The 72,089-nt window shown below is 38.9% G+C and overlaps 2 protein-coding genes and 1 pseudogene across 3 annotated transcripts; 2 read left to right on the top strand and 1 right to left on the bottom strand.

Moving 5' to 3' along the window:
• Nucleotides 1–19,811: 19,811 nt before the first annotated feature.
• LOC144709773 (uncharacterized) lies at nt 19,812–37,140 on the top strand. The gene is made up of 27 exons (XM_078583417.1): nt 19,812–20,113; nt 20,228–20,414; nt 20,501–20,628; nt 21,135–21,251; nt 21,392–21,538; nt 21,659–22,347; nt 22,999–23,120; nt 23,199–23,290; nt 23,391–23,610; nt 23,722–23,785; nt 28,870–29,018; nt 29,112–29,179; nt 29,251–29,424; nt 29,506–29,577; nt 33,539–33,640; nt 33,706–33,795; nt 34,415–34,490; nt 34,578–34,677; nt 34,759–34,828; nt 34,900–35,079; nt 35,220–35,342; nt 35,417–35,500; nt 35,572–35,756; nt 36,123–36,261; nt 36,350–36,409; nt 36,485–36,589; nt 36,661–37,140. Exons 1-27 carry the CDS (start codon nt 20,021–20,023, stop codon nt 36,772–36,774), a joined length of 3,750 nt encoding a protein of 1,249 aa, XP_078439543.1. The 5' UTR covers nt 19,812–20,020; the 3' UTR covers nt 36,775–37,140.
• A 10,173-nt stretch (nt 37,141–47,313) lies between these two features.
• On the bottom strand, nt 47,314–50,432 carry LOC144706019 (NADH-ubiquinone oxidoreductase chain 6 pseudogene; annotated as a pseudogene).
• A 12,645-nt stretch (nt 50,433–63,077) lies between these two features.
• On the top strand, nt 63,078–66,488 carry TPK1 (thiamine pyrophosphokinase1). Of its 2 annotated transcripts, none has more exons than XM_078583397.1 (6): nt 63,078–63,354; nt 63,422–63,518; nt 64,126–64,198; nt 65,062–65,163; nt 65,703–65,952; nt 66,149–66,488. In XM_078583397.1, exons 1-6 carry the CDS (start codon nt 63,237–63,239, stop codon nt 66,271–66,273), a joined length of 765 nt encoding a protein of 254 aa, XP_078439523.1. In that variant the 5' UTR covers nt 63,078–63,236; the 3' UTR covers nt 66,274–66,488. The 2 variants fall into 2 exon arrangements, with proteins under 2 accessions (XP_078439523.1, XP_078439531.1); XM_078583405.1 differs by having other exon boundaries at nt 63,086–63,354; nt 63,417–63,518.
• Nucleotides 66,489–72,089: the final 5,601 nt, after the last annotated feature.

Here is a 72,089-nt window from a genome sequence, read left to right as displayed (position 1 = left end):
AGATATTACTATCCAATGGTGATATCTTGAGTAAACTTTTAGTAGACATACCTGAAACTTTGAAATTATTTAAATCTTAAATCATTGGCATTACACTAAACACTCAATTGGTATTTTCAATTTATGGAAAAATAATAAATATAAAAAATTCTAAATTAAAAGGATTATTTTGTAATATTGTCTACCCATAATAAATACATATGACTGTTGGAAATTTTATAAATTACCATTATGCCCTTTTACATGTCTAAGCTATGTATACAGTTTTAAGCCCTGAATTTAAACTCCCCCTCTCCTTGCCCTTTGAAAATTGTAGTCCAAAATCTAAAGGGATATTTCAATGCTTCAAGCAATTTTCAAACAGTTTTTTTAGCATTCCTTCAAGAGGATATATATTTCTAACATCAATCCAAGTTCATAGAACTTGGATTCGTGGTTTTGGTTCAGGGTGATTAGAGATTCACAAGAAAGAAGGCTGGCCTCTGAATTTCACATGTCGTCAACCTTGTGATAAGTTTTCCATCTTTAACAATTTTTACATTGGTTTTGATCATTTTCTCAGCTTATGAATAGTTTCTTACATCCATACAAATTCATAGAACTTTGAATTGCATTTTCTAGTTACAAGGCTTTGAACTTGGACATTAAGGAATTAGACTGTCAACTAAGAACATGGAAAGATGAATTTCTGGAGAATTATTTGATTCCAGTTTGAATTAAGATAAAAGTTGTTTCTAACTGTGTTATGAAACCATTCCCGGTGGAATCGTCTAATGAAGAAGATATTTTATTTTTAAGCACCAAAGGTCAAACACGAATCAAGGAGTTTCATGCAACGGGAAACATGGAGGAGAAGAGCACTTGAGGAAAGAACGACAACAAATAGGGAGTTATTGCTGCAGGGAAGTCATAATTACATTTGCAAATTTTTTGTCTCTGAAATACCAAATTTCTGATCTAAAAATATTCCTCCTAAAGTACATGAAATTAGTCCTTGTCTAGAACACTACTTATGGAGTGGTTATACTAAGTGTTTTGAGGAGAAGATATTTTTCAGAAATATAATGTTCTTTCTAGATCTTTGTGTTCAGTCATGTAAGGCTTTGGGCCCATAACAAGAAGGCTTTGGGGCCATGTTGACATTGGTCAAGCGATGTTGAGGATGACAGAGCTTCATTGACTTTCTTTTTGGTATCCTTGTTCAGCCCTATTTCCAAGTGATTTGGTTGGGGGGTTTTCACACAAATACAGTTAGGATACATCATCACCTTGGGACAGATACCCCAAACAGCATCATGAACTATCCTAAGTTGTCTTAAAAATTAGTTGTGTCTTCCATTTCCTCTACCTCATTTCCTAGGTAGAAAAATCCTAGTTTAATTAACTAAATAAAAATAATATAGTTAGAGAAATGTAATTCACCCCCCCTCTCTTAGTTTATTCTTTAGCCACTTAAGCTAAATTTATATGAACACAATCCACTTACATATGGTTCAAACAATGCAACTCACACCTATATTGGATTACTACCTTCATTTATGTAAATTCATGTGATGTTTTACCACCCAGTCAATGGGGCCAATTATCACGTTTGGATTTACATTTTTATGACATGTTTATAAACAGGTTCTATGTAGTTGTGATTATTTTTATGTTGATCAAAACCCATTTGAAATATGAAAATATGGGCTTATCTAAATATCATACAGATTCATATCAATGGATTATTTTGATAGAGCTTTATAAAATGAATGTTCTTAAATAATAATATAATATTTTTAATACTACAATTTCAGCTATATCAAATAATTTTTAAATAATTTTCAATTTTTAATTAATAGGAAATCCAAGTATTAGTTTTAGATTTTATGGCTTCTAAAGTGAATGCACAGTGAAAGCTATGACAATTCAAAATTTGAAGCAGTTATTTTATCCTATTTTTTTATCTGTCATATTAAGGTATATGAAGGTTCAGTTTGTGAAAATTAGACTTTACCCTTTCACTTTTGAAGCCCATATACGCACATTAAGCAAAAAAATTCAAATCACCTATTTTCACTCTCTTGGTAAAAAAGTGCACTACAGAGAGAAAGCATAAGATCTGGACTTCTATAAAAATTTAATTGTTTTTTGAGAAAAGTTTTAACTCCTTTATTTGTCTAATACCATCTCAGATATATAGGATTTTTAACTGTATTTTAAATAAGCTAGGAACAAAAGTATTTTTCCCAATAATTGGGATATTGAATAACTATGGAATGAAGATCATCTTTTGGAAAATTTTGTGAATTTTTTAAAGTTATTTTGAAATTAAGATATATTTTTAATATCCCACAGAACCCACAGAACCAAGAATCATACAGTTTGTTGCAGGAGTAAATAGTTTCTAAGCAGGACCATAATGTCACTGAACATTCACATCATCAAAATCCTTGTCCTAGAGATCATCATTCAAAATGTTAAACAAATTAATTTTTATTTTTTATAACATTCTTAAAATTTATTTCATCTAGAATCATGTCATTTTGTTTGTATTTGAAGAAGTTACAAGAGAACAAATGAGAGCATTGCAAAAACATATAAAAAACAAAACTGAAGACTTAATGTATGAGAGATTTGTTCAGAGAATCATCATGAATCAAGTTATGATTATTAATTAATTTCTCTTGATGCCTTAGATTTTTTATTCAATTTTTTTAAAAAATTATTTCAAAGCTACAAGCAAGGAAAAGTGACTCGGCGACATTTCTAATGAGTATTACATGGTCGTCAAGTTAATCACACTTCCATATCATATTTAATTTCATTAAAATAAATCCTTATTCATTATTATTATTGTGTGATGTTAATAATGAAGTCCCTAAATACATCCGATGACATAATGTATCGTGATGATACATAATACAATGATCACTATTATCTAAACATGTTCTAGATACTCTTCTTCATTGATATGCAGTATGGAGGTTGAACTATCTAGAAAGGATATTATGATATGATTCTAATTATACAAAAATTATGGCTAATCTTGGGGTCATTATTTTAGAGACTAAGGACAGATGTTGTGTGGTCTTCGAGAAAAAAATACTAGATTGATATGTATGAATTCATGAATGCTGTCATACCTAAACGTTGATCAGATCAATTCATATCACAAACATACAAGTGATTCTCAGGCATTTTATGGATGCACAACTATATTTTGACTAGGACTTCCAAGTTGAAAATCATAGGATTAAATATCTTTGCAAGGATAAAGCAATACAAATACGAAGGTTACTAACTGGTCAAGATGGGATGATCATGTTGGGTTTGGGTGCTTTCATTGAAGGCTACAAAACTCTTTTCTATCCAACGGAAGCAGAAATCAATTCCAAATTGATCTCTAAAATACATGAGACATTGTGTACCTTGTCGGGAACTTGTTCCGCTCTTGATTTGCTCCCTTGGAGATTTTATGAAGCCATTCATTTGTCCATACCAAGCCTATATAAAGTTTGGATTTGTTCCTTTCCATATGTCATACAATGCGGAAGCCACTAACTTGATATGTAACATGTTCAATCTATGCACCACTATTTCAAGCCCATATTCATAGTGGAACAATGGTAATTTTGAGAATCCCATCAATGATCTCACCGCATCTAATAAGATTAATTTTTTCCTCTATGATACCCCATTCATTTGTGTATGAGGAGTTAGATAATGAATGATAACATTATCCTTCATATACTCACATAGCTCTGTTATCAAGTATTGTCCTCCGCGATCTGATCGAAGAGTTTTTATACCCTTTCCAAATTATTTTCTACTTCATTATTAAACTCCTTGACTTTCTCAAATTCATTGGACTTATACTTCATCACGTATACCCCTATGTACCTTGAGAAATCATTAGTATGGGTAATGAATTAAGCAAAATTTTTCTCTTGCTTGGACATGCATAGGACCAAATACATCAGAATGTATGCATTCCAAATGCCCTTGGCTCCTTCCCCATTCCCTAAGAAGGGTGTTTTGGATGGCTTACCCATAATCCGATACTCACAAGTTGTGTATGATTGAAAATGAAATGAACCTAAGTATGCATATTTTAGGAATTAAGTAATCTGCCATTTCCAACATGTCCAAGCTGGTAGCTCCATAAGTAGTTCATGTTCACACATTGTTTACTCTTATAAAGAGAAAAAGTTTCATGAATATTGTCACAAGGAACATCCATTATAGACAAAACATTGACCAACGGTGCTTACTAATTCTTAAAAAAATCAAAAAACACTTTTTCATGAGGGTCACGGTGTACCCGAGCCTATGCAAACAAGAAACATACATGATGCTCTTTATTACCCTAGGAACATAGTAGCAATATTACAAAGATAAAAAATCTCCAAAAGAAAGCTTGAGGTTTACTATCCCCACAGTGATGGCGGCAATTATTGTGTACCCTCAACTCCATCTCTCCTTTGTGTAGCTTTATTCTACTTATACGCACTTGAAGCATCTACATGCTTCTTCTGAGCTATGTCATTGAGGTACTTGCAGTTCCTCTTCTAGTGACCCCTAGGGAAAGCATGTGCCATTCTCACCATTGAAATTCTTTGATGGAGTTGCTTTCAATGGTTTATTCATCTTGACCCCCTTTGAAGCAGACATTACCTTTCTTTTCTTGTTGGTCCTACCAATGAAGGGTACTCAGATTTTGTCCATCTAAGGGTTCCCCGCGGCGGTGGTAAGCATGTTCAGCATCTTCGATAGAGTGGTCTGAAGTTTGTTCATGTTAAGGTTAATAATGAAACAACAGAATGAGTCGAGGGTTGGAGGATGATGTACATGCTCATCTCAGTGGGAAGTTCAACTCCCAATGATGGCAACCTTTCTATCCACTCAATCATGTTCAGTAAATAACATTATCCTGAAGATGACTCAGCCATGTGAGCCCTGAATAAAATTTTCAATGACACACATCTTTTAGTCTTCTGTTCACCAAATAAAGCCATCAAATGAAGTAGTACAGGCCTCAGATCCATGACTTCATGTTGCATCTTCAACTCATTTTACATTGAAGGTAGCATGTAGTACTAGAACATACTGGATTCATCTTGAGTTTTTTCATATTTGAATATCTCCCTTTTAGCTTCACTGAATGCAAGCTCAGCCAGGCCATCTCTCTCAAGAGCATAGGCTTTGTGCTTATACTTAAGAATAAACTTTAGGTTTTTGAGCCAGTGTGTAAAGTTCAGGCCAGTCAAATCGTTGACATCCATTATGCTATGTATTGAATTACTTGAAAACATCTTTGAATGCATGAGATATTTTTCTAATGATTTACTAATTTAAGCAGATCCTAATTTCATCAACATACTTAGCTCCCACTAAATTTTATCATTCCATACAACACACACATGTATGGAAGTAGAGAAACCGACTGTCTCCTAATGGGCATCATCTTCTCAACATAGGTATCATGACTTATGCTCCACTAATCATGATGAATATAATTAAGCAATCATGTCATGGAACTTCAACTATTTGTAGTATCTGATCATGACTTATGGTCCCCAGTACTCATGCAGCATGGTTTATACCCCCCCCCCCCCAACAACTGAGTTTGGTATGACCACTAACGTTGTTCATTAATGGAAATAGATTCATTTATAACCCTTAAGTATAACCCCACAAAACTACATGGTGCCTCTATGATGGCCTTCTTTCCTAAACTAGTTTTTAGTTCCTCCTTCCAAATAAATGAGCCTAGAGTGGGACTCCACCAACCGAGCTCAGAAGGTAATCATCTCCAAAGACTATAATGATGGAGAACCACGCTTGAGTTTGGCATTTTCAAGTTACGACTCAGATTTCAATTAAAGGGATTTTACATGGTTTCTTCGATCAGGTACATGCTGTCTAATATCCTATAATGACGCATTCCTAAACCTTTGTGTGGTATATGAATATCTATGTGTGAGTTGATTATCTTACATAGTCCACCGCATCTTTTAATCACATTGGCTCACTATTTTACTAGAACCCATGTGAAGTCCATCTAAGTTTCATTTTACTGTGTGTTCATCACACCACATAGTTATATCACCACTAGAGTCAAATAATGAATGTAATATAAAACATTAATTCAAAAAACGAATTCATGCTTATACATTCTACTAGACAAGAATTCATGCTTATACGTTATACTAAACACGAATTCATGCTTTAAATTTCAAAGCATAATTATTATTATTAATAATAAATAATTTATGAAACTTTTTTGAAACCCAAAATAACTTAACTTTTAAATTATTCCTTTAAATAACTCTTATCAAATTATATTATATAAATTAATGAACCACAAATTATTTTATTTTGACTTCTTTGAGTCAGTTAATTATATATTTTCCCAAAATTTTCAGAGATTTCCACAATTTCTTTCTCCCTTTTATAATTTAATTCTAAATTATTTCATTTAATAAACTCATATGAAGTATTTAAATATAGTACATCTATATATACTAATAAGAACATCAGGTGGACAAGAACATATACTAACAGAAAAATCAATAAAAATCCCTATCTGTTTTGTGTTCAGAATGGCTACAAAATATCTTTGTCTAAATTATAGATCATCTCCATATGCCAAAAAAAAAGAGTCACGCGTAGTGGGATATCATCTTATTAGAAATCCTTATAAAGTCTTTGAAATTAGAAATGTGTCTTCTAAGTCAATCCATAAACTTTTTAATAGGATAAGGATTAGTATGTCATTTGTTAAATGAAAAAGGACCATATGCCATTTTGGTATTTTTGAGTGTAGAGAATCATTTAAATAAATTTAAATACATTTGGCTATTGTTAATAATGTGAAATTTGTGGCCGGATGAACTAGCTGGCTCATAATGTATAGGTAGTGGTTGTTGGGTTCCAGTGCCTTAGTTAAATGATAGAAACCTGTTTTCTATGCAACAGAAGCATTGTTTATTTAAAAATGATCTCATAACCTAATACATCATATGACCTTGTAGTGCACTTGTTGCACCCTTGACTTGCTCACTATGAGATTTTTCTAAAGATGTTCACATGTCTGGCCTCTAGAAGTATCCACGTGATCAAGTTTCTCTTGGATATATATTTCTTCTTCTACAACTCTTCTTGAAAATCTTGTAGATCTTCTCACCACAAATATTACCATCTTGGATGAGTGGAGAAAAGCTAAGAATAAAAGGGGGGGCACCCACCTCTGTTTGGCAAGGGTGCCTAAAACAGTTGGCCATTTCCCTTTTATATTTTACTTAAGATTTTTCTCAAAAACCCATCGAGTAAAATATATTCATCAATGCCCCTATGATATTATGTGTGTGAACCTCTAGGCCCGTACAACATTATAGTTAAGAACTTTAGTGGCCCAATATCAACTATTAGCCAACCTTATTAATTAACTATATCTGCAAATAGATTAATTAACAAAGGATTGATACTAAGTGATAAGTTAAGTTTCCAGCCTATGGGATGCCAATCTACACCTCATGCTCTAGAAGATATTTAGTGTGAACTCTCTCATGGAACCTTTACTGACATCAGTTACTGTATATGTATAATCCTTCATTTGGGCAAGACTCCCAAATGACTTAGGGTGTGGTTGATTGTCAAACCCCAGTCTGTCATACATAGTACCGATGCATAAAGGGGATCATGATGGAACAGCTTATCTAATATCCTCACTATCATGGCCAAGGATATAACTACATTGTTTTCCTTGATTCAATCTTCTCTTATATCCAGGTCGGATGATCCCGTCTTGGCCACTAAATAATCCATGTGGGTTTCTTCCTGCATCTGATCTATGACTTGTTTGAATCCCATGGTTAGGAACTTGTAAGTTGTAGTCAAAATATAGTCATCCATCCACGAGATGTCATTGGCGCGTCAGGTCAATGGACTACTTATACAACCATGACATGAATCAACCTAATTGACATTTAGGTATAATTCCATTCTGGGATTCTTTGGATCAAATAAATGAACTCTTTCTCCAAAGAGCACCCACTATATGTCCTTAGTGTCACCACACTAATAACCATAGGATCAACCATACTTATTGTATAAGTAGGATCATATAGTGTTACTCTATCCGGATAAATCGATGTCCATTCCGAATATTCATTGAATAGGACTATTCAGAATACATGTTTAAAGATTAGTGATCATTATATTATGATCTCAACATAATTCACTTTGTCATTACATGTGTTCATGGACTTCACTATAAACATTACACAAGAATAATAACGAACTAATATTTTAATCCATGAACTTAAATAAAAATAGTGTGGTGTGATTTGGTTTGACAGACACATAAAATCTAATAGTGGCACGTCATTAGGTGATAGAATGGGACAGTGATGGGTAGTGGACCAAAATGGTGTGTATTTTGCAATAGGAGGGTTTTTTGAGTGGTTTGATGCGTTCAAAACCTTGTAAATTTGGCTATCAATCATAATTTTTACCTAGAGAAAAAGGTGAGAAGAATTAAATTAAACATACCATAGATCACACAAACATCATTGTCACTTCCTACGGACCGAGTGGAGATTTTTCTCCAAAAATATTGATCAAACTTGAAATCTCTCTCTCACTCTCATTGAAAATGAATGGATCAAAGAAATAAGATTCACTAGGTTGCCAACAACAAATTAGGAGATATGATATAAAATAAGGGGAGAAGATCTTAAATAGGAGTGCCCTAACTTGCCAAGGGTTTGAGAGTCAAGATTACTTAATTTCAAGTCTTCCACTACATGTCTCCTTTCCATATTTGAAAATGGACACTCCAAATTTGAATTATTGGTTATATACACTATTTTAGCACTTATTTCATTCAGTTCATAAAAAGGGGTTTAGGAGGCTTAAAGAATGAACTTATGGTATTTGAAGCCTTTTTTATACCAACCCTTTGAGTTAGATATTTTTACTCAATCTTTTAAACCAATCACATTATCTGTTTTTGTTTGATCAATAAAAAAATAAAAAACTCCACACAAAACACCTGGTATGGAGCCTTCATCGATTGCTAGTCACACCTTTTGCACAACCAAAGGAGGTTCTCCAGCACGTGTCATCCTGTGATCACAATCCCGGAGAGAGGATTCACATATCCCTTATCCTCTATTTTGCTTTCAGCCTAGAATTTCCCATCTGTTTGTTACTTGACACAAGTGAATTTTGGCAATCATCGAGTTATTGGTTGGGCAGTTCCTTCTGTATCCCCAACAAGAAAACACTTGCATTCATAGCCTCCTTGATTTGTGATATGGAATGGATTTCTTGGTCTGCTCAAGTGGATTTCTTTGAGTTTTATTTGGGCTTCTCTTTTACTCTAATCTTCATCCACAATTTATTATTTTATTCACCAATTCATGTATTTAAAATAAAACTCAAGTATGACAAAATCCACTTGACTCTAAGGGGTCAAGTAGGCTTTGTCATAGAAATCAATAAAATGCATAAAAATAAATTTTCAAAAGATAAATGAGAAGCTTATCATTTTATTCATAAATGGTAAATAAATAAAGTTCAAACCTAAAAATAAGTGGTAAAAATTCAAGTAAAAAAAATTATTGGCCTAATTTTACGTTAACACTTGAATTTCCATTTAATATGAATATTTGTATGATTTCATCATAATGCAGAAAGTGACATCAGGTATTCCTTGACTTTGTAATTAGAATCACATATGTATTATAAATAATAAATTGTATAAATTTTTGGTTGGCTTGACCCCCACATATATTTTTATAAACAGGTTTCCTGATATTGTTTACTTAATCATGTGAATCTTCTGGGAATGAGTTATAGCTTAGGATCCCATCGGAGAAACTTAACCGATTGGTTTCAACTAACCATTATTAATTTATCTATGTTGATATCATTAATTAATAAGGTTGGCCAATAAAAGGTTATTTGGTCCTTAAAGCGATGAACTACATTGAAACATGGGCCAAGAGGGTCAATGGATACGATTTTGGAAATTACTCTTTATACTCTAATATTGGATATTTTATGAAATATTCTCAAGGAAAAGAACTTTTATGACAATTTCCCAAGGACTTCGGTGAAAACTTCTTGAAGAGTATGCATAGAGGGGATAACCTTCTTTTGATAAACATGTGAGCCATTTTACTATCCTCCCTCTTTCTTATCTTGCTCTTCCAAGAAGTTGGCTTTTGAGAGACTAGGAGTACAAATCAGATTTTTAGTAGCATGATTTAAGGAAAGAAGATCTAGTCCTCCGAAGATTTCACGAAAAAACATCTATAGTTAGGACATCTAAATGGGGTAAAGACATAAATTAACAAAGCGAAGAAATCACAATTTGATACATGAAAAGGTAATGTATCTCTATCTTTTTTTCATATATGTATTCAGTTACATATTCTGTTGTGCAATTGAGTTTGGATTGAGTTGATCCAAGCCTTGATTCCCAATACTATCTTGGGCTGAGAAACCTGGTTGAATTATACGGCTTAGACTGGTTGAGTTACTGACATGTTAAGTCATTCATGCAATCTGTTTGACCAGTCAATATTGGCCAATTTTTAGCTCACACTAGCTTGCAAAGCCCATGCTTCAGCCCTTTAGACATATCTAATATAACCACAAATCTTGAAGAAATTACTTAAAATATAATGATATAAATAAGTCAATTATTTGTCAAAATAAATTCAAAAAGTATTATATTTTATAAAATGATTTGGGTTTGATTTCATTTAAATTTTCATAAAATTATATTAAAAGGAGATAAAATGAAAATTTGCTATCTTTGAGATTGGATAATTACAGGATGCAAAAAATGAACGATAACATGTAAAATTTCACCAGTTCAAATGCATAGATGATAATAATAACACGTAAATACATGATTGATTTGTATGTTATTAAGAGCCAACCTAACTCTTTAGATATTGGACTCTTCAAATTTGAAATTTCCAAAATTTTAATCTTCAAATTTCTCTCTGAAGTCTTTTAGTTAGGTGGGATGCAAGAGGAAATTTAGTTTCCATATTGGAAAAGATTTCATAATTTAAAAACATATAAAGAGATCCAATATTTCTAAATAACAATTCTATGAAAAATAATGCCATAATTAAGGTCACAATATAAAGAAACAGTGACATTTATTGCATTTGGCTCTAGAGGCATAATTGATATGAGTCATAACTCCGTGTTATTCATGTGTGGATCAGCTGCTATCAAGAATGACGGCTATATACTACTTATGAAAATTCATTAATGCTAACTACATCCATTTGTTCCTTTAATTGGTTGAATTACTTGTAACAAACTCGCAGATAGTAAGGTGTTTAAATGAGTGACCAATAGAATCTTGTGGATCTTGGTTCAAATAAATAAAATCAGGATGACATTATACCTCTCTTACCAATTTTCAAATAGTTACCATATTACCACAATGCTACTATCTATAACAAAAGTTAGGATTATATCTACCCACATTGATCTATCTAAATTGGCCATGAAAACTTAGAACTATATATTATCAATAGTAGTTAACTACTATGTTTCTGGACAACTTAGAGACTATTTTTGTCAATTATTACCTGTTTGAATTGGCCTATCATTATAATTTATACTATATCATTCCTTTGTATTGAAAAAAGCATAATGCAGGGTATGACCTACCCTTGAGTCATGCTTGTCGACCAAACTAGTTGTGCCTTAACGGCGACCAAGGGGGTTTTATATATGTTAAGGTTGACAGTTTAATAGAGTTTTTAGGCAAATAATGAGTTTAAGCATCCCAATTTATACAGGTATGCCACTCATCCATGTCCATGATAAAAAGAGAAGGCATATAGCCGTCATTCTTAGCAGGTTACAAAGTAAGCCAATGCCAAAAATAGATTTGCATCCCCACGAGTTGGTGTGTGTAGGAGAGGAGGCGATGCCATTTCCTTCATCAAATGTCATCGTAGGTGCTCACTGAACATCATTCGTTTTGGTTATTTTTTGAAAGAAAATACTTGCACATTGTTATCATTGATTGGAATTGAAGGTGCCTTAACTAAGAGACAAATGATAAGATAATAGATTATTCATCTCCCTTATTTATCTATAAATGGATTATTTATCACATTATATTTTCAGTAGATAGTTCCTATTAGTGGAAATATATGTGACCGACAAGCCAATCACACATTCCACATCTCTTTCCATGTTCATTAATACAACATATTCATTATGGTGCACGTGTGATACTTATAATGAAGTTCATGAATACATGATCGGACTTAGTGAATTATGATGAGATCATAATACGAAGATCACTAGTCTTTAAGCATGTGTTCTAAACATTCCTATTCGAAGGATACGCAAGAAGGGCATCGAAGTATCCAGATAGAATTGCACTATCTAGCCTCACTCATATGATGAGTATGGCCGGTCCTGTAGCCATTAGTGTGAAGACACTAAGGATAGATAGTGGGTGATCTTTAGTGGAAAGAGTTCACTGAATTGATCCGTACAAATCCCTGAATGGTATTATACCAAACTGTCAATGAGGTCGATTCACGTCACGATTGTGTAAGTGGTCCTTAAACCTGAGACACCAAAGACGTCTTGTGGACAAATAGTTGTATTTTGACTATGGCCAACGAGTCTCTAATCATGGGATTCTAAACGGTGTTAGTTCGAGTGCATCAAGAAGTTCAGGAAGATGATTGAGTGGTCAAGATGGGATCACCCATCCGTGATATAAGAGGTGACAACTCAAGGAAGACGATGAGATGAAGTCCTTGGCCAAGGCAGTGAAATATTAGAGAAGTGTTCTACAATAATTTTCTAGTGCATCAGTACTAACGCAGATGATCGATTAGGGTTTGAGAGCTGACTAAACCCTAAGTTGTATAAGGAGCGTCAAGTGGATGAGGGATTATACGTACACGGTAATCGATGACGAACAAGTTCCATGAAGTGAGAGGATACACATTCCTTTGTATCTTCTAGAACACAATGTGTAGCTTGGCAACCCATGTGTTAGAGTTTTGACCTATCGATTTGGTTAATCGATATTAATTAATCTGTATGATGATATAGTTAATTAATTTGGAAGGCCATTTAAGGTTATTGGGCCGCTGGAGTCGTTAACTAGACTGAGACATGGGCCTAGAGGGTCACACGCAAATGGTCTTTTGGACGTCGGAAGATATACTTAAAGTTTTGGGATTTTTTATGAAAAATACCCACTAAGTATAAATAGGAGAAGTGATGTTGGATGTCGTCGGGGATGTCATCCGGTCGACACCGAATATGATGGTTCAGTGCCGATAAGGGATAAAGTATCGGATTACGGCAGTGTCGTCGTCCGACGGATACCCTAATGGGTATGTAACTACGGAGTGATGAATGCCCTACGTATCGTACGTGCAGGCTCCGACTCGAGGGAGGCGCCGAGCTCCAAGCTTCGATGGGAGTCGCCAAGTGAGGGCGACGGTGGCCTCTTGAACCTCATTGGAGTGACGAGGATGTCTACCACCGAACGGAATCAATCTGTAGGGCTCGCACGCAACGGACGTACTCGTTCATACCGGTAAGACACTCACATACGTAGCTTCTCTCGTTTAGCCTCTCTCACCTACCTAGCCCGAGCGCGGTGGAGTCAGGACGAAAATCTACTACAAGAAGTAATTAAATGAGCAACGGGAGAGGATGATGTACCTCGTCGATAGTGGCTTGTAGTGTAGGATCTCGTCTTCGTCGGTGGCGAGTGGGGCGGAGACCCCGGAGTAGACACGGCGGCTCGACGTGCAGCGGATGATGCCGGAGCTTCGTAAAGGTCAACAAAAGACTTGTGGGGATGTCCTGCGCTCCGGGCGACGACCTCCTCGTGGCGTTGAGGAAAGGCGCCCCGGAGCGTCGTTCGTCGAAACGTCACGGGTTGGCGACGATCGGTGGGGCGCAGGGCATGGTGGAGGAGTCTAGTGACGGCGCCCAATGAGGTGGCAGCTCGGGGCAACGGCATGCCCGGTGGCAGCGTCCCATGTCGCCGGTTGTAGCCGCCCTAACAGATGCGACTACTCTGGTGGCTGCGGCGGGGCCCGGCGCCGACAGTCGGCTGGGGCGGCTACGGCTGCTCTGGCGGTTGGGGTCGATCCGGCTGGCGGCGGCGCCGAAGTTGCGGCGGCGCATGCTGCTGGGGCGGCACCCGCCTCTGGTAGCGGCGCCCGCGGCTTGTGGCGATGCCTGCGGCTGGGGGGCGGCGCCCACATCTGGGGGGGGGCGGCGCTCGCTGGTTGTGTGGCGCTTGCAATCGGGGCGAAAGCGCTGGGGGACCGCGCTAGGCGGCGCCCGCTAGTTGCGTGGCGCCCTCCGGGGTGGTGGCGCCCGCCGTTGTGGGGCGGCGCTCGCGGCTGAGGGGCGGTGCCCAAGGCTGGGGGTCGACGCCCACGGCTGGGGGGCGGCACCCTTTGGGGTGGCATGCCCGCGGCTGGCAGGGGCTGCCTCTGGGGGCGTGGGTGCTGCCTCTAGCGGCGTGGGCACTGCCTCTGGCGGCACCCGCGGGTCCTGGGCAGCCAAGCGGCGGCGCGGTGGCGGCATGCCTGCGGTGGCGGCCACCTAGGACTCCGAACGGAGCCCTAGAACGGGCGCACGGCCGGGATGGAACGGGCGTGAACCCGGCCCCTTCTGTTCCGTCCATTCTCTCTCCTCTCTTTCCTTCTTTTTTCTCCCTTTTTTCTCCCTTTTTTTGTATTTTTCTAAACGTGAGACCAAAGATAGACTAAAAATCACACATTCTCTTCCTTGGTCTAGTATTTAGGGCGCCCCCCTCTTCCTTTATATAGGGGAGAGGTTTGGGCCCCCTAAATGGATCAAAAGAAAGGCGAGACGAGTCCATTGGGGGGCCCTCATATAATGGGGCCCCCATTACACATAGGAGGGGAAAAATAAAATAAAAAGAAAGGAAGGGGAAGGGGACGGTCCCTTCCCTTGACGATGAAAACGCGGATACGGTTCGCACTGTAGTGCGACGAAAACAAGACGATGAACACGAACAAAACACAAAACATGACAAGAGACGATGAAAATAAAAAATGATAATCGGGCATTTCTTTCACCCGGTCTTCGATGACGGTGGCGGGTAGCGTGAACGACATCGTTGACGATCCATGATGGCGTGCGCCATGAATAAGGACCTGAACGAAATTCACTCAGGCCAGAATTGTTGAGGGGCCTTCCCCTTCTTCTCCCCTCTCCCAACACCCCTCTCCATGCCCGATGCGATCAGAACGGCGCAACGACGACGATGGAGGTAGAATGGAGTTTGTCAACGAGAAGGAGGAGATTCGACGCATTGAGGATTGCGTGGATAAGTCTACAGGCTGCACGCTTGAGCAGCTTGACTCGTCTCATTCCGAGATCCAAGAAATCACGGATGCGATCCATGTAAAGGTGTTCCGTTCACTTTTTTATCGATGTCGTTCGATTCCGTTCAAGTCTTCCACTGCAAAATGTTTTGATTTAATCATCCATGTCAAGGCTTCTAGAACCCAACACCTATTACATAAATTAAGTTTACCATATGATATAGGATGATATTCAACTTTTCCTAAAAGATGAGTAAGATCAAATTTACTCATTTATGCGACATTATTATATTACATAGTAAAATTAATGTTAAATTTGGATGATGAAATTTTACTATACTGAAATAAAGTTTTACTCAATATATTTGTTATATATGCACATATGTTTTTGAGTTCATACTTCTCCTATAAAAACTCAATATTAATACATGAGAGAATAATTCTAACATTCAACATGTTTCCTTTGTATTTCATGCTACTACATGTAAAAATAGCTATTAGAGGGAAATTAAATCTAACACTGTAATGACAATTTATCTCAAATTGGTGTCTCAATAATTTTTATTTAGAATAAAAACAAAATCAGAATTTCTGAAGGTCTGATCTTCTGCCTTTGTGCAGAACATAAAATGGGAAGATTAATAAAAGTGATAGACAATGCATGAAATTGTAGAAATTATATTACTTTATGATCTCTGTTCAAGATTCCTTTTGGTTCACTTTATTCTAAAAAGCCTAACTGCATGTTATGATTTGCTCTAAAAATCTTATATCACATGCCAGGATACCATGGTAAAAAAATGACCTCACCGATGATTGTGTCTCTAATTTGTAATTCCATTTTTATGAACACACATCAATGAATATAGATGCTGAATGAAAATTCTGGAGGAATCCAAGCCAAAAGTCCATGGAATCCACATGAAAAAGACAAAAATAAATTTTATCTTGACAACCCACCTTGAGGCAATACATTTATTATAAGAAACATAGTCATATGAACATGAAATATACATATAGATTGGTTATGATAAAAATGAAATGAACTTGTTCACTTTTTGTTTCATGAATGACATATTAGTTCCAATCCTGCGAAAGATTAATGGATTGAGTTAGACGAAAAATTATCAATTTCAAATAATTTTAGGGTTTCTTATTAGATGGTTTCCCACTTAACGACAAAGGGTAGGATCAATAATTTTTGGCATGTGGATACAATCAATAATTTAATCAGAAAGAGATCATGAAGCCATTCTGAACTCAACAGAGATGAGGATTTTTGAAATACTCGTTCTATATTATGTTGTTATATAGGAACATGATATTTATAACATATTTTTTATGCATGCAAAATGGCTTAATAGAATACTACCATAGCAAGAATTATCATCCACGAATTTATATCTTTGATATGTTGTCTGCATTTTTATTTATTGTGAATAAGTTGCATAGTTTAAGATACTGAACGATTCAATGATGAAAAAGGCTGTGACGCATATCCTAAAAGAGGGAAGAGAGACTGATGAATGGTCTTTTGGGATAAATGGACTTCACTTATCCTAAAATTTACATTGATTGTTTTACATCTCAGAAAATACTATATGTTCCTTCAAAAATTTGAAGCCTATAATATTTGAAAATAATAACTTTTTTCCATGCGGGATTGAAGTAATTGTCTAGCTATATGTGTATTCAAATGATTCATGATAAATCAAAGTGAACATGCTTAAGAATATGTCAGTTATAGATGATAAATAATATGTTAGGTTAGAGGTGGGTAAATAATGGGAAGCCTTAAGTTAGTTATAGATGATAGATGGAGTGCACTATGGCAGTTCCATCAATAAATGACAAGTAGCAATTCAGGTATCCTAGTACACAATGCCACGGAAACCCAATATTATGCAAAGTATAAATGCAAAGAAGCATAAAACAGAAGGTAAAAACTGAGGTTATTACATAGGGATAAAACTTTGAAGATAACGATGCATTTTCTCTGGAGGCTCCCTCTGAAAGTTACGAAATTCAGCAAACTCTCAATGATATAAAGTGTAACTTTCATAGGGAGACTATGTTTATTTCCCTTCATTTACCCTCAAGAGTTGAATTCATCAGTATATTTCATGAAAGTTGGTGAGGAGCATTTTCTGGGATTTTTATTTTGAAGCCTTGAGAAAATTAACCCTGTAAATAGTTTATCATATTTCAGTGGCCCCCCAAAACTGAACCGGCACGAGATTAACATGCCACTTGGGGGAGGGCTAAAAGCAAATAAGCCTTATCTCTATCTCTGGCCTACATCCCAACTTCGGCAAAAATATTTAATATGGATACCGACAGAAAGCTCAAATTTGCAATTTTTAGTACAAAGCTCGGTTAATATTACGGACTCCCACGTGTGTTAAGCACGTGCAGCGGCTGCGGTCGTCTACAAGCTGAGCCGTTGGATACAAATACAACGGCGAAATCGGACGGCAGACGTCATTTTTTTCTTATAAGAGGCGCCTTATTAAAATTACATAAATAACATTCGCTTAATTAATAATTTGACCTTCCGAGGGCAACGTGAAGCGACGGGTGTGGCGGTCTGGAGCGGCTACCCAACCCCTGTTCCTCTTCGACCTGGACTACGAGCGAAGGCACGGACGGATGACGGACGGAACGAGACGGAAAGCTAACTGAACAAAATAGAGCGGCTGTAAAATCTAGAGTAAATCACCGGGCCGCCCGCACCACTACATTAGGAGGATGACAAAACAGATGATGTTCATATGCTGGAAGCAACCTAAGATGATTGGGGCGGATGACGGAACGGATACGGAGAAGATGACAGAATGGATAACGGAACGGATGACAGACCGGATGACGGACCGGACGACAGTACAAATGATGCTCATATGCTGGGCGCAACTATAGTGCAGGGACGTGGACGGGACGGATTTTCATCGCAGGACGAAAAAATTGTCCACTTCGAGAGCTTGGACGAAAATCGGGACGGAAATTCATCCTGAGACCTCCGGACAGGACGCTTTTTGTCCACTGGAACGAAAAAATCATCCCGTTCGGAGGTCTCGGACAAAAAAACCGTCCCGTCCGCGTCCCTGCACTGATTTTCTTATTTTACTTTTTCTCCTTCTTTACTTTTTCCTACTATTTTCCTTCTTCCTCTTTACACTGATTTTCTTATTTCCGGTTATGTTCCTTTACCTTCTGCATTTTCATATTCCTTTCTTATTCTTTAATTCTTCTTTTTTTGTTCAATTATTCTTCCTTCAATCTTCTTTTCTTTTTCTCTTTTTATTCTATTATTCTTTTCTTTTTTCAAGATGGGATTCATAAGTGACTTTGCAACAAATTTTATTTGACTTTTTGTTCATACCATTTCAAGATGTCCATACCATTTTTTATATTGACTTTTTGTTCTTTGACTTTGACTAGTCAACATGGCTGGACCGGGATCCGACGAGACCGGACTGATCTGGACCGATCCTTAGGTAAGGTTTAGGTACTTGCTAAAAGCCTGGACCAGACCGGGACCGTCAAACCCTAATTGCAATATGGGTGGTGATACCTCAGACAAGACATCCCACCATCTCTTCAGATGGCATTGAATGGCAGATGGCAACGAATGGATGAGAAAATCTCTTACATGTTTCTTTACGAATTTTAGAACTTCTAGCATTTTCTGTTCTCACCGTCACACGAAATGTGGATGATGGGATGGTTTCGACTTCTACCATCCCGTCCCATCACAGACAATCGTACAATTTACATACACATCTTTAGTGCACTGATGCGGATGGTAGAAGTCATCCAGTCTGGGAGTTGGGATGAATGAGGGGATGTAGAATCATCCGCCGGTCTTGGGAAGGGATGATTTCTTCATCTAAGAATGGTTTTTGCGTCCAATGGGAGTCAAGTTGAGAGTTCCAGTTGGGCGACACACGTGATTTGCCAAGTGTCAAATTCTGAATGGCCTAATGCTAGCCTACAGTCAGCGTACGCGCTGCTTTGACCCAGACAGTTTATAGACCAGACGGGACATGGACTAAAACATTTGGGAGGGACAGACTCTGTATGGGACGATTAGGACAAACCTCGAAAATTTGTTTGTAGGACGGGATTACCTTCGTCCCAGCCCGTCCCGTCCCGGAAGGTCTTGCAATTTGCATACAAAGCACAGTACAGAAGAATAGAAGGGGAAGGGGTGGGGGGGTGGTGGGGGACGTGGGGACGCGTCCCTTCATCGTTGGGATGCCATTTTATCATTTAATTACCGGGGCCCACAGATAGAATACATCTAGTTTGTCACATATTAAATACAACAACCGTCCCGTCCCGTCTAGTCCCGTCCCGTCCGCCGCGTCCGATCGAACCGGACTTCTCTTTTTCACCTCCCCCAAACGGCGGTCGTCCTCATCTCTCTCATTCTCTCTCTACAAAGCACAGGCTTCTCTCTTTCCTGCGATGATTCGCGAAGAGATCTGATAATCTCGGGGAAGGAGAGGTAATATAAGAGAGAGAGAGCGGTAGGAGAAGGGCGAGCTATTCAGTATTTACTGTCTCTCGCCCGCTCGCCCTTTCGCCTACGCCTTTTTCTTCTTTCCCCCTTCTCGTCGCCCTTGTCGGAATCAGGAGAGCGAGGGGCGGATATGGTGGAAACGAGGAGGAGTTCGTCGTCGTCGTCGAAGCGGCCTCTGCCGTCCTCGCCAACTCCGTCGCGGTCCGGCTCCAAGCGCCAGAAGGTTTGTTTCTGGATCTTCTTGTTTTTTTTTTTTTTGATTTTTTTTTGAATTTTTTTTTCTGTTTGATCGGTCGTGTTTCGTGGAAGTTCATGTGGAGTGTGCGCGGATTTCCAGGCGGAGGCGGATTCGGAGCAGAGCGGACAGAGAGAAGATGTCGACAATATCAAGGAATCGGGGCAGATTCCGTCGGCGATGCCCTCTGATACGTTGAAAGAAACGGCTGAGTCCGCTGCGGCGCCTGATAATAGGGCCGCCGGGGATGGGGATGAGCAGATCACTGTCACGAGGATTTCTCCCCGAGGTTGGATCTTTGGACTCCTTTGTGCATGCATGGATTCTTTGGATTGACTCTTTTTGATTTTGATGATTCCTTGTTTTTCTTTGAAGGGTACGCCTCTATTCATTCGGAGCACCTGGGAAAACTTCTTGGGCCGGCCATGGACTCGCCCAAGAAGAGAGCGGGAAAGTCACGGCCAAGAGCTCCGTGGGGAAAACTTTTGTCTCAGTGCTCTCAGGTTCTTCCTCTTTTCCATGATTTTCTCCGGGCAGTGTTTATTGATGTAATTCTGTCATAGTCTCTGGGGTTCATCTGTTTTTTCTTTCTTTAATTTCTTATTATTTCCTCAAAGACCCATTTTTGTCTGAAATAATTTCTCCCCCAACGGACACAAATGAATCCATCTTTTGACTCAAGTAATTCAAGATCCCTGAAAAACTGGCACGGCTGTTCAGTAATGATTCTGTCTCAATTCAAAGGATGCTTCTGCCAGTCTTTTTATTTAATTTTCTAATTTTATCATAGTTTCTCGTTTTAATGTCTTAACTACGATGAAAGATGGGTTTTCCTTGTCTTTGCTCGTTTACGAGGTTACTTTTGTTGATGGTGATATGCTGCTACCCAGTCGCCCTGGTTTAAATACATCACTTCAAATATTGGTTTCATGATGATTCTATCTTTCCTGTGAGTCAAAGTTATTACATGCCTTGGTGCTTTAATTTTTTCTATTTCGTCGGTTTACAGAATCCTCATCAGCCTATATACAGTTCGACCTTTACTGTTGGTCACGGGAAGACTTGCAACTTGTGTTTGAATGATCCTGGTGTCAGTACAGTGCTATGCAAACTTAAGCAGATTGAGGTTCGAACCTTTTCATTTCTTATATTTATGATTCAGCGACTGCTTTCTGTTTGCATCTTTTTTTTTCGTGGGGAACAAGCCCATTCTCTTTTGATAAATTTTTTTCACTAATTTTTCGGCATTTTCACTTTTTTCTCTAGTGTGGGGGGGCGTTGGCTGCTTCACTTGAAGTTGCGGGAAGCAAAGGCATCGTACAAGTGAATGGAAAGAACCTTGAGAAAAACGTTAATACTATCATCACCGGAGGAGATGAAGTTGTCTTCAGTTCTTCTGGAAAGCATGCTTACGTATCCTTTTACTCTAATTTCTTTTATTTCGTTCCACATTAACGACAACAAGTAACAGTCTGCCAAAAATTAACACTCCGCCAAAAAATTATCAAAATTATGTTCTTAACGTGACACCAGATATTTCAGCCGCTTCCTGCTGAGAGTTTAACAGGTCAAGCCTTGTCGTCATCTATTGCTTTGTCAGAAGCACAGGGTACTCTTCTCAAAGGTATCCAACTTGAAACACCATCAGGAGATGCCTCAGCTGTTGCTGGAGCTTCAATACTGGCTTCGTTATCTCATTTGAGAAAAGAGCAGAGAGGCCTTCAGAACGGGGAAAACATCGATGAAAGGCCAGAGAGGCCTTCAGAATCAACAGCTTGTGAGGTACCAGTGAGCTCAGCTCCGGACATTACAATGGATTGTGACGATAGGAATGGTGCGTCAGAACGGAGCGTGGTTTCTGGTGTCCCTGCAGATGACAAGGCTGCTGTCCTATTGTCCGATGTCACTGCAAATAATAACTTCCACAGTAATCCTGTTGGTTTGGATTCTCGTCCAGATGCAGAAGCGGGAAAGGTCTCCAGATCAAATTATGAAATCAGGCCTTTTCTACGAATGATTGCTGGATCGTCTACATCAGAGTTAGATTTAGGTGGAAATGTGTATAAAATTTTAGAGGATCAAAGAGAGCTTCTGAAAGATTTAGAATCTCAAGCTGCTTTGCCCTCAACAAGATGCCAAGCTTTCAAAGATAACTTGAGACAAGGCATTCTCGATTCCAGTGACATCCAAGTATCATTCAAGGATTTTCCGTACTACCTAAGGTTAGTATTGGTGTCTGAGATTTTTTTTTCGCACATTGTTTTCTTGATTGAAACTTCTGACATTACATACCTAATTGTTCGGTTCTTCTCTTTTATTCGTTGATTAGTTGTTTGACATTTGATGACATATGTTATTGTTCACCGGTAGTGGCTTTGCCAGGGCGCTTCCATGAAGGAAGCTTGTAAATTTTAAAAGCATAATCAGGCATGAATTTTATAGTTAAAAAAAAAATAGGCATGAATTTGGGGTCGCGTTGAATTTCTCATCGCATGATAACTGATATAATTAGTAAACGACCTTAATTATTAATTTATATGTCATGGATAGTGGGTTTATGCGGAGAAGTTGTCAGGTTGGAAAAATGAGGCAAGGTTAAAAAGATGCCTGTATCATTGATCTCAGGGTCATGACACTGCTCTATCCATCCCTAATGTTTGTTTCAACCAAAGTTTTGCCAAGGTTCTTCTTCGAAGTTCATATATTAACTCTCGTCATCTAAGAGACTGAAAAGTTTGTATGCTGCATCTTCTTTTTCTTCTCTTGCGTTCATTTCTTTATCAGCATTTTGTCATGTTATCTTTGTCCTCTGCTTTCCAACAGTAATGTTTCCAATGACTATGTTATTTGGGCACATGTTCCTTGTCTTGCAGTGAAAGCACAAAAAATGTGTTGTTATCCGCGGCTTATATTCACCTTGAGTGCAAGGAGTTCATTAAATACACTACAGAAATAGCTTCCACTAGCCAACGAGTGCTTTTGTCTGGTCCGCTTGGTAACGTACCAAGCTCATATTGGACTTGTTTACAATTCTCTGCTGTGTTTATAAACAAATGATTGATTTATGATTCAGGATCTGAGATATACCAGGAAACTCTAGTAAAAGCTCTTGCTACGCATTTTGGCGCCAGACTGCTCATAATTGATTCTCTTGTTATCCCGGGTGTGAGTATTTTTCAATTATTTTCTCAAGAACACTGTGGCGTCCTTATGAATTTGGGATTGATATTCTGTCTTGTGCGTTTAAATTCTTGTAAAAAATTAGGGAGCTGTGAAAGAGTCAGAACCCTCAAAAGAAGTTCCCAGACCTGAGAAATCAAGTTCTTTCACCAAGCAGCGAGCGCCTGTCGCAGATGTAACTCAGCTTAAGCGTCCAACTTCAAGTGTAGATGGGGACATAGTAGGCCCATCAACTTTCAATTCGCCATCTCAGCCAAAGCATGAGGTTTCATCTGCGACTTCCAAGAACTATATTTTCAAAGAAGGCAAGATGTGTTCCTCTGTGATCTTTGTATCACATTTATTTGACGAATTGTCATAGTTTCCTCTTTATGTTTCCAATTCCTATCTTACTTCTTGTTTTACATTTCTTCTAGGTGATAGAGTTCGATATGTTGGGCCAATGCATTCTTCTGGCTTTCCTATTCAGGCGCCACCGAGGTACCTCTATTTCTCTTCGGAAGATTTCGATATATTCATTGATTAATTGTTCTAGTAACCAGTTATATGCTGAAGTTTTTGTCGTCAAGGTGTAACACACTATGAGAAGTAAAACAGTTTTGAGTTTGTTGTATCAACTTTCTTAGATAAGGTTGCGCATTGGGAGGGGATGACGGTGGTTTTTTGAAGAAATGAAATGAAATAACATTGATAAGGAGAAATGAAAGATTTTTTGAAGGCAAATCAACAAGTTTTTCATCCCAACGAACTTGAGAAAAACTATTTGAGTCCAATATACATTTGTCCTCCTCTTCTTTTCTGAATTTCCAGACCAAACTCAATGCAGTCACTATTGGTGAATTTGAAAAGGCTACTGGGGAAAAAATTATGTGCTTGACGGATGATGTGCATGCAAGAAAAGAGAAGGGATTGTGTTATCACCCCAATGAAAAGTGTCAGCTTCTAGCTGATCTTGCAGTTGTGGAGCTTCTCCACTTGTTCAAGCCCTAGCCGCCAGAGAGAGAGGAAGGGAGAGGCAGATTCAACAAAACATAACAAAACCCTTAATTGTTCAAAGAGATAGCCCAGTATTTAAATTGGGTTTACAGTTATTGGGTTTCGCAGACCCAATACGATGGATCCACCATCATAAGGGCATTTATACAATATCTAGAGTTATAAAGCCCAGCTTGCTAGTCAGCCTTTGAAATATGCTTCCAGGTAAGCCTTTGGTAAGAATGTCTGCTGCCTGATCTGCTGACTGGACATACTTTATCTTGATTATGCCTTCATCAATTTTCTCCCGGATGAAGTGTCTGTCAATCTCGACATGCTTTGTTCGATCATGTTGAACATGATTGTGTGCAATATCGATAGCTGACTTGTTGTCGCAGTGAATTATAATTGGTCCCTCTTGGTAAGCTTTCAGGTCTTCAAGGACTCCTCTCATCCAAAGTGCTTTGCATATTCCTTTGGCTAATGCCCTGAGTTCGGCTTGAGAGCTCGATCTTGACACAATATCTTGCTTCTTACTTCTCCATGTAGTAAGGCTTCCTCCAATAAAGGAACAATATCCCGATGTCCATCTTCTATCTAGGATTGATCCTCCATAGTCTGCATCGGTGTACATTTCTAGGGATGTATCTCCCCCTCTTTTAAGTAGTAAACCTTGTCTAGCTGTAGCTTTCAAATATGACAGGATTCTGTGTGCCGCATTCATATGAGGTTCCCTGGGACTATGCATGAATTGGCTCAGAACCCCCACCGCAAATGCTATGTCTGGCCTTGTATGACTTAGACATATCAGCTTACCAACTAAACGTTGGTACTGATCTTTGTTGATCGGAGCAGCATCCTCACAAGTACCAATCTTACTGTTTGGATCAATTGGAGTACTTGAAGGTCTGCACTCAGCCATCCCTGTCTCATGTAAAAGATCTACTGTATATTTCCTGTATGAAATAAAAATCCCATCATCAGAATAAGCATTGTCAATTCCCAGAAAATACCGTAGTTGGCCCAGAGATTTAACATTGAAAAGCTTGCCTAACTGGCTGCTTAGGTGCTGGATCTCTTCATAATTATCACCTGAAATTATGATATCATCGACGTACATCAAGAGGACCACAATTCCTCCCGAGGTGGAATGCTTGACTAACAGAGTATGATCCCCGTTACTGTGCCTATAACCCATTTCTTTCATAGACATAGAAAATCTTCCAAACCAGGCTCTGGGTGATTGTCTTAACCCATATAGAGCTTCCTTCAGTCGGCATTCCTTCCTTCCCCCATGTTCACCATTACATCCTGGGGGTAAATCCATATATACTTCTTCTTGGAGATCACCATGTAGAAATGCATTTTTAACGCCATATTGGTGCATCTGCCATCCCAACTTCCAAGGCCTCTGCTATGAGGATTCTCACAGTGTTTAACTTCGCCACAGGAGCAAATGTCTCTTTGTATTCAATTCCATGTGATTGAGTATAGCCTTTGGCAACAAGTCTAGCTTTATAGCGCTCAATTGAGCCATCTGAATTATATTTGACCGTGTATACACATCTACAGCCAACAATTTTCTGGTTGTTTGGCACATGCACTACCTCCCATGTGTTATTCTTTCGTAACGCTTCCATTTCTGCTTCCATTGCTTCTCTCCATCTTGGTATCTTCACTGCCTCTTCAACGTTAATTGGTATATCTTCTTTGTCGACATTGGTAAGAAATGCACGATAGCTTGGAGTGACTCTTTCTTAGCTAACAACATGTGATTGGGGATACCTGCCATGCTGAGTGCATTTTTCCTTCCCTTTTCTTAGGGCAATTGGCCAGCCCAGATCCTCATCCTGTAACCCTTCTTCGATTGATATCTCTTCATCAACAATAAAACTTTCTGCTTCTCCTCCAGGCTGTGAAATATGTGTAGTAGAGCTCTCTACATAATCGTCTTCAGGAATATCTTTACCAGATCCTTGTCCTGATGCTTGAGTTTTATTCTGCCATTGGCTCTCCTGAACTGATGTAGTTCACGTGTTGTAGTCATCTTCTTTTTCATTACCTTTGTTGTAAGAGAATCTGGAATATGCCCTAACTCCGTTTCATCTGCTGAAATGAAGAACTTCTTCAAGGTTGGGCTGTAGCATTTGTAAACCTTCTGGGTAGGTGAGTATCCCAGAAATACACAATTGATCTTGGAGTGAGCTTGCCACCGGGGCTATGAACATGAACAAAATCTGTACATCCAAAGGCTCTTAGTGGAATGGGTGAGCTTATCTTGACCCCTGGAAAATGCTTCGACACCAATACAAGGGGATTGTGATATTCTAGTTTTCTGGACGGAAGCCGATTAATCAAGTAATACAGCTGTAAGAATGGCATCTTCCCAGAATTGACGTGGAACATGGCCTTGGAAGCGCAATGTCCTGGTAGTGGCAATCACTTGCTCCGTTCTGCAACCCCATTCTGCTGGGGGGTATTTACTGAAGAGGACTCATGAATTTTACCCTGATCACCAAAATAGGTGGTTAATGAACTGTTAAAAAGATCTTTGGCATTGTCTGATCAAAATTTCTTAATGGTGATAGAATACTGATTCTTTATCAATGTGCAAAAATCTTGAAAAATCGTGGATATTTCAGACTTATATTTAAATAAGTGTACCCATGTCATTCTAGTACAATCATCAATGAGAATAAGAAACCAGCTCTTCTGGTAATAGATGGAGTTCTGCACGGTCCCCAAATATCGCTATGAATCAAATCAAACGGACGTTATCTCCTTTCACTACTGCCAGAAAAAGAGGCTCGCTTATGTTTTCCAAACTGACATGCATCACAAAATAAGTTTGATAAACCACTGGTTTTTACACAACTAGGAAGCATCCTTTCCAAAACATCAAAAGACGGATGTCCAGTTCTAGAATGCAAAAGTTTAACTTCTTTCAGCTTCTCAGGTTATGCAACTATGCTCCCTTTTGGTCTAGACTTGGAGCTCCCTACCATCAGAGCATCTCTAGGATTATCTTCCATTTGAATTAGCCCATTCTTCATCCAACAGATCCAATCCTTCGGTTGAGTACCTTGTCAAATAAGAAACATCGATCAGAATTTAAGATCAAGGCACATTTAATATCTTTCACTAGCCATTGAGGAGAAATAAGTTGTGCTCACAGTCCTGGTACATACAATACTTCTCTAAGAAGCCCCAGGTGATTGATATGGACTGTTCCAATTCCAGTTACAGGAAGTACTTCTCCACCGGCAGTGATAACCTTCCTTGGAGTGCAACACAAGGAATATGCGGTGAAAATATGCCTGCTTGGGGTCATGTGATTCGTTGCCCCTGAATCGACTATCCAGTCTAGAACACAAGGAATATGTGTTGAAATTAGATGATCACCTGCTCTCGCCATAGACGTAAAGCTGAGCATACTCTTCAGCCTTTCAACTTCTTCTTTTAAGATGCTTATTTCACTTCCTGGAGTAGCTTGGGAGATCTTTCGATCTTCTGAGTTTGTTTCTTTATAATCGTCCTTGGTTTCTTCCTGGCAGGTAGCATTGTTTGCTTGACCTGTGCGTGCTGGTCTTCCATGGAGCTTCCAGCATTGGTCAATGTTGTGATTTTGTCTCTTGCAGTACTTGCAGAATAATCCATCCTTTGGTTGGAATTTTTGATTCTTCTGACTGTTCTGGGTCGTTTGAGACTTTTGTGGCACCGTCTTGGACATAAGACTTGTGCCACTATCTCCCGCCAGCGGTTCTGAAGCCACACTGAATCTCTCTTCTTCTTCCGAATGAGTCAAATAGCTTCTTCAAGGTCCGGCATGTTTTCTCGGTTTAGAATTTGGCTTCTCACAGCTTCATACTCACTATTCAGACCCATGAGGAATTTATATTGTCTGTCCTTCAATACATAGGCCCACTCCTCAGAATTTGGATTCCTCACAGGACGATAGTGGTCGATGTCTCTCCATATAGATTGCAAGTGAAAGGGGTAGTATTCATATATTCTTTTCACAAATGTACCCATGGCGGATTAAGAAGAGAATGCAGGAACCAAAGTCTTATAAATACGAGAGGAGCGGGAGAATGAGAGATTATCTTTCAAGAAAGTTTGTTCCCGATTTCACAGCTGCAGCTGAAGGGTGGGGTGCAGGAGAGACCTGGGACCAGAATGGAGAAGAATCGATCTGATTCTTCTCAATCTGTATCTCTTTTTGTTTTCCATCTTATCGTTCTCTAATTCTGTCTGTGGACGTTCACCAGTTCCGATCTGACTTGATTCTCGTGAACATTGAAATTGCCGAGTATAGATTTCTTGATTCCTGTTGGAATTCCCCACTGGGAATGCAATTTTGAGGAAGAGTTATTGCAGACTTGCTGACTTGATACCTCAACTATATCAGAATCAGATGTTAAAGTTAATCCCTTATACCTCGGACATAATGTTGCTCTGCCGTCCATTTGAACGAATATTGGGATTTCATTTATTTTTTAATTTTTTCTGTTTCGAAATTTATTGAATACCGCACTTCTAATTTTGTACATTTATGGGATCTTAGTTCTGAATACGTTCGCTGATTCTAGGGGCCCGAATTATGGATATCGAGGGAAAGTACTCCTTGCATTTGAAGATAACGGAGCTTCAAAGGTGGGAGTTAGATTTGATAGACAAATCTCGGAAGGTACCGATCTGGGGGGACTTTGCGAGGAAGACCATGGCTTCTTTTGCAGTGGTAGTTATCAAACTCTCCTCTTAAATGTATTTTAATATTTTGTTTCTTTCTCTGTGAAATTTGTGACGCTGTATTTTCTGTTTTTGGTTACAGCTGAAAATCTTCGTTTAGATTCCTCTGGTGATGACACTGAAAAGCTTGCCATTAGTGAGCTCCTCGAGGTAATAATCTCTTTTCCTGAAGGTGTAAAATATTTATTATTGTTTTTTCATTAATGTTATTCTATCTTCAGGTTGTGACTGACGAGTGCAAAAACGGTCCTTTAGTTGTTTTCATTAAAGACATAGAGAAATCCTTATCTGGCATTTCGGATTCGTATGTAAGTCTGAAGGGAAAGCTTGAATTGATACCTGCTGGTGTCTTAGTAATTGCTTCCCATATTCAGATGGACAGCCGAAAAGAGAAGGTTTGAAAAGGCTATCTGTTACCATATCTTTGCTGTTTCTCACAGATATAGATATTTTAGATGAACAAAGTTATTGTGCAGTCTCATCCTGGTGGTCTTCTATTTACTAAATTTGGAAGCAACCAAACAGCCCTTTTGGACTTTGCCTTCCCGGTACAACTCAGTTCTTTTCAGCATTCATAGCTTGGTTTCTTCTACATTTATCGTATAAATGCTCTTCTTATTTATCTCGATTCAATTTCTTGTCGAAGGAGGCCTCCTTTTGATTTGTAGTTACGGGTAGACTTCCATTGTAGTTTCAAGAAATATTTATTCCTCAAAAAACTATTTCTTCGGACATGATATTCTTTTAAAGAAAATCTAGAGCTTTTGTTTTTTTTGGGGGAAAAGGTGGGGGAAAGTCAATCGAGATTGGTGGTCCTCACTATATGTTTAATAAAATATAGCATTGAACCTCTGTTCCTACACCCTCTGTTCACCTCCCTCTAAACCAACCCAATGCTAAGCTCCCCATATCATGCACTACGCTGCAACGCCTCTCATCCTTTGAACATGACCTCGTTGCAGTGCAGTGATATGGCCAGAGCATAGCAAATAGCTGTCGTCTGTCCTCGCACCCCCTGGATACTCCATCCCATAGTGAGTCTGATACACCAATATGGTATCAATGACCAAATTGAATCAATTTCCAACGGTTACTTATATTAATATCCAAGACGAGTTCAGATTATTGGCAAATGTAGCTGGTAGGATGGGGATTGAGATGGATCTGGGCGGTGATTCCCCCCCAGTGAAGTTACTCCCGGATCTGTGGTTGCTCCTCTCCAGCAAAGCTCCTCCCTCTCGATCAGCGGCGACTCCAGCTCCTTCTTCAAGACTCAGGCGGCCCCCTTCAGGCGAGCTCCTCCCTCTTGATCAGCGGATGGTGATTTGTGCCTGCTGCTCCGGCCTCCACAACAGTGCAACTGTCGTTCTTGCTTTTCAAGAATGTGAAAAATAAGATGATTTACGTGATTAGCCATCCTTTATTTACAGGGATCCGGTTCTCCCCTCTTTTCTTGGTCAACATGTACGGTCAACAGCCCATTGACCTGCTCTCTGCTTCCCTCTTCTTCGATACTTCTTTGAATAGAATCTATCAGTGTCCCAGAAGGACTCCTCATTGGAGACATTCACCCCTGTCATAGATTGGCTGGCCCATGCTGCTCGAGCGAGCGGTCATTCAAAGAAAAGATGGAAACAGTCGTTTTCACTCTCCTTGCACATTGCACACTCGTTTGGGGCTTCCGGTAGTCTTCTCTTTCTGAAGGCCCATGTCATCAATCTTCGTCTAAGGAGCAGCCACCTGAACAACTGCACTTTTAGGGGGATCTTTGGCTTCCATATGACTTGGCATGTGTTGATGTTCAATGGTTCCTCCACTGCTTATTTTTGTATGTCATTTACATATCCACCTTCTGCCATCTACACTCTGGATGGTTCCTCATGTCCACCTTATTTTTGTCTGGCATGCGCCTGACCTCATCCACTCATCTTGTGGCCTGATCTCAGGTTGCAGATGCAGCAGGGACTGTTGCATCTTCTGATAATATTGCACCTGTTGTGCTGACAATTTGTCAAACGAGGGTCATATACTATGCTTACGACCCTACAGTATGTCTTTTTTAAAATCTCAATCTATAATCAAGAAATGATAGTAGCTCATTGTTTTTTATAGGCTTTCTCATATTTAGTCGGCAGAGTTTAGGTAATACTTTCAAAGTCGTTCTCGACGGGAGAATGGAGTCTATTCAGGAAGAATCACAGCAATTCTCCAATCCTAACGAAGCATGGAGTAGGCTGTGTAAATTGCTGGTGTTTGACTGCAGCAAGGACAGCGGATGGTGACTGCTACAAGGACTCCTGGTTTGAACTCGGTGTAAATTGGGTCTGGACCGTGACTTTGGCAATCTTGGTGGCAGACACCATGAACAAGGTTATGACCAAGGTGGCAGGATGACCGATGGACTGTGACAGTATCGTAGCAGGACCATTGCAGATGACCAGATGAACTGCTGTTGGACCGTGGACTAACTGTGGCAGGATCTGAGGATGGAAAACAGCAGGATTGGGGCAGGACCATGGAAGGACTACTACTTAGAGCCCCAACCATGGTTCAACGGGGGCCGCACCCCGTGTGCATTAGCTGGTGGTGTTGGAGGACCCCAGAGTCAGTGATGGTAGGGGCGTTGGGAATGCCATTTTGGAGACGGCAGATGCAACATTGTTTTCGGCGCTAGTAACCGCATTGATGGAGACACCAGGATGGTCTTGGTGATGGGGTCAGTGATGGCATTGATGGCGGCTTCGGTTTTAATGCTGGTGACCGCGTGGAAGGTGTTGACGATGGCGTGGAGTGCATTGAGATGCACAGAGACTGTGGCAAGGACTGCTTTGATGATTGCGGCTATGATGTAAGAGGGAGCACCACAGAGCCCCCAATCAGCAGGCAGCATCATGTAAACTATATAGTTGCAATAGAAGCTACCACGACAGCAGCACCAGCACGTCAGCTGCAGTACCTTGACATCTGAAGCCTATTAAGCAGAAAAGCTGCACCAATGGAAGAGCCGTGTAAGCAGCACTGCATCAGTGGGAGAGCTATGCAAGTGTAGAAACTGCGGCAGTGGAGAACAAGCCACGTCATTGAGAGCTGCTGCAGTGATGATGCCATCTGACAGGCAATGCTGTCATGCCGGCGAAATCAGTAGGCAGTGCCATATTGGCGACCTCTGCGACAGTAGCTGGTGTTGCCATGCCATCAGAAGTGCTATGTCATTTACATTTTTCTCTACCCTGTGCTCATCCTCCAAACTGGCTTGAGGTGGGGGGTTAGACTGCAAGGTTAAAAGGTCACTCCTTTATTTTCATGGGACTTGTGTAAATGCGTAATCGTCTATCTGCCTGTTTAAGAAAGATAGAACGTAGATGTCATTGATCACTTATTCGTAACTTTTAGGGTTTTATTCCCCTGTTTCCTGGGCGGCTGGCTGCTCCCATTCACCCTGCCTCTTATCTCTCTCCTCCAATCAGCCAAAAGCGGACAACATTATGCGTCAAACTGGTGATGTGGAAGGTCATCCTGAGCATTGTCTTACGGTTATTTAAGAATCAATTCATCTTTTGCTCAATACTCCTTAAGATTTTCAAAGATTACATGCGTAAATTTTGATAACTTTATGGGTTTGCCGAGGAATGATGCTCCAATTATCTAGTCAGGAAACTATTGGCGGTTTGGTTGCTCTTGTTGTGATACGCTCTTCCAAGAGATATCAATACCGACAAAGTGAATCGCCAGGAAGGCATCATGAACACAGTAATTTCGAAAAAGAGAATGTTCAGAATCCAATAACAGATGACAAACCAACCAGAGAATATATGAAAGGATAGATTGCAGGAAAGTGAAGACATAATATCAGATCAACGTCACAGCTTGCAGTGATGCAAGGATCTTGTGCTCTCACCCCTCGTTGATTGCAGTCAGACCTTCAGATCTTGAAAATCTCCCCGTGGCCAAACTGTTCCGCCTTATTTATAGGCCCCGACAACTGTCTTCTTTAAGACGAAATGTCACGTGTGGTGCCTGTCCCATCTGTGAACCTTTCCCGTCATGAGGCAGTTCTCCGTTTGCGCTTGCTTCTATAATGGGTCCTTAAATGGAATCTTATCAGGTTACCAAGTGATGAATAAATTTTGGGCTCAGCATTCAAATACATTTGTCAAATTATTCTTTGAGATCAAAACCAATTGTTTTATTACTTAGGAAGTCTATTGGGAAATGTTCAAGGGAGTCACTGTTTTGTGCTTGTTGTAAGAGTAAAAAATATAAACTCTAGATCTAGCAAGTTCGGGAATGGAAATTTTCTTATCCGTTTTGCATGGGACCCGCAATTTGGGCGGCCATTCTTATCCCCAGTATTTGTGATCTTTGAGTCGTCAATAATTATGGCCATTCTTAAACCAATTTTTTACTGGTGATCGCTCAAGTTTGTTATTTTTTTGGCATGAAAGTCACACGTTATGAGTTCATTTGATCAATGCGAGACATATTTGAACGTTTCCCATGTTATTGTAGGATAATTTCGGTAGGCTGCATGAGAGGAACAAAGAAGTACCGAAGACAATGAAGCAGTTGGGCAGACTTTTCCCGAACAAGGTTACCATACAGCTTCCTCAGGTATTCCTATAAACTCGGTTTTGGGCTCTCTGGTTGGAAAGACATGTCCTAACAGATTTTAACAGGATGAGAGCCAGCTTCTGGACTGGAAACAGCAGCTAGACCGTGATGTAGAAACCCTCAAAGCAAAGTCTAATGTTCTAAACATTCGTGCCGTAAGTATATTTTGAGAATTTTCCCTTTGTTTTTATTACTTGGAAGGCGCCATGTTTTTCTTATTCATGATTATAAATGCCTTCTCCATGTATTTTATTTCGTGTTTTTGTACCGTCATTGACAGAGGACCCGAAGTGTAGTTTAAAATGAGGCCTATTTGATGTATTTGGAGTGTGGCTTAGACATTTTTTTTGAGACATGAGTTCCAACTCTCACAATTAGGAAATAATTTAATTATAAAATCCAAGTGTATTAATCTAGGGTGGAAGGTTACGTTAAGTTTTGGATTTTTTATCATGATGTCATGCTTTCTTTGTCGTCCTCGATCTCCCCTATGGTTTCTTTGCTTTCATCCCTAATTTAGATTATAGTCGATTTTAAGATGATTTATGTGACTTGTCTCTTTGGTTTATTCTACCTCAGGGGCTATATCTACATCCCATTCATATTCCATGTTGTGGTTACCGTTTTCAAATTTCAGATGGCTCCTAATAGTTAATATGGGCCACGGTTTGGTTTCTTAGTCATATTTCATTTAATTGAATAAACGGTGCTGGCTCGGAAATTTCTTGATTGAGATGTATTCCTTTTAATGTGGTCTGATTGTTCTTTTTTCAGTTTCTCAATCGTAGTGGGTTGGATTGCACGGATCTTGATGCTTTGTGCATCAAGGACCAGTCTTTGTCGAATGAAAGTATGCCCCCCATTTAACGACAGTTGGTCCTTGACAAATCCTTTGTTTTCTCTGAGGCTGATTTCCTTGTTTTTCTTTGATCTTCAGGCGTGGATAAGATAGTTGGTTTCGCGCTTAGTTACCACCTGAAATCCCGGAAAGGAGAAACCGCTGCGAGAGATTCAAAGCTGGTGCTTTCGTGTGAAAGGTCTTGGCTCTTATTGGCACTTTATTTTGTGAGCGAGTTACTTTATATGCATTTGCGTGAATCACCGTGGTGTCATTTCAGTATCAAATATGGATTCAACATGCTTCAGTCTATTCAGAACGATGCTAAGAGCTTGAAGAAGTCGCTCAAGGTGCGGCAGATGCATGACCTGTCAAATTTCTAGCGAAAATTAACCTGACATACTTGTTTATGAAACTGAAGGATGTGGCGACAGAGAACGAATTTGAGAAAAGACTTCTCGCAGATGTCATCCCACCTAATGATATCGGGGTGACTTTCGACGACATTGGAGCTTTGGAAAACGTGAAGGACACATTAAAAGAGTTGGTGATGCTTCCATTGCAGAGACCAGAGCTTTTCTGCAAAGGCCAGCTAACGAAGGTGCTCTCTCGCTATTAAACATTTCCAAAACCAGAAGAACGGCTGTTCTTTTTTTGTGGCAACACCCTGATCTGTTAAATAGGAGGATATGCGGTTATATGTGACCTTGCTTACCTTCTGTTCAAAATTTTTATTGGCAGCCTTGCAAGGGCATTCTACTCTTTGGCCCCCCTGGCACAGGAAAAACTATGCTCGCAAAGGCTGTTGCAACAGAGGCTGGCGCCAATTTCATCAATATATCAATGTCAAGCATCACGTCTAAGGTAATGAAGGAAAATAATGATGAAACTGTGTTTCCTTAAATTAATATATGAAGTTATTATGCTCTTGAGAACAGTGGTTTGGGGAAGGAGAAAAGTACGTGAAGGCAGTCTTCTCTCTGGCAAGTAAAATTGCCCCCAGTGTCGTCTTTGTAGACGAGGTACGAGGATTGGTCATCAAATTTTCCGAGCCAAGATTGGTGAAGAAAATAAATTTCCATTGTTTCAATAGGTGGACAGTTTATTGGGAAGACGAGAAAATCCAGGGGAGCACGAGGCGATGCGCAAGATGAAGAACGAGTTCATGGTGAACTGGGATGGGCTGCGAACTAAAGACAAGGAACGTGTTTTAGTGCTTGCAGCCACGAACCGACCTTTTGACCTTGATGAAGCCGTCATTCGAAGACTTCCCCGGAGGTTGGTTGTTATCTGAATAATCAGACTATATATAGGACTTGTGGACGGATGACAAATGGAAAGGGACGAAATCCAGTCAGTCATCAGTTGCCATCCTGACCGGGTGAAACTCCTTAAAATGGCCATCCTTTGTTGTTTCGTTCTGTCATCAAATGCCATTTGATCAGTCTATATTTTAATCATCCTGCATCCGTTCAGTCATCCGTTCTCAACTGTTCCGTCCAACTGTAACAGATGACTCCACAGCAGCCTGGCCAGTCCCATTCCATCCACCCAAAAAAGTTAACTGTCGTCCGTCCACAAGCCTTACATATTTGTTATATAACATTTCCAATTTATTTCCTGATGATTCATATCGTTCCTCAGGCTAATGGTCAACCTACCAGACACAGCCAACAGGGAGAAGATCCTGAGAGTGATCCTGGCCAAGGAAGAACTAGGCCCAACTGTTGACCTGGAAGCGGTGGCAACAATGACAGACGGCTATTCAGGAAGCGACTTGAAGGTCAAATCTTCATCTTCATGAAATATGTTTTTCTTAAAATACTTATTTGTCCTCTTAATCTTCTCCCCCCTTCTCCTGTTGGTTTCAGAATCTTTGCGTCACTGCTGCACATTGTCCCATTAGAGAAATCTTGGAGAAGGAAAAGAAGGTAATTTAATTGATCTTTGACAAATTTTCGCACTGAAGTGATTTTTTTCAAAAAAATTTCTTGAAAATTTATCAGGAGAGAAAGCTGGCAGTATCAGAAGGCCGCCCCCCACCTGCACTGCATAGCTGCGAAGACATCCGGTCACTGAATATGGAGGATTTCAAATACGCGCACGAACAGGTAAGTAACTTAGGCCTCCAACAATATTTTGGTTTGACATATTTGTTCTTTACTATTTAGTGTTATCACAGGTGTGTGCAAGTGTGTCGTCAGAGTCAACGAACATGAGCGAGCTTGTGCAATGGAACGAGCTTTATGGGGAAGGGGGCTCAAGGAGGAAGAAGGCCCTCAGCTACTTCATGTGACCCTTTTGCTCTTTGTACAGGCCCATGCCGTCCAGTCCCGTCTCGTTCCGCCCCATCATACCCAGTGGAGAACCATGCAGGCAAGAAAATTGATCATCTTATTTTCAAAATTTACGCCTTTTTCCCTTCGTCAACTTTATTTATTTGCAGGCCATGTCTTTTCTTTCTTTTTCCTCTCTTTTTCCCCGCGAACCTGCTTCTAGGTTCTGACGAGTGAGACCCCCTTCTCCATTTCTCGCTCTTTGTATGTATACACAGTCATAGCCCTCATGCGGAATAAACATTGTCTCTTTCCGACTCTCAGATCTCGTCATTCATGTAAGTCTGTATACACTCATAGGTTTTAATTCTAAAAATCTTTCTCCCTGTCTGGCATTGTATCGTGTGATGATGATGATGAGAGGTATAAACATGCGAAATACGCCTCACTCCAGTTTTTAGTTCTTTCTCGTTTTGTATCTGTGGCACTGTAAATTGGTATACAGCCAAACTCTAAGTTGGAACAGGCTCTGTTCTGGCTCCTTTTCTCTGTGGTAGGTCTATCCGATATTTTTAATCAGATAACGAGATATCTGGTGTCAACATCATTATCCAAAATCCAGTTTCATATCCATTATCTGAACATTAGCACCTAGGGAAAGTCCTTTCATGCCATTGGTGTGATTTTGGTGCGATGTGCGGTGTGGTTCATCTCTCTCTCTCTCTCTCTGTCTTTCTCCCTCTCTATCGCTCTCCTCTTTCTCTCTTGCGGTCATCTCTCTCTCTCTCTCTCCCCCTTTTTCTCCCTCTATCGCTCTTCACTTTCTCTCTTGCGCTCATATATATCTCTCTCTCTCCCTTTTTCTCCCTCTCTGTCGCTCTTCACTTTCTCTCTTGCGCTCATATATATCTCTCTCTCTCTCCCTTTTTCTCCCTCTCTGTCGCTCTTCACTTTCTCTCTTGCGCTCATATATCTCTCTCTCTCTCTCCCTTTTTCTCCCTCTCTGTCGCTCTTCACTTTCTCTCTTGCGCTCATATATCTCTCTCTCTCTCTCCCTTTTTCTCCCTCTCTGTCGCTCTTCACTTTCTCTGTTGCGCTCATCTCTCTCTCTCTCCCTTTTTCTCCCTCTCTATCGCTCTTCACTTTCTCTGTTGCGCTCATCTCTCTCTCTCTGTCTCTCCCTTTTTCTCCCTCTCTATCGCCTCTCTTTCTCTTTTGCGCTCATCTCTCTCTCTCTCTCTGTCTCTCCCTTTTTCTCCCTCTCTATCGCTTCTCTTTCTCTTTTGCGCTCATCTCTCTCTCTCTCTCTCCCTTTTCCTCCCTCTCTATCGCTTCTCTTTCTCTTTTGTGCTCATCTCTCTCTCTCCCCCTTTTTCTCCCTCTCTATCGCTCCTCTTTCTCTTTTGCGCTCATCTCTCTCTCCCCTTTCTCCCTCTCTATCGCTCCTCTTTCTCTTTTGCGCAAATCTCTCTCTTTTTCTCTCTCTCTCTCTCTCTATCTATGGCTCTTCTCTTTCTCTCTCTCCCTCTTTCTCTCTCTCTCTCTCTATCACCCCTCTCTCTTCCTCTCTCTGTTCTCTGTCTTTCTCTCTCTCTCTCTCTCTCTCTCTCTCTCCCCCTCGCTCTGCTCTCTCCATCTTTCTCTCTCTATCGCTCTTCTCTCTGCCTCTCGCGCTCCTCTTCCACTCCCGCTTGCTCGGCTCTCTCTGTCTCTCTCTGTCTATCGCTCGTCTTTGCCTCTCACGCTCCTCTTTCATGCTCACTCTCTCCATCTTTCTCTCTCTATCACTCTTCTCCCTGCCTCTCGCGTGCCTCTCTCACTCTTGCTCGCTCTGCTCTCACCGTCTTTCTCTCTCTCTATCACTCTTCTCTTTGCCTCTCGTGCTCCCCTCTCACTCTTGCTAGCTCTGCTCTCTCCGTCTTTCTTGTTGGAATCTAGCTCTCTCACTTCAGCAATTCACACAGAGAAGGGAAGCACATGCACTCACTATCTTGATCACACATAGAAAAGGATTTAAGTTCTCACTCTCCTGATCTCACACAGAGAAATAAGATTTAAGTTCTCACTCTCTTGATCTCACGCAGAGAAACAAGAAGAAAGAACACTTTGAGAGAGGAATGAACCAGTTGATGCACATAGCATACTATAACAATGGACTCATACATATTTATAGGCACTCTCCCATAACTGCCTATGGACTTAAACAAACCCTGACCACACACCTTCCATGTGCTTGGTCTTCAAAGGCACCAGTCTTTTGCTCCTCAAAATCAGCCCCTCCCTCCACATCTCCTTATACCATCCTAACTTTTTATTTCTTGACTTGTTCAAAATTAACTCCCTAACCATCTCAAGATTAACAATCCACCATTTCTCTCTCTCCATTGCTCCTCTCTCACTCTCCCTTGCTCTACACTCTCTGTCTTTCTCTCTCTCTCTCTCTATTGCTCTTCTCTCTGCCTCTCGTGCTCTTCTATCTCCCGCTTTCTCTCTCTCTTCCCACTCTCTATCACTCTTCATTTTTTCCTTCTCACTCTTTCCTCCCTCTCGAATATGTTATTCAGTCCTCTCTCCCTCTCTTTTTTTTGTTGTTTTTCTCTCTTGCTGGCTCTCTCTCTTGTACCCTCTCTCACAATCATTTGTGCAAATTTGTGTGATGTGTGACGCAAATTTCTGCACAAATTCGCACTGAATATTGCACAAGTGTGGGAATTTTCGCATGGCACCGCACGACCTTCCCTAGTACACCCAACTCTATGTACTCCTCTCTCTATGCTTTTGTGATATGCACGGTTTTCTCCCTTAAATAATATAGCGACAGGGAGGAGAGATATGTAGTTGTCATAGACCCCCTTGCAAAGCAATCATTTCTCCACCCTCTAAATTATCAATATAGAGTCTTGCGAAAGAAGTTGAGAACCAAAACTGTATAGGGCTACAGGCCTTCAACGAAAAAGAAAAGCCTCTCCTCTCTTGGGGAGAGAAATAAATATTTCTTCCCACTATCCATTTCTTTTCAAGATATCTCTTTCTTAATGGTACCCCGAGAAACTCATGGCAAGAGAAAGAAAAAAATAGCATGTCTAGTTCACACAAGACGAGAAGCCAGTGGGACAAGAAAAATATGTTTACATAATATATGATATATATGTAGGTATGTATATGTAGATAGAGATAAGTACAATGATCTGATAATGATAGCCTTGAAATGTAGGGAACAGGCGTGACTGGTGGGCTGATCCAATCAGTGAAAATAGGCTATCACACAATGATTTGATCATTGATTGTCAACATTGATCAGATCAGGCCTGAACCAATTCCATCATGCACACACAAAGTCGTTCAAATCGCCCATACAATCACTGATCTGATCGAGGTAGGATTGCATGACAGATGATGAACCATCAATGGTTACGGCTTAATCCGTCATCATCCACACCAGTGGACTAGTAATTGTCTGTCTGATATATGCTTGAGATTCGATATTGGACGATCCAATATTCGATATCATGGTAAAAATTAGATGGTTTCAGGTGCTGGTATTGGATATTGGGCGGACATAAAATATTTGGCAAATATCATATCCTTGTCAACTAGGGTTGGGACGGTGGCGGATGACATTACTAGATATAGGATTTTGATATCTGTACTGACAATTGATACCTGGATCTCGGATATCAATACCTGGATATCGAATTTTTTGTAAAGAAACTTTGCCCCAAATGGAATAAGTTAAAAAAACCAACGTTGCACATATTTTTTTTGTTTGAATCAACAGAGAATCATAAACTTATTACAAATGCACAGTATCCCAGAGCCTACATGTAGAAGTGCTCATGACATGCGTTTTGGATGTCAAAGTCATACCTTTTTTTCATGTCCTACATTTATGAGCTATGTTGTTAATTAAATTACTTATATTCCTACCAGGACATTACCCATTAAACATAAGGAAACTAACTTCTATAACCAAATATCCTTCGTCATCATCAAACCCCTCAGGCGAAGGAAGATAGCAATCTCGAGACAGGTAATAATACTGGATACCAAACCTATGGCAGCTAATATCTGATATCTTCATCCATTAACAGATATCAGATTTCCCATTTTGATATGCATCTGTACTGATATGGGCATCTGATATTACTCTCCAATGGACAGTGCTAAGTCATTTCCATCATTAGTCTGGCTGATGGAATGATGATGATGATGATGATGATGATGATGAAATGTGGATGGATAACCTTCAAGATGACATTAAATCCTCTCAACAGTCTCGTACTGTTTGTCTGTAACGCTCATTCACCATCATCATATCTTCTCAATCATGGAATCTGCAATATATATTTGATCAATCAGATCAAATAGATGATCCCTAGAGAAAGACAGAGAGTGAGAAAGGGAAAACAAAATGTAAAGACAAGTCCATGATAATAAAAACCTTTAATATGGGAATCTTGACCATGACAGGGAAGGCCTCCAAGTTGGGCTGCATGGTCATTTTCAGACTGTTGGCTAGGAAGTCGCAACATGCAGAGTGAAAAATAATGAGACATCAAGAGAGATCAGCAAACATCAAGGAATCAGCATCAGGAGTTGTTCTATTCTGGAATGAAAAGGGCAAATCATTTTTAAAGAAAAGATTTGTGGGCTTGGTCTATACCTTGCCACAAGCATCGAGTGGGATCCAGAAGTCCTATGCATTGCAATAAATTGTCATGATAAGACCTTAAATCAGGGAAGAGAAATAAAGAAAAATATAGAGAAATGGGAAAGGAGAGCCCTAGGCTCCCGGCGCCATTGATGGCACTCATTTTCTTGGAATCAAGCTTATTCCCTAGGGCTGGATACATACAAATAATTTATAAACACAACTCACTTAGAAAATAACAAATTTCTGTTATGGTGAGACTGAGGTCAAAGGTTGGGAGATGGTACAATTTAAACTGTTTTTATTGTATTTTTACGTGGATAGGATTATGGATGAGTTCACAAGAGGGCCAATAGAGCAAAATAAGTATTTGAAGGCATTTCAATTGCCTGAAAGTTTGACAACTCAATGACGTCACAATAGAAATGAACCAATTTATGTACGGATATAGTATATTTGAAATAAAGTTTAATGATCAAAATTGTGGTAAGTGAGTTAGAAATAATTTACCTTGACGAGGCAGGAAAAAAATGGAATCAGTGCTGGATCTCAACCTCCCTCTGATTCCTCTCCATGATAGATCCCTTGATTCCCAATCTCAATTTAGTCCCTCCTCGAACTACCAATTGATGTGTAATCATGTTCATAATAAATATATGGATCTCAGCCTTCCAACAAACACAAGACACACAGGATCTATCACCTCGTAAGTAAAAAAAAGGTCTGGCGATGATTTTAAATATGAAAAAAATATGGTTGTGTGATCAGACCCACATGACTTAAATTGTTCAATATAGCGTTATAATTCTATGCGTACGTCCCAATCTGTTAGCCCAATGCCTGGTAAGGAATAAAAATAAATATTATTTAAAAATTTAATTAATAATGTATTTACCTACAAAAGAAAGGTTGAGAGAATCAGGGCTTTGAATATAAAAATAATGTCTACAAGGCTTGTGGACATTAACAAAGATGCATCAATTGAAGTGGAATCAAGTGCACAAGCAATGCCATTGACACACCGGTTTTCCCCAGAGACCTGAAGTGATGACTGATGAAATACTACAAATACACGATGAGACAGACACTAACAAAATTAATGACAAAGATGAAAGCTTTTGAAATAAGCAGAGTAGGAAAATGATAGAATATGATGTTTTAAAACATGAAATAAGTTCTTAAAATTTATTTTCTCATTATTTATGTATGTCATAATGATGATGGATATAGCCTTTATTGAAACAAATAAGTATATTGTTTTCAGTAAAGGGGATGTAGTATATGAAAATATAATTTTAATTTATATTAAAATTAAAATATTTAATACAAAAGAATAAAAATAAATAGATCCCAATCAATTTATTGATGCCAGCTACATAAAAATTACACTGTGTGTTTGATGCCATGACGATTGCAATCAAATATTAAACCTTTCTTAATAGTGTAGTAGTTTATTAATATATTTATGTATTAATAACATTATTGAACACAATTTGGTTATCAATATGAAAATGCTCCTAAAATTTCTCAGGCCAAATGTTCAGCATTTTTAAAGACACAAACTGTTCACAATTTTTATTTTAAGGTAAACTTATCCTATACATTTAAAAGCTCAAGTAAAGCATTCATTTTATTAATGTCATTGATTCTATATCCTAAATGAGGATGCTGTAAGATTTTAAATTGCCATTTTTTCATCTTTGTTACTTTCATATCACTAAAAATACAATTGATCGCATTCTGGGCCATCATTAAAAAATAATCAATAGACGATTTTAAAGAAAAGTATCATGTACCTTTTTATCAACTTCATAAAATTTATGATTTAATTTCTATTTGGAATTATTTCAAATGAATCTCAAGTCTAGATATGATGTGACTACTGTTATGTAACTGGATATCTTAAGATAGTTAAAAAAATTTTAGTAAGTGATGAGTGCATTAAGCTCTTCCTAAAGAAGTTTCTATATATATACATATATTAATTTTTATGTCCAATATCAAGTTTTTATATATAGTCCAAAATAGTCTATAATTGTGTGACATCTTCTATAATGTTTTTTCATAAAGTCTTTTCGTGGTTGGATTTAAATGAGATAAATTTATGATCATAGTTCATGTCATAAGAAATAGTTGAATTTTTGAAATATGCATGAAATGAAGGTATATATCAGTCAACATGAAGTGAACACGAACTATCTCAGTCATTACAAAAATAATACCTTCTGATATTTCCACCCTCCCCAGTTCCCCTTAGGGAACATGCTTCTGCTAAAATTAATGATCATCTTCATCTTTGTTGCACGATGTTGCTCATAAATCCTCATCCTTCTATAAAGGGGATAGGGGCCATTGCAAAAATTTCATGAAAACTCTGGTTGTCATGCTTACTTCTGAAATGGGTCAACAAAGTTCACGTACTGTGGCAACCTTTTTGTACAAGATCAGCAATTCATACTTCAAGATCTTTGTTTCATACTTTTGCATGTGCCTAAGATTTTTGCAACGTGCAGCTGGTTAACCTCCTCTTCAACATGAATAATGTAATCCTCCAATGATGGAATTATATGACCCACAAGCCACGTTCACATCCACATCTCATTTGAATTATTAATACAAATCATATTCATGATTATTTTGGATTTATGATTCAATAATATACCTAGTCTTGGCTTACCTTTTTTCTTTTTCATCTCAACAACCCATGGAGCCCGGAGAAAATATGAATCTTGAAATTTCATTCAGTGAGACATCACATCCAGTATCAGGTGCACATTTCCACAGATCTTATGCTACCTTTTCACTGATACAAGAGGTGCCTGGTCACAATGGAATTGGACCTCTACATTGCAGAAGAACACATCATAACTGGGCTAGACCGGCATCAAAATATGGGAACTCGTGCATGGAATCTTCATCAAAATAAAGGAGGGGAAGGGACATTCCACCAGAACTTCTAAAGCTTGTTATGTTGAGATTTAACATAATGCTCAACATAAATTTTCTACTTTGACATTGACATTGATTAATCAACCTGACATGACCGGGACCAGATCAGACCAGACCAGGACCAAACAAGAACAGACCAAACCAGACCAAACTTTAGGAAAGCTTTAGGTCAAACCCTATATGTATGTATTCTCATTTTAAATCAGTTTTTTCTATTTTTATTGTGTTTAATTATATAAATAAAATCTAAGAATCATGAAAAATATTTAAACTGAAAATTTTATATGTCCTTATATGCTACATGTGTATTTTACACTTACCCAGCTCTAAGGAAAAATTTATAACTTTTTGCATTTATCAGAATCTTAAAATGACATTTTTTACCTTAATTTTCATCATCCAGCGTTTTTAAAGATTCTATATGTGGTAAGCATTTTTAAAGATTCTATATGTGGTCAGATCTCAGTTGAAATGATGTATGTCACTATAGGATGAGATCTAAGTAGTCCAAAAATGTTTCTAAGGTTCTGCTTACGACGAAAAAGTATATATTCTTCAAAAATAAAGTGACGTGAAGCATAAAGTTTACGTGATTTCATTGAGAACCACACGTATCCAATGTGTATTGAGCTATATTCGAAGAAGACACATCTTTCTGATGGTTAGAATTTCTGCAAAAAATTAATGTGTACGTGAGTGGGAATTTATAGGGTAACTATACTTAAATATGAGTTCCCTAAACAAGTCATGACCATTATACCTTTTATGACGATCCTACTGAGATATGATCCGAGGTGTATGTCTTTCCCTATCAATGTGGAATCCTCTCCATCGATCTTTTCCTATTTTTAATATGCACAGTATATATTTAGATAGTATAGGGTATGTGTCACAAACTGGTTGGCTTTGTATTGACATGGTGCTGAAAGGCCGAGTCAACTTCCTGAACAGTAGGCAGTCATTGTACAGCAGAGCACAGAAGGTAGTTGTGAAGGTGTAGAGTGAGATAGGCCTTTGAGATTGTGCAGAATACAACAGGTGGTAATGAGATAAGCCTAAAAATGTACTTAAAATATGTCGTTGTTTGGGCTTTTAGACTTATGTAATGAAATTTATAATTTCCCTTAATCACTAAATATAGAATATAGAGCAAGTAAGGGGTCGAACCACAGGGAGGCAAAAAATTAGAATTTTTATCCAATTTCAATGAATTAATTCAAAGATGATTTAATTTTGCAATTAATAAATCTTAATTATCCTTAATAATAATCTTTAATTATCCAAAATTAAGTAAAACTTAATTTTGATTTTTAATATTTTGGTCAGAAATTTCAAGATAGGAATATTATAATTTTAAGCTCAGATTAATTCAGATTATTAATTTCCCAATTATTATAAATTTTAAAACAATTTTATGAATTAAAATTGGGAATTAAATAATCAAGAAAGGGATTTTTAAATTGGAGTTCAAGATAGATGAATTTTCGATTCAAATATTATTTTTAGGTTTTTATATATTAAATTAAATTCCTAAACAATAAAAATCGAAATCTAGAGAGAGAAACTAAACAAATTAACCTAGAGAGAGAAAGTGAAGAAATTGGGGAAAAGATGAAATCCGACCCTAAATCAAAAATCTAATGAAGCAGAAATGTTTTAAATTGATGTAAAATTAGGGATCAAAAGCCAGATCTTGAATCAGAATAAAAAAAAGTGCTAATTTCATTCAAAACAGACTTCTAGGGCATGTACATTTCGCCCATGCCTCGGTGTTTTAGAATCGTTCAAGAACATGATTGAAATACAAATCAGAAACTTACAGTTTTGAGTGCAGAAGCAAGATCTGTCGACTTCAAGAACCCCTCCTGTGTCCTTCCTGGCCAATTGCTTGGGGGAGAGTATCCAAAAAGTGATTTTCGCCCTTTTCCAGACCTCCATTTAAAGATCCAACCGTCTGGATTGTAGAGGGGGAAAAGGCAAACCTACCCTCATAATTTCAGCCCAATCCGACATCTAGATCTCAAGATATCAAGGTTTTAGTGAGGATAAATCTGGACCATTGGAACGTTTTATTTTCTAAAAAAAATGATTTTTCCTGATTGGTTGAGCTTATTTCTCATTTTCCGCCTTATGGGATCACGTATCGGCCTTCGTGTCCGCGTCGGCCGCCCACAATGATTGGAGAACAATCATTGTCCACGTCGCCCTGAAATAAAAAAAACAAAAGTCTCTCTCTCTCTCTCTCTTTTATATATTTTAAATCATAAGCCGCTTATTTCGACTATTCTTCTCTCTCTCTTCTCTCTTTTATATTTATATAATAATTATCCACACATTCGCCCGAATTTTGGGCGAATGACGTGGATGCCCCTTAATATATAAATAAATATATTATTAAATGCTAAATAAATTAAATATATTTTATTTAAATATGTAAAAAATCATTTCTTGGCTATATAATGATAAAAAAAATTATTAAAAAATATGGAAAAAATCCAGAAAAATCATGAGAACACTTACCAACCTTAAGCCAAGTATTTAAAGCCCTGCAAAAAATATTTCTTCACTAAAATGAGGTTAAATTCCATGTAAAAAATGATAAAAAAATCAGAAATAATAGTAAAATGAGAGTAACTGATTTATCTTTATTTTAATATGATAACATGCAAATATAGTCATTAAAATACATAAATATAATGTAAAAATATTAATTAATCATGTTAAGTTATCACAATGACGAAGTGGAGTGACAGGCTGACACAATAGTATAGGGTGTGGAAGCCAGCTGTGATGATGCATGGCATAGGAGGCAGCTACGATAGTGGCAGAGCACAGGGATGTGGCCTCGATGGTGGGAACACTGAACAACTGGGCATGACAGCTGCATTGGTGGTGGAAAATGGTAGGCAATAGCCACAAAGGGGGGCTCATAAGGGAACCTGGAGCAGTGTGATGTGACCTATTCGGAGGCATAGAATGATGGGTGCAAGTAGAGGTGTCCGATCAGTGCACCTTGAGGTCCATCATACAACTTAAGACAGGGGATTTGTGACACAATAAGAGTGGTTCTGATGTAAAAAACTGAAAAATGAATTCCAGACATCATGTGAAAATCTGATAGTGGATATTCCTCCAAAAGTGACAGATCTTTCACTATATCTCATCTCTTGCATCTAAAGTAGAGAGCGACATGTCCAAATCTTGGTGGTTGTGTTATATAAAAGGCAGATCGGTGGCAAGGAGTTACCACATGCAGCATTAAACATGTATCCTAATCTCCTTAAAAGGGGATTATCAAAACATGTTATTGTGAGTGGATCAGTAGTCTTGGGGCCGTCTTGACATGATTTTGAGTGGAAACCGTGTTATTGTGTTAATAGAAAGCCTTTAAGTATGATATTTGAAGGCAAGCTTTGTATGAGCTGTAAAGAATTGTAAACATCAAGGTTAGTAAAAGAGATTTAATATCCCTTCATTTGATTATGTATGAATCTAGATTAGCTTTAGAATTTTCAGAGGTTTATACTATTTTATCTCTCTCATTTCTCTTAATAATATCTCCTTTATTCCTTATCCAATCTCCCACTCTTGAGCTTGTTGGAAAGCTAGTGTGGTGTCTACTACCCAAATATTACTTTGGATCCTCAATCGGAGTTCATTTTCCATCTCATTTCTAGAAATTCAAATGTGTCAATTTTGGCTCAGTCATTGTCAACCCTAATTTTTTAGATCTGAACTTGACTTGCAGGTTTATTAAATTTGAATATAGGTACTGAGCAGGCTGTCAATCTTCTTGACGTCTAAGTTGTGGGTTCTCAATTTCTGTATAAAATTACCATAAATTATGAAATGAATTTAAAGAATAATTTTGATTTTGGTTTGTATGATTATGAAAATAATGATAATAATAAAATTTCATGATTTCAAGAAAATGTAAATGTAAATTATAATACAGTTTTTTTGGATGGATTGAAAATGTAAATGATAAGTATCATATGAATAACATAATGTATTATTAGGATTTCATTTTATAATAACTAGATTCATAATGTTCATATTTTAAAAAATATATGAGCCATTCCATGATACACAAAAATATAGAAAGAATTCTATGTGTGATGAAAGAAGTGATTAAACTTTACACACGTCTACAAAGATTTTAAAAATCTTTCCCAACTATTAGACTCCTGGAAGAGATCAGCATAAGAAAATCTCTGAATAAAGAAACAAATTAATATCTGATTACAACTATTCCCAGGAAAATGAAGAAAATTGATGAAATCAGATTTTGGGGGAATGATGCACTTCTTGAGTTCATCATTGAATTTTATAAGACCTTGAGTTTCAAAAGAAATATGATTAGCAAGTGAAGAGCAAGGGTTCTCTCCTTGGGGAATGATGATTAGGAAATTGATGCCTCTTAAAATTATTAGTAGATAGTGAAAAGATGTATTTTATAAGATAATTAGTATGGCGAGATGGGAAGGCGATAATGAAATATATGGAATAGTACGTATAATATATATAGAATAAGTGGCCACAATGATGGTTGGAAATATGAATTAAATGTAATGGATGGATATGGATGATTGTTTGATGGATGTAGAGTAATGGATGGATATGGATGGTTGTTGATGGATGTGGAGTAATGGATGTCTATGGATGGTTGTTAATGGATATGTAGTAATGTATGGATATGGATGGTTTGTGATGGATGTGAATTAGTGGATGGATATGTATGGATATGTTTTGAGGATAAGATACCAACATAATTTCAAGGAACTCGCCATAGATCCATTTCTCCTGCCATGATTCAAGGTAATTTGATGTAGCAGAAGAGCCTATCAGCCTATATTTTTCCTTCTAACTTTTATCAACAATTCGCACTAAAACATTTGATGGATATTCAATACCACTTTATTTGCTCACCCTATCAATGTAGGATAAATTCCAAGATTATTTATACATGGATATCGGAGTATATTTATAGATCAGAGGGCATGGATGGATATTGGAAGGAGAGTGCTAAAGCTACCCTAAAACTTCAACCTCAAACTCATTTTAGACAATCAGATATCATGTTTTGAAGTTGAATCATTCTAAAGATTCTAAATTTGGATCCACCTGTGAAATCGCTGAGGTATCTGCAAAATCCTTGTATTCACTAAAGATTTTGCTCCAATTTATGTTTTTAATTTTCATGATCTACATATCAATATACATTCTAAGGGATAATTTCAATCATAGACAATGTAAACATAATCTTCTGCCTAACTCATAGCATGACTCCTCTCCTTACAACACCATGAGCACTTTAAAATCAGCATTTGATACATGCTAGTGCCAACCCAACCACATCAATGTAGTTTTTTATATTCTTAAATAATTATTCAAGGTAATGTGTCCATGAATTTATCTCTTTACATACACGTTTAAGCCACATGCAATGGAGATTCATATGGTCCAGCAGAATAATCAGAACCTTGTGAGCAAGTTGTTGATTTGGTATGTTGTCCTCATTATAGTCCTCCTAGAATTAATAGTATTTCATTAGAAAACATCCAGTCTTTTCATCTTTTAGTCTTATGCATAGTCAGTACAATAAGATCAATCAAGGCTGCTGATAAAATCTGACAAGGAACCAAAACCCAGAAAAAATAGAATTAATAGTAAATTCCCCAATGTTACCAAAATAATCCAAATTCATACATTTCTATCATAAACTGTATATCTCAGAGAGGTCATATTTCTTTGGGTCAGTAGTAATGGAATGGCTCATTATCAAAAATGAAGAATATTTCCCACCAAAGGATCAGTCCAATAATACCACTCACTGGTCAATAGTGTAAATATTGAATAGCACAACCACGAATAGGAATGAAATGGTAATATCTCCTATATGAACCACTGGGAGATCATGGTGTAGAAGATGATACTTTTAAAATATAAGAAAACATGTAGTCTTACAAAAAAGTATGGCGGGAAACAAAACGAAACAAAATGTGGCAGGTTTTTTTGTGAACGCACAACCATCAAACTAGAGATCAAAGTTGGGCTCGACAACACATTATATATCATTCTTTGAGAACCTTTACTGAAGTGAAACTCGAATGTATCTTCTTGTTTTTGTGTTGACATGTCCCTGTTTCTAATTGCATTTATTATGATTTAAATAATCAATTTTTTATCGCACAAACTCATGCCCACGAGTTCCATCATATTTAATATTTTTAGAATCCTTTGTTTTTATCCAAGTACATCATGTCAATGTACATTAAAAATAAATGATTAAATATTTATTGGACAATTATGGCCTCATAAATTTGTGATGACATCTCTTCACAATGATTAGAGTAGCTAATTATTGGCTAATCTCAATGACTGGTTAGTTTTATGATAAATTGAATGGTCACTCATGCCAAGTCAAAATAAACCCCAACATAAAATAAGAGCCCTTTCATGTTCTAGAAATAGATTCTGTTACATAAAAATCAAAAAAATATGTTACAACTTAAAAAGATTTTTTACTTGTAAGTGTGTCATAGGAAAAGTTACATAAAATATAATTTTTCTAAACAAGTGTATTCTTCACAAATATGTTATTGGATAATTCTGTAAAACTATCCAAATTTTCATTAAAATTAGAATATTGTTATAAAAATCGTGTTTGATAAATTTTAATTCAAATATGTCTGATTCTATGCCATGGTTCTGATGGGTGACCATCATGACAACGCCGACAGGGGACGAGTTCAACCGCACTGAGCTCTCATGTTGATGCTCATAATCCTAGTTTCAGATATTCGGCTTTAGTTTGCTCGTAAGTGTTGCATGTTATTTCTTTGTATTTATTTTCTTTGAACGATCGGATTGTGCCATTATATTTTGGCCTAGTCCCTTATTTATTTTGTCTCTGTAATTTTTGTCAAGGGGAATATCCTCTCGCGACAGTTTCTTCCCCTATTGTCAATCACTTGGTAGCCCTCCTCCCTATATAAGGGGATGGCATGCCCAAGTGAGGGTTAGGATGTTGATTTGAAATTTGAAAGTTTCTCCTTATTTGAGTATTGTTCTTTAGAGAGTAGTGTAGTTTTTTTGATCTACCATGATTAAAGATCGTGGAGCCTCCGTCGCTGCGTTCGTCACGTCCACGTCGAGATAACTGCGTGAAGCAAATTGCCTTTGACAGTTTCTCTATTCCTCTGCTCGGTTCTTGAAGAAATCAAGAAGACGTATCTCTTGGGGGGCTCGCCTACCCACGGAAGTCTCTTCGTGACAACACGCCACTGTTGCTGTTGAGCCGCTGCTTCATCATCATTGCCATTGAGCTCCTTGTCACGGCCACCACCCCGTCATTGTTGCTGCTGTAGCGCTTCATTTCTCTTGGCTGCTTCAAGAATCATCACACCCGCGCCTGCTTGTCATGGCTGCCCAACTGCTCAAGAACGCCACACGAGGAATCTTGTGATTCCAGAAAATCACACTCCATCTTTTCATCGACCTTGCTCTACACCATCATCGTCGTGTGTTCCGGCGATCCGCACTGCCCCTTTGATAAGCCTAAAAATGCACGTAAATATGTCGTTGATTTTGGGTTTAGACTTATAAAATAAAATTTACATTTTCACTTAATTACTAAATATGGAATATAGAGCAAGGAGTCAAACCACAGGGAGGCAACAAATGAGAATTTTTATCCAATTGTCATGATTTAATTCAAAAATGAATTTATTTTGCAATTAATAAATCTTAATTATCCTCAATAATATTCTTTAACTAATCAAAATTAAGTAGAACTTAATTTTGCTTTTTAATATTTTGGTCAGAAATTTCAAGATAGGAATATTATAACTTTAAGCTCAGATTAATTCAGATTATTAATTTCCCAATTATTATAAATTTTAAAACAATTTTATGAATTAAAATTGGGAATTAAATAATCAAGAAAGGAATTTTTAAATTGGACTTCAAGATGGATGAATTTTCGATTCAAATTTTATTTTTAGGTTTTTTTTTATGTTGAATTAAATTCCTAAACAATAAAAGTGGAAATCTAGAGAGAGAAACTAGACAAATTAACCTAGAGAGAGAAAGTGAAGAAATTGGGAAAAGATGAAATCCGACCCTAAATTAAAAATCTAATGAAGCAGAAATGTTTTAAATTGATGTAGAATTAAGGATCAAAAATCAGATCTTGAATTGGAGTCAAAATGAAGTGTTAATTTCATTCAAAACAAACTTCTAGGGCATGTATATTTTGCCCATGCCTTGGCGTTTTAGAATCATTCAAGAAGATCATTGAAATACAAATCAGAGACTTACAAATTTGAGTTCAGAAGCAAGATCTGTCGACTTCAAGAGTTGCTCCTGTGTCCTTCCTGGCCAATTGCTTGGGGAGAGCCTCCAAAAGTGTTTTTTGCCCTTTTCCAGACCTCCATTTAAATATCTAACCGTCTGGATTGTAGAGGGAGAAAAAACAAATCTGCCCTAAAAATTTCAGCCCAATCCGACATCTAGATCTCAAGATATCAAGGTTTTAGTGATGATAACTCTAGGCCGTTGGATCATTTTATCTCTCCTCCAAGAAGCTTGGAAATGGCGTTTTCTCATTGGTTGTTATATTCTTTCTCGTTTTCCGCTTCCTCGGATTGCATTCTGAGGCTTCGTTGTCCGCGTCGGCCGCCCGTAATGATTGGAGATTGATTAGCCTTTTTCAATGGCTATAGAGAAGCCCCGTCACCCTGTATATATATAAAAATAAAAAAACAAACAAGGCCAGCCGCAATTTTTTTACACACGTGTGTCGTAGCTGCAATGTTTGACTATTCTTCTCTCTTTATTTCTTTTTTTTTTCCGTGTGTCGGTGGCCGCAGTTTTTGACTAGTTCTATAATAAAAAAAAGCGGTGAACATACCGTTTTCATTTTTGTATTGTTTTCGGTGTCGATTTCTGCGTGTACGCGGAAAATCGACGCTGTAAGGCGTTAATTTTCAAAAATGTCGGTCGCCGCATGCACGTTGCACACGTGCATGTCGGTGGGCGTATATATATATATAAATCTCTCTCTTATTATTAATAATAATTATCCACTCATTCACCCGAATTTCGGGCGAATGACGTGGATGCCCTTTAATATATAAAAAATATATTATAAAATTCCAAATATTTATTATTTAAATATATAAAAATCATTTCTTGGCTATATAATGGTCAATAAATTATATAAAAAATGGAAAAATTCCAGAAAAATCATGAAAACACTTACCAACCTTAAGCCAAGTATTTAAAACCCTGCAAAAAATATTTCTTCACTAAAATGAGGTAAAATTCCATGTGATAAATGATAAAAAATAGAAAAAATAATAAAATGAAACTGCAACTGATTTATCTTTATTTTAATGTGATAACATGCAAATATAATCATTAAAATACATAAATATAATGTAAAACTCATTAATTAATCATTGAAATACAAATCAGAGACTTACAAATTTGAGTTCAGAAGCAAGATCTGTCGACTTCAAGAGTTGCTCCTGTGTCCTTCCTGGCCAATTGCTTGGGGAGAGCCTCCAAAAGTGTTTTTTGCCCTTTTCCAGACCTCCATTTAAATATCTAACCGTCTGGATTGTAGAGGGAGAAAAAACAAATCTGCCCTAAAAATTTCAGCCCAATCCGACATCTAGATCTCAAGATATCAAGGTTTTAGTGATGATAACTCTAGGCCGTTGGATCATTTTATCTCTCCTCCAAGAAGCTTGGAAATGGCGTTTTCTCATTGGTTGTTATATTCTTTCTCGTTTTCCGCTTCCTCGGATCGCATTCTGAGGCTTCGTTGTCCGCGTCGGCCGCCCGTAATGATTGGAGATTGATTAGCCTTTTTCAATGGCTATAGAGAAGCCCCGTCACCCTGTATATATATAAAAATAAAAAAACAAACAAGGCCAGCCGCAATTTTTTTACACACGTGCGTCGTAGCTGCAATGTTTGACTATTCTTCTCTCTTTATTTCTTTTTTTTTTCCGTGTGTCGGTGGCCGCAGTTTTTGACTAGTTCTATAATAAAAAAAAGCGGTGAACATACCGTTTTCATTTTTGTATTGTTTTCGGTGTCGATTTCTGCGTGTACGCGGAAAATCGACGCTGTAAGGCGTTAATTTTCAAAAATAGGTCGCCACGTCGCACTGCGTGCATGCGTATGCATGGCGTATATATATATAAATCTCTCTCTTATTATTAATAATAATTATCCACTCATTCACCCGAATTTCGGGCGAATGACGTGGATGCCCTTTAATATATAAAAAATATATTATAAAATTCCAAATATTTATTATTTAAATATATAAAAATCATTTCTTGGCTATATAATGGTCAATAAATTATATAAAAAATGGAAAAATTCCAGAAAAATCATGAAAACACTTACCAACCTTAAGCCAAGTATTTAAAACCCTGCAAAAAATATTTCTTCACTAAAATGAGGTAAAATTCCATGTGATAAATGATAAAAAATAGAAAAAATAATAAAATGAAAGTGCAACTGATTTATCTTTATTTTAATGTGATAACATGCAAATATAATCATTAAAATACATAAATATAATGTAAAACTCATTAATTAATCATGTTAATTTGCAAGTTATCACCCTTGTGCGCATCCAGCGCTACAACATCGCGGTGACCCAGCGCCACGCCAGCCACACCGCACGGCCAGTGTCTCACGACATTCTGTGTGTGTGGTTCAGCATCAAGCGCCAATCGCCCATAGCACCACGTCGAGCCGCGCACGTTACTGCTTCGCACCCTCAAGGGGGGGGGAGCCGTGCCTCGCCGTGCTTGCTGCAACGCATACCTCAGCACCATGGCACGTCGTCCACCTTTCTGTGCCACACACCTTCTTGTTGTGTGATCGTTCCTTGCCTTGGCGCTGAACATTCATCATCTCACAACCATATTGCGTCTTGCTTGCTCCTATAGACGTCATCAAATCCGTGTTGCTGAGACGCTCTTGTGGATAAACAACTTCATCTCTGCACTCCGCCAGGTACGCTTCGTTCCTCTTCCTAGTCAGTATTATTACGTTCTACAGTGCCGTCGCTGGCTATCTGTTGTTCTGCCGCATTTAAAATACGATTGATATAGGATAGCCACCTGTGTCGAGAGTTAGAATATTCCTTTGCGATAGAAGGCTAGTATATTGATAACGAAAGTTGTGGACACTCCTGGGCTGTTGCGAGCTCCTTACGTCCTAGGTATTCTGTTAGTTTAAAGGGTCATTGAGAGTCTGAGCATATTTCTTTTCTTCTCGGAACTTTAGGGGATCGTTCACTAGATAATTGTTGCCTTAAATTCTCGATGAAGAGTTATTTTAGTACTTGCATCCATAAAATTTTTTAGACTCGTAATCCTTTTCTCTTGTGTTGTAATAAGAACCGACGATCCCAGTATTCTCGTATTACATCAGGTTCAATCATGGAAAACAAGTTTTTCCATGATTATAGAAGCGATTTTGATTCCAAATTGATGTTTAAAATCATATATCACATGTACCTTACGGGGAACTTGTTCCACCTTTGACTTGCTCACTAAGAGATTGTTCTGAAGCTGTTCGCATGCCGACCTCTAGAAGTATTCATGCGATCACGTTGCTCTTGGATCTCAACTTCTTCTTAGTCAAATCTTCTTGAAAATCTTGATGATATTCTCACCAAGAAGACACTCTCATTTGTTAAGTGGAGAAGAGATCAAAGTGGACAACGGGGGTTCCCAATTTTGGCTTGCCTGGGTGGTTGAAATGAATGCCCCGTACCTATTTATATATTTTTAAGGTTTTTTCAAAAATTTCATAAAGTAAAATATATTCACCAATGCCCTTATGATCTTAAGCGTGTGACCCTCAAGGACCATGTGTCATTCTAGTTAATAACTTTAGTGGCCCAATAACAATTATTAGACAACCTTATTAAGTAATTATATCAGCATATAGATTACTTAACTAAGGATCGATTTAACCCAACCGATAGGTTAAGTTTCCGGCCCGTGGGGTGCCAAGATACAGCTCGTGTTCAAACTCTCTTATGGAAAGTTTACAGTCATCAGGTATCGTATGTGTATAATCTATCATCTGTGTGAGACTCTCGAATGACTTAGGGTATGGTTGATTGTCAAACCCTAATCTATCATAGGATTAGTACTGATGCATAATGGGAAGCATTGGGGAACGACTTCTCCAATCTCTTCTCTATCCTAGCTAGGGATTTTCTGTGTCATATTCCTTCAGTTAATCTCCTCTTATATCAAGGGTGGAAGATCCCATCTTGGCCACTCAATAATCTCTATGGGTTTCTTCCTACATCCGAGCTATGACTTGTTTGAACCCCATAGTAAAAAACTCCTACGTTATAGTCAAAATATAGTCATCCATCTACGAGATGTCATTGGTGTCTCAAATCAATGCACTACTTATACAACCGTGACATGAATCAACCTAATTTACATTTAGATATAATTCCATTCATGGATTCTTTGGGCCAATTCAGTGTACTCTTTCTCCAAAGAGTACCCACTATATGTCCTTAGTATCACTACGGATGGCACGCAGCAGCCAGAACCCCCAGAGACGTCTGGGGGGATGTCATCATCGTCATCATCGCCTCTGTCGGTTCGCATTCAACCCAACTGGCACGCCAAGGCAACTGTGAAGGCACCGTGGTTCAAATATCCCGAGTGAAAGCACGCTCGTGATTGTTCAGATTTATCGGTATCATTCCTTGTTTTTTTCTTATTTTCGTCCGTCATTTTGTTTATTGTGTCATCGTCTATGGCGCGTCTTCCCTTGATTCCTTATTTTGTCTGTCCTCCGTCGCTTCGTCCATTGTTGTGTGTGTCTTTTAATTTTTGTTTTGTAAGGGGTCCTTAGTTATTTGGACCCCCCACCCCCATCCCTTTTCTTTATGTTTTCTTTTCTATTTGGTTCTAATTGGGGGCGCCCTTAAAGGCCCTTTAGTAGACCTATTCCCCCCTAATGTACCTCATTAGGGCCCATCTCTATCTCCCTATTTAAGGGAAGGGGTGGCGCCCTAATGAGGCAGACCTGTTTTTCATCATATTGCATTTTATTTTTATTGGAAGTCTGGTCTCACCAACGAGGAAGGAAGAAGAGGGAAACAAGGAGAAGAGAGAAGAAGGGGAACAAGAAAGGGACATGATCTGGTCTTCAGGTGTGTGGGGGTTGATACTCATCCTCTCCCCCTTATTTCCACTTCATCGCCAGTCCTTGGGACCTTATGACAGTCACGCACGAGAGGGATATTCGCACCACCGACTCTGGCGAGACGACACTCCCGCCTTAGTCAACGGACTTGCACCGGAGGGTACGACCATATCTGGTCAAGGAACTGGCCTCCGACGTGGGGATTCGCTGATTTCTGGCGGTCTCGAACTTCTTGTCTCCCTGATCGGATTTGTTTCGGTGAAGCTGTGAATCGTGTTGCGCTGCCGGCGGGGTCAATCATTCTACTCGGTCAGATCCCATTGGTGGTCCATGGAGGATTGCTGATTCATGCACCCGCAGACTCGACAAACTGTTCACGTTCACTATGGGTCTGCCAAGTGCTCGACGTGAATCCTACACCCTCCCCCTCTACATTGTTGGGGTTGTAGTGCAGGGTGACCTGGCTTATGGGTGTCGCAGATTCCAACTAGGCACTACCTAACCGCCGGTTATTGATCCCAGGCGTTGTGAGATGTCAGTTCCTTCCGCTGCTCATCCCGAAGCCTGGTTAGATAGTGATCAATTCTCATCCGCTGTTGCTGTCGACGTCCACATTCCCCCCCCCCTCTTGAGTCGACCTTCAATCGTGCCTGGTGGTGATCAGCGCCATCCCGCGCCCCACCAAGTCAGTTGGGCTCGTGCTCCTGTTACGGCTTGCCCGTTACCGGCTGTCATTTGCCCGTTGCAAGAAGGTGCGTAGTACAGCCTGGCAGCCAGGTTGAGTTGTACAGTATCTCTCTCTTGCCTCCTAGTATCCACTTCCCTACCTACCTCTTCAGGTCCGGCCCACGGCCTGCTGTCGAGCTATCTCTCTACATGCCTCCACCTCATCCTCCCGTCCTAGCTTTCTGCATCGACAAGATTGTGGCATCGAGCAACCCACCGACGAGGTACATCGTCTTCCCTCTCGCCCGTTACATTATCTTTTGCAGTACATTATTGATTGCTTCCGCCGCACTCGGGCAAGAGATATGTGAGAGAGAAGTGAGAGAAAACTATGAGAATTGAGCGTCTTACCGGTACGGGTCACGCCCGTCCGTTATGTGCGAGCCCTATGGATTGATTCCATTCGACGTCGTAGACTCCGTCGTCCCTCCAACAATGTTCAAGAGGTCACCATCGCCGTCACCCGGCGATCCCTTCGGAGCTCGGAGCTTGGCACACTTCATCGAGTCGGGGCCTGCAAGTATGACAACGTAGGACGCATCATCTCATCGTAGTTACATACCTGTTAGGGTTTATCCGTCGGACGACAACACCGTCGACCTCTGACATCACCCTCTAGGTAACTGAGCATCGTCTCGGTACCAAGTAGATGACATCCTAGATGACGTTCGACATCAATTACACCAATAGCTATAGGATCAGCTACAATTATTGTTTAAGTAGGATCAATTAGTGTTATTCTATCAGGATAACTCGATGTCCATCTCTACTATCCATCAAGTAAGAATATTTAGAATACATGTTTAAAGACTAGTGATCATTGTAAAATGGTCTCATCATAATTCACTATGTCATTGCACATATTCATGGACGTCATTATAAACATCACATCCGAATATTAATGAACATAATATTTTATTCAATGAACTTACATAAAACATGGTGATGTGGTTTTGTTTGACGACCACATAATATCCATCAAAATAAACATATGAAGTTCATGAGATTATTATCACATTAGCATATTGTCAATGGGACACACGAGCCTACAAAATTTCAACTCAGTAAAAGTTATATGTAACTTAGGTATGGGATAGAAAGATTGAGACTTTGAGTCAGAATAATAAAATTTGTAATTTTCCTAACCTTACCACATATTTAGAGAGGTGCACACTCCACTTTTCCGTTCAGGATGACCTCATGTTGGGTCTGCAACAAATGGGGTAGCAAAGGGTGGGTCTTGCAGCAACAATGTTGTGGTTTTGGGAAAGTTTCTTACTCCTTTTGTTATTTCCATATTAATGTCCTTTCTTTCCCTCAACATTTCCCCTCCCACATTTTTAAGAGATCAGTTCTCTTATTCATCTTCTTCGGCTCCTTTATACATCCTCTCTTTGCTTCCGTTGCACCACCATATTCTTTATTTTTAAGTTTTTGAGGTGCACTCTTTCTCGTTCCAGGATTCCTGTTTTCTCTTATTGATGTAGTAGTCTGAGAATCTCACAATTTTAAATTGTTCTCTGAAGACTGGTTGGCTGTGAAATGATTTTAAAGGTCCTTAGGGAGTGTTTATTTAAGAAATTTGCTTTTCATTTTTCATCAGCAATTGATCAGTTATTTATGTTCCAAATAAAAATTGAATATTAATTTATAGCTCCATGGAATTTAAATGACACATGATATCTCATTTCATAAAATCTTATTTTAATAGTCAGAATTTTCCTCCTATATTTTCCAAAAGCAGCTTCAAATTAGATATTGTAATGTAGTGGTGCAACGAAAAGAACTTATTTGTAGGATACTTTTTTCTCAATTTTTATGTGATTTTATATTTCTTATTCACAAATTATTGTGTGATATTCTTATTCACAATTTAGGTGTTCAACATTTGATATAATGGACTTCATGTTGATTTATTAAGCAATTTTAGAATAGCAAACTCCTGCTAACTTTGTCACAACTTTTCCTGGGGAACAATTATCCCCTGTAACAAGAGAAAGCTCGTGGAAAGTGGCGCCATGTACATTGAAGAAATCAAGGATGGACACCTATCTTTAAACATCACTTGTTAACATGTTGCGATAAATTGTGGTGGACAGGGGAAATTAAGCTTAGAGAATGTTACAATTTCCATTGAAGTATTAATTTTCATTCCAAAAATGCTTGAAATTTACTTCTTTAATATGGTTGTGGGTTCCTCAACAAGAATAAGCCATCACAATCTGAAATGGTCATCTTGAGAAGTCCCCACTAATGGATATAATTTTATAATAACTACTTGAAGTATATGAGGATTCAATGAATTTATCAATTGGAGAGGTGGTGTGTTTAAATGGAGGATGTCACTTGTGAAATGGTTAACAAGAACTTAACTTTCATACCTTAAGAAACAGGAGATAAAATGAAATGAATAGATGAATACCTTTTGTGATAATAACCTTACATATATTATGCATTATAATTGAATAAAAAAACTACCTCTTTAAATAAAATATAATGGGCCAGGAACTGATGATGGAATTGTGACAATGGTGAAATTTTCACCCACACTCTCAAGCAGGCATGCTAAATGTTAGTGGTCATCTTAATTTTTTTGCTGTATGCAGAGTGATGGAATTTTCAAACCACACAACACAGTACAAAGTACCATGCACTGTGGTTATGCTGTTCTGCGTAATTTTTAAAAAAAATAAATAAAACAAAAAACATTACTTACAGTCTGAGATTCAGTTGAGATGTGACTGAGATTCTGGCAGTGGGGGGCCAGAGCTTCAAGCAATTGAAATTTTGGCAAGAGAATAGGAATCATAGAGAACATTGGAAGCTTTTTGAATTGATGTGTAATACAATTTTTGGACTGTGGGTGGAAAGGATGGGGATAGATCAGAGAGCTCTGTTATTTAATCTCCAATTGAGAAAAGGATTGGAAAAACCTCTTAATGTTATTTATATAAAATGTTAGATTGTGGATAGAGGAAGTGTTTCCCATGGTGAGAGATGTGAGTATTTCTGATATGATTGAGCTGGCCCACCTGAAAATAGCAAGAGGCCACCTGAAAGAAATTACAAAACTCAGGCTGAAGATGGATGGTTTGTTTGACTCAAAAGAACACTCAGCTAACTTCACTTGTGAGTTGTTGGTGTTGTACACAATCGTCAATCGGTGAGCTACACAACTTCAGCGCGAATTGCATTTGCACCACACACCATATCAAAATTCAGACGATTACGCAAATATGACATGTTTGAGTGCGTGGGTCCAAAATTGTCACCATTCCATTATCAGTCCCTGGTGGTCTAGATAGAGAACCTTTGTCTATTATCTTTCTATTGAAAAAACTTTTTAGTTCAATATATTTCCAAATAAATATTTTGAGTTAGTACCACAAAAATTCATCTACTTCACTTCATTTTATCCTTAATTTCTGAAGGTATGCAAAATCAGATTCTAGTTTATGCATTTGAGAGTTCACATCCGCCCAAATTTGGACCGTACATCGCACTGTGGGTTGGTGTCATCTAATTTTCGCTCTCTTGGTGCAGAAATTTGCACCGTGTCACATCGCACAACTAAGTCTACACCCAAAAGCACTAGGATAACAAGCTGGGCTCTTCTCACCAATATAATGCCGGGATGCAGACGGGACAGCTATTTTGTCTGAGATGAAAAATTGTCCTGTCCAAGGGTTTGTACGAAATTCGGGACGAAAATTCATCCTGGAGATGACCGGACAGGATCTTTTTCGTCTCGTGGGATGAAAAAACCGTCCGTCTGGAGGTCTCGGATGACGGACTGACAAATCTGGACTAAAAACCGCTAGAGCCACATCCGACGGAAGATGTAGCCACGCGATCTCCGACGATGAGGACAGATGCGGCAGACGTCGGGGAAGCAAATGCCGACGATGAGGACAGGAGAGGTGGCGCTGGAGGGGAAGGAAGTATGGCGTCCGTATGGCAAGCTAGGTGGCACCGGAGAGGGAAGAAAGTAGGAGCCGGGAGAGGTGGCACCGTGTGCCAACGACGAGGGGAAAGGGAAGATAGCCAGTTAGCCACCGGACAGGAGAGGTTTCTTCTTTCTATTGGTAGGTTGCGCCCTAAACGACTCAACGGACAACATACCTTTAATTAAATTAAAAAATAAAACTGGTTTTTTTTTCGTCGGGGACGAGGGACGGGACGGTTTTTTCCCCGGATAGGACGAAAAATCATCCCGGGAGAACTGGACAGGACGGTTTTCGTACCATCAGACGAAAAATTTGTCCTGTCCTTCGTCCCGGCACTGACTCCGGACGTTGAAAGGGATGAAATTCATCCCATTCCGTCCCGTCCATCGTCCAAGTCCGGGACGATCCGGAACTATACTCACCAACCAGTATTCTGAAGATAAGATGAAAGCCTGATAATGACAATGATAACGATGGTGATGATGACGATGCGGATGATTACTGTAACTATGACAATGGTGAGGATGATTATGAAGATGACGAAGACGACAATGAAGACACGATGACAATGATGATGTCGAGGAGGAGAACAATGACGAGGAGGACAACAACGGTGATGGCAAGGACTATAAGGACGACAACAACAATGTCGACGACGACAGTAAGGACGCGGAGGACGATGAGGATGACGAGGACAAGGACAAAGACGATGACGACAAGGACTGACACCAAGGAAGAGGACAAGGATGATGACGACAAGGATGAGGACAAGGAAGACGACGACGACGACGACCACGACAACGACGACGACGATGATGATGATAATGTGTCAAGAGATGATCAGAGGCGGCGGCATCGTACCGCTTCTTTTCCCGCGTTCTTACGACTCGCGATCCGAACCTAATCTTGGTCGAGTCGCATCCACAATTACGATCTCTGCAATCCGATTTCGCCATCGCTCCTTCTCCCCGATCGTAGTCGATTGCTGTCGGATAGGATGGAGTTGATGACGCATTCCTCGACATTCCTCCTTCCTCAGGTGTCCTCTCCGACCTATGCTCTAATTGTTCTCAATCAGCAATTGCCGCTCTTCACACCGATTCTTTGGAATCACGGTACGTTGATCATCACCCCAGGATCTCAGTTTGTTGGTTTTTAATTTTTTGAAATTGTTTAGAGCAGCAAAGTTGCACATCTGCGCGGATGGAGGGGCGAACAGGTTACACGACGAGATGCCGTCTATGTTCCCCAATGAAGATCCTTCCGCAATCCGAAGAAGGTTTCTCTCACATTCTCCTGGTCACGTAATTTAGCCGGATCTTGCTTGAAACGCGGTTCTCGTTTTCTCCTTTGAGCGTTGAATTTTGGGGGCAATTTTGCTTTTCGACTGTTCTTTCAATCGTGTCTTCTTCGAAGAATTTTCTCTGAGCTTGAGGGTTCTTCTGGCTTGTATCCTGCTTCCTGCCCAAGTAACGCAGCGCAGTTAATCCGTTTACACGGCACTTCTTCTGCGAAGTTACTAGTAGAAGAATGCCACAAGTTTTATGAAATTAAATTCTCTTGTCTGATGTTGAATCTATGGTGTAAATGTCATGAATTTCAACCTTCGTTAATTTATTGAATCATTTCAACCTTCTTTCTTGATAAGTTTGAACTCATTTGCATCCGAACTAGGAACTGTTGTCGAACAAATGTCTTGCCATTTGGTCCTGGACCAGAGAAAATCTTGATTCCTTTTCAACAGATCTTGGTCATTGATATTGATTATTTGAATCGATGGTGTAAATGTGTTGTTGATGAATTAAGTCTCTTGCTCTTAGTTTCATCTAAATCACGGTCTATGCGGCTCTGATTTTCCTTTATAAATTTGCTTTTACTTATTTCAGATACAAACCTGATGTCATTACGGGAGATATGGATTCAGTTAGAGAAGAAATACTGGAATTCTATGCAAACATGGTACGATGTTAGTTTTTCTCAATTCTCTCCTTAAAACAGATGTGTGCTTAAAAGCTTTCTCATCAATTTATAAGGCTAAAAAGGTTTTACTCGTGTCAGCTATGCATTAAGTCCACTTCTCCACTCGTTCGTCTACGACAACCCTGATTTATGTCATAAACGTTTTCACTAGCCTCATCCTGAGCTGTAATATCTATGAAATGTGCTTAACTGAGATTCATTAATTGAAATTTCTTCCTGGTGGTTAAACAGGAAAAAAGGAATAGAGAGAGACTTAGAAGAATTTAAAGTGAGGCCAAGTAAACTCTCTAGTCGAATGGGAAAAATAACTTGATTAAGAATGCGACGAGTAAGATTGATGATTTTTTAGCTCAATGATTTCCTTTTCACATTGTTTCAAAAGAATCTGACGCTCCTGTAACTCGTTTTCCTAGTGTCTTGTCTTCCATAAAGAAATTATTGGATTGTACTTAACGGCCCCTCTCATAACGTAACATCCAATATATTATATTTTCTCACCAAGAAGCTATGTGTTGGTCTGAAAAGATCCTTTGTCTGCACAATAAAAGATTTCAACCTCAATTGAAATAACATTCTCTTGGACAACTAATTGTTGTGGACTTACCTGAGATTATTTGCCTGCAATGAACTAAAGACAACCTTAAGGAGCACTGCGTCTCAGATTTGACTCCTATGTAAGAATATTAATGCACTGTCGCCTTTTCTTGTGGTGATATGAGAATGCATGACGTTTGATCTTGTATTTCAGAATTTTAGTACTATCTAGCGGTGAAAAGATATACTCTTATTTTCACTGCACTTTTCTGTGGAAGACTTTAATTCATTGTCATTACGCCTTTCAGGGAACAGAGATAATTAATCTGTCACAAGATCAGAACACCACGGATCTCCATAAATGTGTGGCATTAATCTGCAGCCGTATGCCTGAGGTCAACAACTCCAATGTAAGTTTTCAGATCGCTTCATTAAAAAAAATCAATTTATTAACACTTATATCATTATCGTCACCATTTCCAACAGCTCTTATATCAGATTACACAACTTTGAGTTGATTGATCGGTAAATATTTCATGTAATGTCATGATTAACACCTGAATTGGTCATTCCAGATACTACGAGCGCGTAGGTATCATTTCTGGAAAAGTTGATTAATCGGTTAATTGTTCATATAATATGGTTATTGAAACCTGAATCTGTCGTTCCAGATACCCGGTGGGTGCAGTTTTCTTTTTATGAAACAGTGTTCAAATCTTGAAAATGTCTTCCTCTGGATTATTTGGCGAACTGGATTATTATAGGCTATGGGATCCTGGTAAATTCTACGAATTTGTTCCCTGAGTAAAATTGTGAAAAAGAAATTACATAGGGTAGGCAGACTAGCTTGGAATTGAGGATCTCATATCTTGGAAATAGGTTTACATTCTCCTAATATTGTTTTACTGGGACCAGGAGTTTGAATAAGTTTAGTCTTTGAGCATTTCAGCTAGCAGTACTTGTCACTGGGGCGCTTGGTGGTAGGTTTGATCATGAAATGGGAAACATCAATGTTCTTTATCGGTTTCCCCAGACTCCGATCATCCTGTTATCGGATGACTGCTTGATTTACCTCTTGTCTAAGGGTTACCGCCATGAGATTATTGTCCAATCATCTGTGGAAGGGCCTCATTGTGGTCTTATACCGATTGGCGCTCCGTGTGCTAGCACCACTACCTCTGGTCTGCAGTGGGACCTCTGTGAGTTTACTCTCTCTCTCCATCTCGATTTATCTGTCTATTTGCCAGTCTATATGCACTCCAATCTTTATATTTTGTTTCTATACCCTACTCTATCGCTATACCTCTCTCTACAGTAATCGAGATTGGTCTTATTTTTCTGTTTGAAGTAGAAAAATTACTGGCTGGAATATCTCAACTGTCTTTTATGTGCCAGCTGCTGCAGAGATGCACTTTGGGGGAGTCATCAGCACCTCCAACATAGTCCGCGAAGAGAAAATCACTATCTCCTCTGACTCTGATATTCTCTGGACTATTTCGATCAGACGGCCATCTCCATGAATTTTATTGCCTCCTGAAGATTTCTCACCATTCCATTGGCCACTGCATACCTATTTGTCGGTGTGAAAATTCTTATTCTTCTATCATGATTCTTCCATTGATTTGGATAATTGGGGAAGGTCATCTGTTGATGATTATTGTGGCCTTTGTCCCGTGAGATGTCTCTCAAAGTCAAAGGTGACTGTCTTCATTTGGCTGTACTTTTGTGTCTGATATATCCTATTGACCCACAGATGGCCTGGATCTGCTGGACTTTGATAAAATACGATATAGATCTATCAAAAAATGAGGAAATGTTGTGTGAAATGTGTAAAACTTTCACGTTGGACGGAGAAAAAAATTGTAGAATATTTCTGCAAGAAATGTCACTGATATAGAGAAAAAAACACCAATCGACACAAGATCATAATCCAATATCTCAAGAAGGAAAGTACAATGGCAAGAGGAAAGATAATACTGAAAGGAGAAGGATAACAAGGAGGAAGACCACATTGGCTCTTCCTCTCCTCCTGGGATGGATCTCTCCAAGTCCAGCCCACCTTGGCAATAGTCTGATCTCAGTCAATGCCGTGTGACTGGGACTTCCCTCCTTTATATAGGATTTGAGATTTACTGCTCAAAACCGTTTGACCCCATACAAGTCCACTAGGGCCATTACTTGTGCTTAGGGAATGATAGTTTCAGTCTCAGTATCTTTTTTTGGCAAAAACTTCAATCAATACATAAAGTATGATTCAGTCTCCGTTTGGTCAAAGATCGGTTTCTGTTGGGTAAAACCAATAGTTCAATCTCGAGTTCTGGGGAAAAAACAAATTCTACGTTGAGAACTTATGGTAAAAATTTAGGTCAGAAGATTAATTAAAAGAAGAAAACAATCTATTTTAGTAGGTAACTATAACATTTTCACCATCACTGCATAATCAAAGAAAATTTTGGCATGAGGTTTATTTATCAAAACTTCATGAGGAAAAAATTACTAAACAATAATAGTTGCCAGAGACCTTAAATATATTAAGTTATATTTCCCTAGATACCCCTGCATGTGGCTCCTTGACTCTGCTTGCTTGCATTTTTTTGTTTTGGCACCACTCGGTTATTACATTGCTTCCATGTATCACGATCCATCTTCACAACCTGGAATAAGCATACAAAGGCATCATGACCCATGTGTAAGAGGGACACAAATGAAAAATAATATTTTTTTAAAAGAGGAGAATATCACCATAAATAAAAAATAGGACTCATTCGAGTTCCTCTACATTATCATTTGCTTCAGATTCTTCTGCATCATAATCCCCACAGTTGTCACGAGTGAAAAACTTCATAGTCATTTGAATCAATATTGTTTAGGCAGATAACCTACCTTTTTTAAGTGACATAATTCCTTGCACTGTAAAAAAAAACGCTGTGATAGAGCGCTCTAAACAGAATTTAATAAGAATTATTCTCCTAAGATGGCAGGATATTGATATTTTTAGATCCAATATGATGTTACCATTCAACTGAGTTATCCTCAATACCAATGCAAGGCACACTTACATAACCCTTTACTTCATCTGTGATAGATATTGGTACCATCATTTTGTTTGTTTGTTTCCCCTCCATCAAAACAATAATTACTTTTAGTCTTTTGGCACTTGGAACATGCCTATGTTTAATAACTAAACGGGGATTTGAATTCAACAAACTATGAGTGATTTCAAGAAATCGAGGTACATACTGAATGATAGAATTCAACTCACTCTCAGGAACAAATGCAAATTTCATTTTTGGGTCCAAGATTCTTGCAATATATAGCATTGGCTTCATCCTTGAGAGGACCTCATAATTTAATAATTTATCTTTCATGGAAACGTATGCACTTTTAAGTGCCTTTGATTGTTCAAAGCTAATAAATGAGTACCCTCACTTCACTTTGAAGAGGGTTGTCTAGTCCATCAATTAATGCTTGCAACTTTTTATAGAATCCTCTCAAAATGTTGGATGATGTATTATACGAGAAGATCATGAAAACATCAAAGTCAATAGAAAAAGGTTGTAAAAGAACCCACTCTTCATTAGTGATGTTGAGATATTCATTTTTTTGGTGTTGACATATTCACTCACCATCTCATTTAATAATCTTCTTTTCTATGAAGCTTCTTTAATCATATTATATTTCGAGCTTCACCTAGTGGGGACATCTTCAAGGAGTAAATTACAGTTCTCTGATCCCAATTTCTCGCATATGATTTGATAGTGGTAAAGTTGTCTCAGTGAAGGTCCAACTGTAATGACTAGTGTTCAAAATCTAAATAGTACCTATTTGAATGATCTTAGAATGCTATCTTCAACTACACATTCATGTGGGTCGTTACCCTATTCTACTAGATTTTTTCAATTTGATTTTCATTCCTGTTTCTCGTTACCCTATTCAATTAGATTTTATTTTGAACTAGATTTTTTCCCCCACATGTCACTCACAAAATTTTAATGTTACAAAGTAGTATAGTAAATTTCATGAAATCCATGAAATAATTTTTTTATTATAAGTAAATACCTAGTTCTTTGAAGCCTCATACTCAAAAGTTTAAAATATATACCATGCATGGTGCATTGTATTTCTCGTTGAACTTTGAGTAAGAATCCATCAATAGTATTTCTAAGGTTACAACCAAAGTAATTATTACTTGCATTAACGATTGTGATAGAAAATACTTGTAAAAGAAGGATAATAATTATTATTAGTTTTTCATTAGGAAAAAGAGCTAATAATGTATCAATTGCCTTGTGAGTTAGATTGTAATCCTTCAAAATTGAGTGCAATGTATCGTCCAAGTATGAAACCTCATGTGACTTGATTAATTGCTTTATATTGAGAACTTGTTCACGAAGCTTCCATTTCTTATTGATCTAGTGAAGTACCATCCCACAAATAGCCACGTGTAGGGAAGGACACAGTCTGACTGGACCAAACCGGACTGTCGGTCAGCCTTTTTAGGGCTGATCGAACCTTCCGATCCTGGTCCGGTTTGCACGTCGAACTGGATGGAAGACCGGTCCTCTCTCTGACCATCTATCTGCTCGCGCTCTCTCTCTCTCTCACCCTCGCTCACTCTCTTCCTCTTTCCTTCTCATTCTCTCTCATTGTCTCTCCCGCTCATTCTCTCTCTCCCTCTCTCTCTCGTCCTCTCTCCCCCTCTCCTGCTCGTTCGCTTTCCCTCTCTCCATGTCATTATCTCCGCCTCTCTCTCACACCCTCTCTCCCGCTAGTTCTCTCCCCCTCTCTCTTTCTCATTCGTAAAACCCTAATCTGCATTACCCGTGGTTGAGTTACATTTGGTTTTAGCCAACCCTGTCTTCGAACTGATGGAAATATATGTGGCAGGAAAGACAATCACACATTTCACATCTCATTCCATGTTCATTAATACAACATATTCATTGTAGTGCACGTGTGATGCTTATAGTGAAGCCCATGAATACATGATCGGACTTAGTGTATTCTAAACATTCCTATTCGAAGGATATGCAAGAAGGACATAGAAGTATCCAGATAGAATAACACTATCTACCCTCACTCATATGATGAGTATGGCCGGTCCCGTAGCCATTAGTGTGGCGACAGGATAGATAGTGGGTGATCTTTAATGAAAAGAGTTCACTGAATTTATCCGTACAAATCCCTGAATGGTATTATACCGAATTGTCAATCAAGTCGATTCACGTCACGGTTGTGTAAGTGGTCCTTAGACCTGAGACACCAAAGACATCTTGTGGACGGTTGTACTTTGACGATGGGCAATGAGTCTTTCAATTATGGGATTCTAAATGGTCTAAGTTCGGGTACATCAAGAAGTTTACGAAGACGATTGAGTGGTCAAGATGGGATCGTCCACCCTTGATATAAGAGGTGACAGCTCAAGGAAGACAATGCGATGAAGTTCTTGGCCAAGGCAGTGAAATATCAAAGAAGAGTTATGCGATGATTTTCGAATGCATCAGTATTAACTCTGATGACCGAATAGGGTGATCATCTGTATTGTGAGAGATAAGACGATGAGATTTGAGTGCAGGGAGTACATGTGTCTTCCAGACAACATAGTTGTCTTTTGTGAGTTTGATCGGAGAGATCATGGTTTCTGGTATTTTTGAGGGAGCCTTCAACATAGCAGCTCTGCTTTGAAGAAACCCCTAAGAAGATGTCTCAGATTTTTCATCTTCTAGACGTACTTCTTCAGTATCGTCTTCTCGCTTCAGCTCTGATACCATGTTGAATATTGGAGAGGAAATTGATCACAGCACTGATGAAGAGAGACAGATGAGGGATATGGAAGTGGAGAAGAGAGACTTATGAACAGACTGCAATAAAAATGAATATCGAGTTCGAATGTCACAAGAGGTCGACCATCCTATTTATAGGGTTTTATAAAACCCTTATCTGCGTTAAACGCAGTTGAGTTAGGGTTGGGTTTAGCTAACCCTGCCTTGGAACACTGCGAGGTCTCAATCTTCGTGACACGTGGGTGCGACGTGGGTTGATCCACAAGATCTTCTTTAACATCTCCCTCTCTCTCTCTTTTGTCCTCTCTCCCGCTACTTCTCTAGCCCTCTCTCCCGCTCATTATCTCCCCCTCTATCCCTGTATTTCTCCCTCTCTCCCACTACTTCTCGAGCCCTATCTCCCACTCATTCTCTCCCCTTCTCTCCCTGTCTCCCTCTCCCTCGTTCGCTCTCCCTCCCTCCTTGCCTATCACCCTCTCTTCTGCTCTCACTCTCTTCCTCTCATTTTCTTTCCCTCTATCTTTCTCACCGGCTCTCCCTCTCCTTTCTCAAGGCCCTCTATCTCTCTTGCCCTCTCTCTCACCCTCTCTCCCGCTCTCCCTCTCCTCCTCTCTCACCTTCACTTTCTCTCTCCCTCTCTCTGTCAACCCCTCTCCCGCTTTCACTCTCCTCTCTTCCTCTTGTTCTCTACTCACTCTCCCTCTCTTTCGCTCTCCTTCTCTCCCTCCCTCGTTCTCTCTCTCATACTCTCTCCCTCTAATATGCTCCCTCTCCCTCGCACAATCTCTCCCTCTAGCATGCTCCCTCTCCCTCGTGCACTCTCTCCCTACTGAACTCTCTCCCTCTCCCTCTCACTTTCCCTCTCCTCCTCTCCCTCTCACCCTTTATCCCTCTCTCACTCTCTTCCTCTCTCCCTCTCTCCCTCTCTTTCTCTCTCCCTCTTGTACTCTCCTTCTTTACTACTCCCTCTCTCCCTCCATAACTCTTGCACTCTCATTCTCTCTCTCAGTCTCGCCCTCTCATTCTCTCACTGTCTTACCCTCTACCTCTGGTATTATCTTTGTCTTGCACTACTTCAGTCTCCCTATCACTCTCTCACTCTCTCCCTCTCGCATTCTCTCACTCTCACTCTCTAATTATATTCCTCTCTCTCACTCTCTCCCTCTCGCATTCTCACACTCTCACTCTCTAATTATTTTCCTCTCTCTCACTCTCTCCCTCTCACATTCTCACACTCTCACTCTATAATTATATTCCTCTCTCTCTCTTACACACACACACACTTTCTCTCTATCCAATACTGCTTCGGCTCTAGATCCGACATTAGATGCAGGGAGACGGCCAAGTCAACTTAACATGAACTTGCACATTGGCTAGTCAATTTGACTGACCGAAGATCAGACTGGACCGAGACCAAAACCGGACAGAACTTCAGGTCTAGGTTTAGGTTTTTGGTAAAACCGGACCGAGACCAGACCGTGTCCTTCCCTAGCCACGTGGTTGATGGTAGTCCAAGTGTCCATTGTAATTGGGATTTTCCAGTTGGGCAAAGG

This window comes from Wolffia australiana, chromosome 1, assembly GCF_029677425.1.
Source record: "Wolffia australiana isolate 7733 chromosome 1, ASM2967742v1".
Classification (NCBI taxonomy): Eukaryota; Viridiplantae; Streptophyta; class Magnoliopsida; order Alismatales; family Araceae; genus Wolffia; species Wolffia australiana.
This window is presented reverse-complemented; position numbering and strand designations above follow the sequence as displayed.

Bases quoted from the DNA above. Each gene is read 5' to 3' on its own strand.
- LOC144709773 (XM_078583417.1), top strand. From the start codon at position 20,021: ATGGTGGAAACGAGGAGGAGTTCGTCGTCGTCGTCGAAGCGGCCTCTG. The intron at 22,348-22,998 runs GTTAGTATTGGT...CTTGTCTTGCAG, and splicing joins GATTTTCCGTACTACCTAAG to TGAAAGCACAAAAAATGTGT. The intron at 34,491-34,577 runs GTATGCCCCCCA...TTTGATCTTCAG, and splicing joins CCAGTCTTTGTCGAATGAAA to GCGTGGATAAGATAGTTGGT.
- TPK1 (XM_078583397.1), top strand. From the start codon at position 63,237: ATGGAGTTGATGACGCATTCCTCGACATTCCTCCTTCCTCAGGTGTCC. The intron at 63,355-63,421 runs GTACGTTGATCA...TGTTTAGAGCAG, and splicing joins ACCGATTCTTTGGAATCACG to CAAAGTTGCACATCTGCGCG. The intron at 64,199-65,061 runs GTACGATGTTAG...TACGCCTTTCAG, and splicing joins TGGAATTCTATGCAAACATG to GGAACAGAGATAATTAATCT.